The following is a 72089-nucleotide window of genomic DNA, read 5'->3' on the forward strand; positions in this document are numbered from 1 at the left end:
TGACCAATATGATTGGGCTTGAATAAGGACTGATATTGGGCCTGATGATTCCAGCTTGCAACATCTCTTGCACCAGTCTTTCGATCTCATTCTTTTGGTGGTGCGAGTACTTGTAGGGCCTGAGGTTCGGAATAGAACAACCTTCTTGAATATGGATGGCATGATCATAGGTGCGGCTAGGAGGTAGGCCAACTGGATCATGGAAAACTTCTTCATTCCCTTTCAATATTTCCACTATTTCTGTAGGAACCTTGATGCCTGATGCCTCTTGATCCTGGTCCCATGTAATGAAATAACATGCTTCTTCATTTTTCAAATCATGCAACATGGATTTGAAGGAAGATTTTGATTTAGACAGTGTGGGATCACCCACCAGAAGTTTCTCCTTCTCACCCTTACCAATTGTCAACCTCAAATTCCTGAAATCAACTCGCACCTCGCCAAGAGATGCTAACCATTCCAGTCCTAAAACCAGATCAGCACCACCTACTGTGAAAACAAAAAAATCTTGTTGAATTTTCAGGCCCTGTAAATCCAAAATGAACCCTGTACACTTCCCTTGGCACTGTACCTTGTGCCCATCTCCCACCTAGACCACGTAAGGCCGAGTCTGCTCCTGTTGTAATCCACATTTAGATATCAATTCATGTGAAATGAAATTATGGGAAGTACCACAGTCTAATAAAACCACCACGTCCTCTTTCCCAATTGATCCCCCCAGTTTCCAAGACTTCTTAGTAGTAAGGCCAGCCATGGTACACATTGATAATTGCAAGGTCTGGCTTCCGTCCTCCAATTCTTGCGCCTGATTGGAATTCTTGTCTGGCAAGGCATCCAATCCTGATAATTCCTCTTCCGACATAAGCAACATGTGTAATTGTTTATTTCTACACATGTGGTTGGGGCCGAATTTTTCATCGCAACTAAAACATAACCCTTTTTTGATCTTATCTTGCAACTCTTCTTGGGTTAATTTTCGAAAAGGAGCCCCTCTTGGCCGCTGCATTCCCGAGGTACTGCAACCTGTACTTGCAACTTCACTGCCCTCCCCTCTTCCTTTATTAGAGCCATCCAGAACTACTGAATTTCCTCCTTCCTTGGAATAACTTCTGGTTACCGAGAAAGGTTTGTAAGTGTTGTTGGTTTTGTTAACTACTGGTGGTATTGTTTTTGCTGTCACCCTTATCTTTTCTTCCACCATTTGGGCCTTCATCATTAACTCGGCCAGATTTGCAGGTTCATACAGTTTTACCTCTGCCTTGACCTCTTCCTTTAATCCATTCAAGAAAATACCAACCAAGTAATCTTGGTTAATTCCCTTCAAGAAACCGGCATATTGTTCAAATTTCTCAATGTAATCCTCCACACCACTTGTTTGTCTCAACCCAATCAGAATTTCAAAAGGGTTTTTTAACATATTCGGTTGGAATCTACACACCACAGCTACCTTGAATGCATCCCACTTTGGATTGGGGTTGCATGTTTCCCACCATTGGAACAAATTCAATGTTTTTCCTTCTAAAGCAATTATAACAGCCCTCATTTTTTCCTCATCACTGACTTCTTTTAATTTGAAATACCTTTCCAACCTATTAATCCACCCATAAGCCTCTTCTCCAGCAAATACTGGAATATCCAGTTTTCTCCATGTGGAGGAGAACCCAGAGTGCCCTATCACGTCCTCATCATCCCCTGTTTTTCCTTCATTGACCACAGAATTGTCATCACAAGTTTTGTCCTTGACTGAAAGCTTTTCCACCACTACCGTAAGCCCCTTGATCATGTCTTCCAGTCTTTGAAACCGCTCATGTTGTTCATTTTCATTCTTGCCCTGATCTTGAACCAAATCTTGAATCATCCGTTCCAGCCCATCAATTCTTAACTCCATACGGGTATTCACCATACCCTGTCCGTCCTGCTCCACAGAACCAAGATCGCCGCTCTTGATACCAATTGATAGGTCCAGACTAAGACAGATATGCATAGACATGTCAAAGTGAGCCAACCCGGCTCACACGGGTTGACTCACCACGAGCCGGGTTCAAAATGAGTGAACCCAACCCGGCTCACTTTCTGGTGAGCCAGAAATTTTGTAACCCGGCTCAACCCACCACGGGTTGGTGGGTTAAGTGGGTTGGCTCACCAACCCACCTAAAAAAATTATTTATTTATTTTTTTTATTATTCAAATATTTAAATAAATTTTTAAGTAACCCATGAGATGACAATCATAGTAAAATTAAGAACCAATATTTTGATCACGCTCACCACCAATATATGAAGAATTATTTCCAAGAAAGTATCCATTAGTCTAAGAAAGCATGACTAATATTACAAATTTTCTGTCATGCTATTCAACAAAATATAAATAAAAAAAACTATACATTTTTTTCATGCTAATTTAGAAAAAATTGTTTATAAGACGGTTACTTGAGTAATTTACTATAAAGATTATAGTTAAAGATTAAAGTATCAACATATATAACTTGACAATCAAATTAATTAAACATTCAAATAATTCAAATATAATTAAGCAACATTCTAGCATTTAAAAATATGAAATTGTGAACAAATATAATTGGAGTAGTAAATAATTAAAAAAAATTAAAAGAAAATTTAAAAAAAATAAAAAAAAAATTGTAAAAAAATGTTGGTGGGTTAAGTGGGCCAACCCACCTTCAACCCGGCTCGAACCCGTTTAACCCGTGGGTTAAGTGAGCCGGGTTGAGTTCAACCCACTTTTGAAAAAGTTGAATTTTTCTCAACCCAACCCGGTTCGAACCCGTGGTGAGCCGGGTTGGCTCACGGGTTGAAACCCATTTTGACATCTCTAGATATGCACAATCCCTGTATGATCTTATTATGGCTATTATTCCTTCACTTGAATAAGAACAGTAACAACAAACGTTTACAACTTTAAAGGTCTTTCGAGAGGACCCTCTTCTCTCCTAATCTGCCACACTCCAAGACAATTCCAAAAACTGCCCACCAATCCTAAAACACAGACTATTTATTTTAGTCTGTCTGCAGGAGGTTATAACTGCAGGAGGTTATAACTGCCTCTCTGCTTTATTTCTCCTAGTGTACACCTTGCCACTAAACCTATCATATTATTGGATGTTTATTTTCTAATGGAACTTGTCATGATCCTTCCTTAAACTTGAAATATGCTCTCCTTGTTCTACCATGTCCCTTCAATCTAATTTCCTGAAGTCAAGCTAAGTCATTAAATTGTTAAGTAACCTTTTATGCCAATTCTTTAATTACACAAGAATGTGGTACAGTTCAAGTGATCAACGAAAGACATAAATCCAAAGGTTTATACTAATATAGAACTAGTTTATTTGGGTCTTGTTGACATGAATCCTTCCTTTGCTCTTTTAAGCTTACATCGCATTTTACATCAATTTAGTTGTCTTCACACACCTCAACAAAATGGTATAGTAGACACATGGTTGAGAATGTTCATACCTTATTGTTTGATGTCAATATACTTGCCATCATTGGGGCGATGCCATCCTCACTACTAGCTTTCTTATCTATATAATTCTTCTTCTCTTGACAATAAAGTTCCTAGTTCCATTTTATTTCCAAATGAACCCTCTTTCATATTTTTCCACATGCTTTTAGTTGTATATGTTTTGTTCATAATATGTCTCTAGGTTTGGATAAGCTCCCAGCCAAAGCCATCAAGTGTCTTCTAGGGATATTCTCCCCATTCAAAAAGGGTATCAATGTTACTCTCCTACAAAACCAAGAGATACTATTGTATGTTTGTCCTAAACTCCTTTCTTCCCTCCCATATAGGTCCTACCTAAAGGTCCTCCTGCCCACCTAAATCCCATCCAAAATCCAACCAAACCATCATCACCACTTCTTAGTACCCACCACGCGAGTCTAATGCTCTAAGGTAAGTCATCTTCATCAAGTCCTTCTCAACCATCACTCAATACCACAACCCATAATAATGATGGATCGAGTTGGCTCATTACTTTCCAAAAAGGCAATCTATCTACTTCTAACCTACAACTTATTTAAAAATTTCCCAGCTATCACAAGTTGTCTCCTCTATATTTGTCTTTTATCTCTTATGTCTTCTATTTAAAAAGCCATGACTTTTAAAGTACTCTTGAACATAATAACACCATTCAACTTTGTCGTGTCCTATAACTATGTCCCACCATTGTCAAGTCTTTGTGTTGTTGTTCGTTCCACTACAAGTCATCTTTTTTTCCTGTCAATTTTGTTTTATCTAGGGCCACACACCCTCCCTTGAAAGAATTTATTCTTTCTCACTCAATAATTTTCACTTGAAATTTGTGGTGTTTTAGTTTGACTTCATTGTTATTTGAATTTCTAGACATGATACTACTATTAAGTAGTGTTGTCATTCCTTATTTTTGCATTACAATTATATTTGTATCTTTGTCAATTATCAATATGTATATATTGTATTGTATTATTTTGTTCACGACAGTTCTGCCATAAACTGTTATGGCTTCCTATATATTTTCATAAAAGATTTTTGGGGTCGCTAATATATTCTGTTATCAAATATTGATAATACTACTATCTATGGTTTCAAGCAATCTCCACGTCTTTGGTGGGAAAATTTAGTCACATTGTCAAATCTTTGAACTAAAATCAATGAAACCCCTTGTGTGTTTACTTAGTAGTGTATGTTGATGATATATTCATTACAATATATCCATTACAAAGAATGATGTTGCTTGAATCTCTCAACTAAAGAAATACTAGTACTATCTTTTTAGACCAAGGATCTTGGATGTCACATTTTTTGGACATTGAAATAGCCTAATCAAAAGGAGTATTGTAATTTCTCCAAGGAAATATGCTTTAGATATCCTAAAAGAACAAGTATGATTGATTATAGATAAGTGGATAGTCTTATGGATCTAAATCAAAATTAATGGCTAAACAAGTAAATCTTTCTCTAACCTAGATAGAAATAGAAAGCTTGTTGGAAAACTTATTTATCTTACACATATTATACTTGATCTATCTTTTGTGGTTGGTGTTGTTATTCAATTCATGCAAACTCCTTGTATAGATTATTGGAATGTTGTCATTTGTATTATAAGATACCTCAAACAAACTCCACGAAAAGGTGTGTTATATGAAAATAAAGGAAATATCCACGTCTCTAGGTATTGTGATGTTGATTGGGTAGTATCTCCTATGGACGGATGCTCTACTACACGATATTGTGTTTTTCATTGGAGGAAATATTATTTCCGAGAAAACAAGAAAAAAAAAGGTAGTTGCAACTAAAGTTGAATATAGGTGCAATGGTGTCTCTCAATTGCTAACTTGTGATGGTAGAACAATTCCACCAAGTAGTAAAATTGTGACATAGAACAAAAGAAAACATATTGTGATAATCAAGCAGCTCTCCACATTACTTCCAATCTTCAATTCCATAAGAGAACCAAACACAAACACAGAGAGATTGACCATCATTTTTTTCGAGAAAAGTTGTCCTAGAAAATTTGTACTGAGCTATACAAATCAAATTATCAACTTGCAGATGAATTAACAAAATCCTTATGATAGCTTCAAATTTATTTATTTGTTTCAAGTTTGGTACATACAATTTGTATGGGACAACTTGAAGGAGAGTGTTAGAATAGGCTTAGAATAGGGGCTTAAAATAGGCTTATTAAAAGTTGTTTGAGTTGTACCTACTTGTACCTAGGGTCCTTGAAGTGTCTTTACTTGTTTTCTACTCTTTTCTCTCTTCCCTATTATCTCATATTACTCTACCGTTCCTATATAAATATGAGAACCTAAGAGAGACTTAGAAAAGCTCTCTAAAATATGCTTTCTCTCTTTATTTTTCTCAAGTGGTTTAAAACCCTTTCGGGAAATTCAAAGCAAGATTTAGGGTGAAAACTTAATTAAATAATAAAATCCATATCATCTACTAGATCTATCTTATTCCTGTAATAACAATATTCACAGAAAAAGGAATCGAAAACACAAATTATTCAAGATCATCGTAGGGAAATTTAGTCTTACTTACCATTGAAGCTGCCTGGGCTTAGGGATTTGTTCATTCGATAAGTTGTATCCTTCACAATCTCCACATGAGGATAACTAGACACAGGGGGCTCATTTCCACCAATATCCACTTCTTCATCAGCTGGTTCATTACCTATACCAGTAGAACGAAATTAAGTTTAAATGCAAAAGCAAATACAGCATATGTTCAGACTCTTGTGCACGCCACACAGACTCCACCTTTAAATGGTTGTAGTGAGGAATTGCTTGGACCAGAATCATTCAGCACCTGCAACAGAAAACAGATGTCCAGAAGTCAAATCAGGTGTAAGACTGGAATCTCATCATGGAGATGTGCATAACTCACACACATGATACTAGCTAAAATTTATTAAAGGATCAGGTAGAAAGCATGTACCTCTATTTCACAAGCTTCAACTTTTGCTTTGTTCTTTTCATTCTCTTGTAAAAAGTCATCCAAAAGCTTCCTTAATGTGAACAGGGTATCATCACTGAGATCATCAATATCAATCTCAATCTCATCCTCTCCACATTCTCTACCATTTGAACTATGCTCTTTTAAGAAATCAATTATATGCATAGGCATTTCTCCCAGTAGAGACTCCAATTCTCGACCTAGATCATGCTTCTCTTGATCTGACATGACCTTCTTTGCAGGTGGCATAATTTCAGGTTGAGGGGGCAAAGAGGCAATTTTCCTCTTCTTTGAAGGAGGCGCTGGTTTTTTAGTTTTCACACCTTCACTATTGTCTGGCTTTGCAGGTAATGGCAGAACATCATTTCTTGGCAGTTTCTTCTCAATTGTTTTCCATCTCAACTCAAAAAATTTACTGAGAGTATCAGCCATGAGATGAACATCATTCCCGGGTGGATTGTACGTCATTGCATTTGAAAATGTAAGCCTCACATCATCAGCAAATTCCAGTGGACCAGCATATGCTCCTGCCCCTATCTTACTTTTTACTGTTCCCAAATCCATTGGACGCTTAATAATACTGAAATAATCCGGAAGGTTCAACTTTACAACATCCACAGGGGTGTTGAAAACCCAACCATACTGGTGAGTCATCAACCTTTTCAACAGCACCTCACAATCTTTCATCAGCATAGCATACGCAGTGGTTGGTGAAGCAGTTCGCACCGCAGACTCAAACTTCCCAGAAGAACCACGGTTCCATCCACGGGGCTTCTGGTTCTTATTAGCTGACGGTTTCATCTTATTCCCCGCTACAGAACTAGACATTGATGGCTTTTTATCCCTTTCCACTCCATGCCCATTATTTCCATTACTACAGCTAAGAATATCACTAGAGGAGGACATGGCAACACCATTCGCCCTCTTCACTTCAATTTTCTTCTGAAGCATCCGAATCTGCTCAAGCTCAGACCTCAACCTTTGCACTAGATCTTTCCTCTGAGAATGCGACATATTGGACAAGGGAACAATTTGCATGGGGCCACCAAACGCATCACGGCGACTCGAATTCAAACTGATGCATTTCCTCGCAGGGATACTCGAATTCTCAGAAACTGTAATTTCAGTGTCTATCCGTCCAGAACTACCAGACCCCTCAGATTCACCGGCAGTATCTAGTCCATTTCCAAAATAACCCCCAGCTAGCCTACCCTTCGCCATCATCATGTTCAATTATTCAACTAACCAAAATCCTCAGTTCCTCAACCAAACCTAACAGTCCAGTGCAGTTCACGAGTACTGTTGAAAATCACACAGTAGTAATTATCAAAACAAACTAAAATCCAACACGGTAATCTTCACTACTTGAAACCCTAATAGTACAAAAGGATAAGGGAACCGAAAACTAGCGAAACAAACTCAATCAGTAAGAGAAATTAAAAGCACCATCTTATTAACTCTAACCATTAAAACCATAACAATAACAACAGTAGCATGTAACAAGAAGGTAGTTACAAAGCTTCCACCACAGAGGCTAATTTCAAATGGGCTCAAACCCCAAATCAAATTACCAGCCACTAACTGAAAGCAGCAGCTTGCTGAACGAAACTCGAAGTAGTTCCTAATATTCAGAGGAACCCTAGCTTCGAAAGAGTGGCAATTCAAACTGGAGGAGGCGCACTAAACGAGCTAGGGTGAGAGATCGACGTGGAGTGAACCCTAGCTGAGTAAAACGACAACAGTTGAACGCGTTTCACCTGAAGCAAGAAGCACGGTGGATGAGCAGAGAAGAAGAGGACGACGTCGTTGCAGGAGGAAGGAGGAAGAGATGATGAGAGAAAGACTATTGGCTAAGGGAGACGAGAGTGAGGCGAACAGCAGTTTCTTGATTGTTCTGAGTTCAGCTCTCGTCTCCTTTAAATAGTAAAATAACAATGCCGCCCCTCTCTTTCGTCAATCCCTTGCACTGCAATTTGCATATCTTGATGAAGCGTCTTAGCCGTAGGATTCATGTACAGTTAACGGATACGATGTGTCCCAGGTTAAGACTTGTGATTGAGATTTGATATGAGACTATTTTATAATAATTAATGCGTCCAATTAATGAATAAAATTCTTTTTATACACTATCTATTATAAATTTTGCCTTTTATACTTTTTTTATTTTCTTTTATATGCATATATATATATATATATATATATATATATATATATATATATATATATATTATATTCTAAACTTAATTAACTTTATTTTATTATTTTAGTTTATGAATATGTGATAAAATTATAAAAATAATAAAACTAATTTATTTTTATAATTATTTTTTAGAACTACATTTTATAATTTTAATAATAATTCTTATTTTAATATTTTGTTATTATAGTAAGAAAAAAAATTATACACGTAGCTGCGTGTATTTTTACTAATCGATTATAATTGTAATAATACATCTACATTTATAAATTATTTATTTTGAAGTTACATTAATTAATTAATAAATAGGTTTGAGAGTTGTTTGTAAGATTTTGGCTGTATATGAACTACACAAATTATCATTGATTTGGTGATCTTGTCAAAATTTTGTAGAAGTTAATTAGATGGTTATTGAAATAGTATTAAAAAATTAAAGATTTCATAAAATTTAAAACATCACGCAATTACATTTTTTAGAAGTTTAATTTAAAGTTAAATAGCACAGAGACATAATAATTAATTTAATATTTTTTATAAAAAAAATTAACCGTTACATAAAATAAATATTTATTTATGTATAGAAATTATATATGTAAGACCCACTTTAAAGGGGTTGTCCCAATCTGTTGGGTCTATGGGTGGCTCATAAGGTGCCTCAAAGTCCTTAAACCAACTAACACTCACATTTTTTTGCCACTTTTTAGAAAACCCTTCTCCTCCCTCTCTTAGAGCTGCAGCAACTCTCTCTGCTAGGGTTTAGCCCTTGGATCTCGTCAAGTTAGCTCAACTTTTTTTCTACCCACCTCATTAATTTGTTCCTAGAGCTACTATACTTAGTTGTTTGGGTGTGCAAGTCTTTGACTAGCCTTTTTTCAAGTAAGGGAAGCTAGGGTTTCGAGTTTTAATGTACATTGCTGGTTTTTCAACTCTATTTCGTGCATGTGGTGATTAAATGATGTTTAACATGATATGAATATGTATTGTGCATTGTTCTCGATGGATATGTATGTTGGCCTGCGTGAACAGTGGATGAAATCTGATAATCTTGCCCAAGCGAGTGGAGCTCGCCTAAGCGAGAGTATCAGAAAACCCTCCCAGGTGTTGCGTGAGCTGTCGCTCAGACGACGAGCTCCAGTCTTGAGCGAGAAGCCATCTCGCTCAGGCGAGGAGGTCTCGCCTAAGCGAGAGAACGCGACAACACCACTATTCCACTTTTCGAGCTCTCGCCTAGGCGAAAGGAGCTCTCTTGAGTGAGAGAACCATCTCGCCTGAGCGAGGCCTTTCAGCCTAAGCGAGAACTGGGCGAGAATATGCTCTTGTTCTGTTTTCTTCTTTGTTCTTGGATGTTTACCACACGTTTGGTTGAATAAGTATGTTAAAGCATGAAATGGGTGATCTTGCATGTATTGAATGGTTTATGGGCTGGAATTGATAAGTTTGGCATGACTTTGGTATAGGACATGAATGGATGGTTGGTTATAAATGTTGGCATGAGATTGATATGCATGATAACATTGCGTTGGTTGGTGAGACACGATTTTGGTATGGTCAGGTGTAATTCCATGAAGGTTTCGTGGTGGTGCCTCATGGTCAGGGCGTAATTCCATGAATCTCTAGGTGAGATCTCATGGTGGTGCCTCATTGGTCAGGACGTAATTCCACGATGGTTTCGTAGTGGTGCCTCATGGTCAGAACGTAATTCTATGACCCCTGTTAGTGGGAGTTCATGGTGAAGCCTCATGCTTAGGACGTAATTCCACAAAGTTCGTGGTGGTGCCTCATTATATAATTTAGTAAGGATTCAAGTAAGGACTGCATCATGACTCTCTAAAGAGTCAGTTAGTCTCACGTAGAGCGTATTGACTCAAGTGGTGAGAGTAGCAGGAGGCCCTAGTCTTTGACAAGATAATGGCCTTAGATGTTTGAAGGCTAACCTTGTGAGTGGTAGGGTGAAATCCATTGGCAATTGGCTCTACAAAGCAGTAGAGGCCACCACAAGTGCAAGCATCCGGTGAATCCGACTAATTATATGTATCCGGATAATCGTGTCGTGAGTCGTAGTGTTTTGTTTGTGAGTCTACACATGCTTGGTTGTTGTATGTATCTTTGTCTATAAAATTGTATGAAATAGCATGATAAATCGTTTTTCTACTCTAGCTTACCCTTTCTGCTTGTTTGTATGTCTATGTGTGGTTTTTTCTCCTTTTGCGATGATCATCAATTTATTGATGTGAGCAAATGCGAGAAGTTCCCGTGGTCATCAGGGTGACGGAGGTTTCGCTACTTAGTTCGTCATGGGTCAGATCCCATTTTTTCAAAGTTTTCTTTTAGGGCTGTAGCCCATGTGTTTTCCTGCTCTTGGAACATTTATTTTGAACACTGTTAAACTTCGGACTCGTATGGTTATTGGGATCGTGGTGTGCCTTAGTTTCTTTTCGTAGTTTGTTCTAGATGACTGTAAGGAGTAGTGCTTATATTCCAGGACTTTGCCCTTATATTATTCATCGTAATGTTTCATTTAATTATGTTATTATTTAAATGGGGCGTTCCGCTGCTTAGTTCGTCATGGGTCAGATCCCGCTTTTTCAGAGTTTTCTTTTAGGGTTATAGCCCATGTATTTTCATGCTCTTGGAGCATTTATTTTGAACACTGTTAAACTTCGGACTCGTATGGTTACTGGTATCGTGGCGTGTCTTAGTTTCTTTTCCTAGTTTGTTCTGGATAACTGTAAGGAGTAGTGTTTATATTCCATGACTTTGCTCTTATATTATTCATCGTAATGTTTTTAATTATGTTATTATTTAAATGGGACGTTACAATATCTATGTTTGTTTGTGTGTTATTTTTTTATGATAATAAAAATATAAAATTTTTATTGTTATTATTATAATTATAAAATTAAATATAAATAATTTTTTATTTATTTTGCATTAATTTTTTTAAGGTTAAAATCTTAGGGTGGTTCTTGTTTTTGTTCAGAAATCTTAATTGTGTTCGGGTCTTCATTTTTGAAAATGTGTTATAATTTGGTCATTTCTGTTTGTATGTATTAACGAGATTAATTTATGTGTTATGTGTTGGTTCGTGGTTTTCTTCTTCTTTTTTTAACTTTTCTTAATTTAAAAAATATGTCACGTGTCAAACTAGGGTTTTGTCACATGGCAAAGGCAATGTGACGTGACAGTGATAGTGTGACGTGTCATTGTTGATGTGAAAATTTTCAATTAAGTCTATCTGCTTATTTTTTTGTCTCAATATTTTTTAACTGGAGTAATTTCATCCCTAACCAAATTGAAACCAAAATTAACTTTTAGATAAACATTACAATGATAGTTCATTGTAACATTCATATAAAAGTTAAATTTTTAAATTTGGTCTCAACGTGTAAGGAATGAGATTGCTCGCATTAAAAAAAATTAAGACGAAATTGAGATAAAATAAAAAAATACAAAGACTAAATTAAGATTTTTCACATCAATAATAACATGTGGCACTGTCACTCACATCACACTACCTCTGTCACGTAGCAGAACCCTAATTTGACACATTACATTTAAAAAAAAAAACATGAGTCGACACGTGGCACATCAATTAATTTACACTAATGGAAAGAACCAAATTGCAACACATTTTTAAGAGAGGATCCAATTGAGACAATTTAAAATTTTATGACCCAATTTACGAATAAAAACGAAGACCATCGGAGTGTTTTAACCTTCTTTTAATTAAAGGAATGGTTAAATTTAAAAAAAAATGTCAAATTGAAAAAAAGTATTGAATTTACAATACTTAAAATAATGTTGATAAAATACTTATTTTAATTTAAAAGAAAACTATTTAGAAAATTAGAAAGTAAATGTAGACACCGAAAAGATGACTCTACCTTTATATACCAGTATAAATATATATTTGGTGTATATGTTTGGTTTCAATTTTTACTCTTTAATTAACTCTTTTTATAAATTTAAATAATTACTTTGTCACTTTTAGATTTTAAGTGATTTTATTTTAAATTTATATTTTTTTATTTGACTATTTTTTTTTAATTTTTAATTTTATTAAATTAAAATAATTACATAAAAAAATTATAAAAGTTATTTATGTTTACTTTTATAATTATAAAAATAATAATTTTATTATTTTTTGTTATCATAAAAAAATTAATATACATGCATGTAGCACAAACTTGTTTTGTTTATTTTAATTTATTTCTGACCAGTAGAGTTGTCAAAACGGGTAACCCGACCCGACCCGGCTCAATCCACCACGGGTTGATGATTTAGTGAACCAACCAAACCCGACTCACTTTTTAGCGAGCCAAACAAATTCAAACCCGACCCGACCCACTATAGATCGGCGGGTTAAATGGTTTGGCTCATGGGTTTACTTAATTAAAAAAATACAATTTTTTTTTATTTTTCAGTCAAAACTAAATTATAATTCTAATTAAAAACTAAATTATAATTCTAATTAAAATCTAAATAAACTTTAATACAATCGAAATACAAACCAAAATAAAAAAATACAAATTATTTATGTGTTGGCTAAAAAAAATAACCTAACCCAAATGTAAAGCCCAACTTAATAAATAACACTTGTGTGACCCTTTTATCTACGGGTTGGTGAGCCAACCCGGCTCACCACGGGTTCAACCCGGATGAGCCAGGTCAAAAATCAACCCGTATTGAAATTTGTAAAAAAATTTCAACCCAACCCGACCTGAACCCGTGGTGAGCCGGGTTGGCTCGCGGATTCTAACCCATTTTGACAGCTCTACTGACCAAATTTCTAAATGTATAGTTGTCCTCCTACATGTATTAGTGGTGGTAGAGGTTGACTCTTAATTAAATATTTTATTTTAAAACATTGAGAGGGGTTGATAATGGTCTGTTTATGTTGAGAGAAGATTGATTCCTAATGGTCATTTTCAGAGAGTTTGTTTTGTTTAGTTTGATTATTTCGTGAATCCAGGTAAGTTATGTTATTGTTTTCGAAAAAAATAGATAGTTGAACTTATATATACAAGGATAAACTAATAATTTTATTTTCTTATCAATTAAATTATTTTCTTAAATTTATCACATCACTCACTAATTTTCATAAAATTTTTCTCTCATTTATCTTCAAATCTTACCATTTTTTCTTTAATTCAAACAACTCAACTTTACTTATTTTCTCTTAAATTTACTACCTCAAATCCACTTAGTGAAACAAACACATACTTAGTTTTACTTCACACTATATGGATACATTCATTTTGATTCAAAAGTAACCAGAAGGGCTCCATCTCAAATCGGTCAAAGTTTCATATTTGAAGTGCATTTTAATATATCAAGATCTCAAGATACTGATTTATTTGTAAATTGAACATCCTTCACTCTAATCATAGAATGTTTTAGTAGTCAAGGTTGTTAACTTTAGTAAAATTAAGATTGTGACAGAAAATACTATCTTAACTATAAGTTTTTCTATCACTTAATACCTTACACTTAACTTACCATGACTACCGTATTTCTAAAAAAAATTCTATCTTTCACATAATAATTTTAAGAATTTTTTTCTCTCTAACCTTCTTAAAAGTATTTCTTTTATGAGTGCCTATCTTTCATATCTTTCTCTTATTTATAATATTATAAAACTTACTTATTAAAAACAAAGTATCAATCTAAAAGATAAATAAAAAATTTAAGATATCAACTTAAAATTGTAATATTTTAAATGTATGTTCATTTTTTTTAAATGGATGGTTACTTAAATTTTAAATTATAAAAAAAATTTATAATTACTTAAATTGTAATATTACTTAAAAATTGTAATATTTTCAATTATAAACTTTTTATAATAATATCAAATTTTGAACATTATAAAATGAATAAAAATGTAGACATTGTTTAATCCATAATAATTGAAGAAAGAGAGTAATTAATTTTATTTTACTTTTTTTGTGTAACCACATCATTGTTGGTCTCTGCAAACTCTACTGTCACAATATGAAGCAAAATTTGGGAGAAAGAAGTTCACGGTGACTATGGCCATTGGTGAGGTTAACGGTTTACATAGGGAGAAGATGTTGGGAGAATTACAGAAGGTTGATGATGCGCGTGAATGATAGTACATAAATGCAAAGAGAGATGCAAGTGTGATGCTAGCTAGTATATAGGTATCACAGACCAAAAAAAAGTGTTGAAAACTGTGAAAATGAAATATGTATAATGAAACTTAGATGAATCTAAGCATAAAAGTCTAAGAAAGTGAAGACAAATTTAGATGTTGTTAAATAATTTAAAGAAACATCGATGGCAGATAGATGGATTTATGGAAGTGGGAATAATGGTTGTGAAAGAGAAAACCAGACAAGAAATATTATAATAAAGTTCAAGTTCAATAGGCTTTTGATAAGCAATTATTTATAAAAAATGTTGGAAGTTATAAAAAATATATGGAGGTTTTTATTACAAAGAAACAACTGTGAAAGAAGTGTAAAAAATGTGAATGAACATTTTAGAGTGGAAACATAGATATATAATATTAGTAACTATGTAAAGCTAAATAAAATAAAAAAACTAATAAAAAATTATTTTCATGTCAATTAATGTGAAGAAGACTAAATTCTTTCAATTATTCTTCTTCACTTATATTTTCCTTTTTATGTTGTTGATTTAGTTATAGCTTTAATATTTGAAGTTCCAAGTTTAACGTGTTCCAAAACTATTTTTTTTTGAAAAATTAAACTTTAGTGGTTGCTTCATCCTCTTAAAAATGTAATTATTTATAAAACTAATTTTTTAATTAAAATTTCAAATCTACAAATAATATAAATGTATAAATTTTTACTTTCAAATGTTTAGTTTTAAAATCATGTACTTTGTAAAATGAACAAATAAATGTTCTCTTTGATGTAAATTGTCAAACTGAAATTTGATGTGTTTGCAAATATTATTTAGGCAGTGTTACACTTTCATTTGTTCAAATTGAAAATTTATTTAAGATATTTATATTTGCTTGAAACCTTATGGTAGTTATAATTCAACTTACAGATGTAACTTTCGTGGTGAGTGTATAGAAGACATCTTTTATTTGTGTGTGTAAGACTATACATTTAAAAGTAATATAGATCATTGTATTTTTGTAATTTACATTTTTCTTATTTGTGTGCATGATTTTCTTCCTAACAAATTGATATTAAAATCAAGATTTGTTAGACGGAAAGAACTTGAATATTAAAATAAAGAGAAATAACGAGTTTTAAAAATATTATTTGTAGTACTTTTCCAATGTTTGATGCAGAAGATAAACTATAAAAAAAAATTATAATGAGACATCATTCTTGATTAATTATTGTAATGATATAATATTTTTTTAGGTTTATTATGATAAAAATTATGGTGGTGTTGAAAAGACAGAGTTAAGTTATTAGATACTTTAACAAAGTACTAGGACATCTTTTTATTGAATGATTAATGACATGGTAGAAATTATTTCAACAAAATTTAACAAATGAACGAAGTCCCCGAAGATCAATTAAAAGTGTTAGTAAATATAGATAACAAAAATGTTTGTGTCTTATTTAGTAATATAACAAGACAACTATTTTTTTTAATAAGTGTACAAGGATGTACATTTGAAATAATGCAAAACATTACTTTATGAGATTTTTTTTTTCTTGGTGTGATTTCTTCCCTACAATATTATAATCCATAATTTAGAGAGTAAAATTTTTGTCTTTTTTTTCAAATTTATATTTTTAATATTTTTCTCTAATTTTATATCATAATTTTAAAAAAATCATGGTAAAAATGAAATAATTATTTTAATATTTGAAGATATTTATCCATCATAAATACTAATTATCACGTAATTTACATAAACATGTAAAATTCAAGAAGACAATACTTATTTAACAGAAAAAAATATATTAAATTTTCTGTAACAACCTAAATCAATATAATAAAACAGTAAGATTTTCCCATTAACTTACTGGAAGAGAAAATATGTTCTCAATACAATAAGTCTAATTATTTTTATATTATATAACAAAACTAATTACTTTTGCTACAATAAAACTATTGTTTTGTGAAGGTGCTCAATAATTGTTTTCAATTTTGAGCGTGACAGCTAAATTAGGATTATATCTAGGGATGGCAACGGGGCGGGGCGGGGACGGGTTTCGCTATCCCATATCCATCCCCGCATAAAAAATTCATCCCCATCCCCATACCCAAACCCAACGGGTATCAAACTTTTTTCCCATCCCCATCCCCACCGGGTAACGGGTATAATCTCGTACCCATACCCGTACCCGTGTTCTAACTACTTCAATATTAATTTTTATAAAAGAAAAAAAATTACCGTAAAGAAAACATAATATTATGAAATATTCAATATTAGGAGGATTTTCTTCGATGCCAAATACCTTAAAATAAATTATAATTGTTTATATTTTATATTAGAATACCAAATAAAATTTCATGTGAACCAAAACATTTATTAAATTTGCAAACTACAACATTGATGAACTTAGTTGATAAAATTAAAAAATATTTCAAAAAAATATAAAAGGAAAATAAATATTCAAATTAAAATATATTTTAAATGTTTGTTTACTTCAATTTTTTAAATTCTAATGAATCTCTTTTTTATACACTAATAAAAGTTATAATATATCACTTGATCAAAATGACACAAAGAACAAATAATAAACATAATAATAAAAGGAAAATAAATATTCAAATTAAAATATATTTTAAATGTTTGTTTACTTCAATTTTTTAAATTATAATGAATCTCTTTTTTATACACTAATAAAAGTTATAATACATCACTTGATCAAAATGACACAAAGAACAAATAATAAACATAATAATAAAAATTTGACATAGATTTTGTATTTTTTGAACTTCAATATATGTTGGATAGTGACAAAAAAAATATTCATAGCAATTACATTAAATTTTTATATTGTAGTAAATAAAAGTTATTTATACAATTAAAGTGAAAAAAATTACAGTATGATTAATAGTGAGTTATAAAATAACAAATAATTAGATAGAATATATCGAAATATTATTCTACATGATGAAAATAAACAATAAATAAAAATATTAAAAAACTAACAAATGTGTGTTTTAGAAATAATTTGAGAGACTATCGAAAGAAATCGCACAAAGGAAATCAAATGTATGATTAAGGTATGATAAAATGAAAAATACCTAAGAGAACTAATTATTAAATTATGTTTGAAGTGGTTAAAATTAAATAGAAATATCATTAGTGACCAAAAAATTTGTCATTAATTTACAAATAAATTAGTAATTAAATTGGTCACTAAATCAAGTACCAATTCGATCATTGAATCGATCACTAATTTAGTCATTGATTCAGACAATAAATCAACTACTACCACTAATGACGAAAAATAGTGACTGATATGGGTTACTGACTAAATCAGTCACCATTTCATGTTTTTCTTGTAGTGAATTATCATATACTATTCCTAAATATCATTATATATATATATATATATATATATATATAATTTTAACCACTTCAAACAGAATTTAAAGTGAAAAAATTACATTATGATTAATAATGAGTTATAAAATAAAAAATAATTAGATAGAATATATCGAAATATTATTCTACATGATGAAAATAAAAACAATAAATAAAAATATTAAAAAACTAACAAATGTGTGTTTTAGAAATAATTTGAGAGACTATCGAAAAAAATCACACAAAGGAAATCAAATGTATAACTAAGGTATGATAAGACGAAAAATATCTTAGAGAATTAAGAAAACTTTTTAAATATCAACATATATACTTATTGGTTGAAAAATAACGAAAATTATTTTAATGAAACAAAAGAGTTCTTCAAATTAAATAAAAAATAATAATAATAATAATAAGTAAACAATTTTTTTTATATTACCTTAAATTGAGAGTATAAACATTTTCATGTGAAAGGAAAATTTATAATAAATAAAAATATTAAAAAATAATATAAATATTCAAATGTGAGGCATAATTTTTTTTTAATTAACATACATCATTTTAACATAATTACATAAAGGTTATGATAAGATAAAAAATATATTGGAGATGAGAATGAGTTTCATGACAAATGAAATAATTAAAAGAAATAAAAAATAGAATATATATATATATATATATATATATATATATATATATAGGGATTACTTGATTAATTGTTAATATTTTAATAATTTAAACGAGAATGAAGATATGGCGGGGACGGGTATTATGGCGGGTATATGTACATCCCCATACCCATCCCCATACCCAACTGAAAAAGTCGGGGATTCCCCATACCCATACCCAATCAATGCGGGGATTCCCCGTCAAAACGGAGACGGGTTCGGGCAATACCCACGGGGACGTAATTATATCTGATTGGTAAAATTGGTTATTGGAACACGTGAGATTCGAATCTCTTACAGAGTTTGAACTCTGGTTTTGTGGGTTAGGTTACTTGTATCAGTCAACATCACAAATACGCGGAACCAAGTCAACCATTTACACCGCCCCAGAGACTCCCAGGACAAAACTTTCAAATCTTCTAGACTTCTTTATTTTATTATTTTTTCTCACATCTAACCATCTAATTTTATCAACAGTAAGAATGATATCTAATCACCAAAATTTATCTATCTATTTTTTTCATAACTAAATCTTTCATAAATTCTTCTAAATTAAGAAAAATATTTTTAAAATTCTTTACAAAATTTATATATTTTAAAATTAAAATTTTAAAACTTGTTTTTCAAAATCAAAATAATTATCTTTTCAAAATTTAATACTTTTGGTTCTGTATACAAGAATAATAGAAGTATTGTTGTGCCAAATCTATCTATATATATATATAACACAAATTAATGGGAAGTAAAAAACAGTTTTTGACATATGTTATTTTCAAAAGTTTTTGAAAAAAAAAAAAACTTAACTCGGGCAATACAAATTAACCGCCCTTGGATAAAATAAAACAATACACAAAGACCAATTAAGTTTTTGGACTCCTTCCAAACCACAACAAAACATATATTCACAATTAAACATATTATATATATATATATATATATATATATATATATATATATATATATATATATATATATATATATATATATATATATATATATAAATTCACAAAGATCAACATGTAGTTCTATTAATCCTTTTCCCTTTTTATGCTCTTCAAAATTGTTTGGTTTTTGAGAATTGTTCAGATGATATGTCTTTCAGATTTTCACAATCAATATCAAAATCCAATAGTAATCCTTTTGCAGGGATAACACAGGCATCAACTTCAGGATCCCACTCAAATTCATTTGCAATATTTTAAATCCACAAATATGAGATTAATTTTCGGATATAAAAAACATTTCATTCTCCCAAAGGTGTATATTAGATACACATAAGATACGACTATACAATTGTCAGATTGAGCAATGGACTCACATGTAATTTATCACTCGAAGCTTTTTAATACGTGGATTTAGACAAAGTATTGAAAATTGAATAAATAATCTACTAACATAAATGATTTTGTCTCTCATTATGATAGATCTAGCCATAATTATGATATATCTAGCCATATTCACAGTGTAAGAATTTGAAATGATATCACTTTTTTTTTTTTTCTTTCTCAAATTGGCTTTTAATAAGAGTAATAGTTTTAGGATTTTGAAAACTTCGAGGCAAATCTGTTTTGACTCGACTCTAACCTTAAATACAAACAAGAATACATCCTAATATATATATATATATATATATATATATATATATATATATATATATATATATATATATATATATATATATATATAATATAGATTACTTAAAAATATTTTGAATCATTTTCACCGTCTTAAAAAAAAAAAAGAAAAAAATCACTAAAACATTATATTCGAATGAATTAAATAATGATATAAATTTAGTAATATTACTTTTACCATTTTCTTTTTTAGTCACCAACTCATATATCAATTAGATTGGTGCATATACCAATTAGATTGGTGCAGTCTTCATCTTGGATAAAAAAATGAAAATGAAGTTAATTTAATAAGAAAAGATAGGTATTGTATGTTATCATCAATAATAATAATAAAATAAACATGCAAATTTAATTATAGGATTTTCATTATATAAACCACAATTAATACATTTAAATGTGTTAGTTTCGTGTGTTTTCTTCCTACAACTATTGCAAGCCAGAGATAACTCCATCATTCATTGCCTAAATTAAACTTAACATTACTGGCAACCGTAACACAACAATAATTTCCTATATCATTAATTGAAAACATAACATTAAATCAAATTTATAATTTAGAAACTCATGATTACTACAATATTACCTCCTTCATGTTTGTGATCTCAAATACACTTCTGACAAGATGTTTAAACATAAATTTTTCATGTTCACTATACCACGAGAATAAACTAAATTGTTTTACGTCTTGACTCTCACTAATTTCATTCTAAAAACATCTACAATTTAAATATGTAAGTTAATTTGACCTAATATTATGTATTATAACTAAGTAGTTATTTATAAGTAGTACACAATGTAATCAGACACCTACTCTAGCCATTGTTTTTTAATTATGCTAGTTTGAGTGATTCATCATCTATTAATAATTTGGAACCATTCCATGAGTTAGATATTGACACTGGTCATGGTCCTAAAAGTAATAAATTAAATAAGTTACAATAATAACATAAGTGGATACTGAAATAAAATTTAAAAACCTATTGAAGCTTTGATCTTAGCCTAAGTCAAAATGATGACAGCAATATCTGAATTTTGATCTCCTCTCCAATTATAGATAAATTTTAGGCAATAGGAATCCCACAAAGTACATCCAATCACAACACAACTGAACATTTGTATAATTAATAGTTAATCAATATCAAATAATGAAAGGAATCACAACAATAATGAAATCATTATAGACAATACTTACTAACCTCGAATCCCTAATATCAAATACAACATTCTTTGAGTGAGACTTACTCCCATTGTTGTCCACCACACTAATACTATTTTAAAGCAAGAACATACCCACTAAATCATTACATATTTAAAAAAAATAGTATATATCTATAAGGATATCTCACATAAAATAATAACATTATTTGTACCCAATAAGGAGAGTAATTGTAATCAACTATCTTGTGGATACTTTTAAACTTGTAAAGGTATTTATGTGATGTCATTAAACAACTTTAGCCTTCGACAAACATCTTTTAAAAATTCCCACTACAAATCAGTTGGTAAAGAAATGTATTGAGCTTCACGTTGCTTTAACCTAAAAAACACATCCTTATAACATATGGCAATATCAAGCATCTTGTAAGTGGAATTCCATCTAGTTGGCCAATCCAAACTTAACTTTTTAGTGAAAGAAATTCGCAATTGTCTAGTTGTTTTCTCAAATTTTTCCATCCTTTTTAGGAGTTGTTATCCAATATGCTACACTTTCTTGAATTTTTTCCACTCCTTCTTTTATAATGGTTAACCATTCTTTCACAATTAAACTAAGGATATGTTCTGAACAACACATATGAAGCAAAAATCATTTCTTAATGAGTGCATCCAACTTCAACTTATCCTTAATTTTTTCAATCTTGCTATCATTTGTGCTACAATTGTCCAAAGTGATAGTGGACAATTTTGTATCAATATTCCAATCAAACAAACAATCAACTAATACATTGCAAAGTCTATCAGTTGTGTGAGGTGCAGGAACATAAATGAATGAACCTATAAATTAAGCAATATTTTATAAGACATATACTCTTTCTAAAGGTGCATAAAAAAACTTATAAATTAAAAAATTTGTACCTCAAAATTATATTTTGCAAGGTCCAATTGTCATCCATATAGTGAGATGTGATAGACATATGCCCTTTCTTTTGATTGCTTACAATCCACATATCCGATGTAATTGTTATTCTTCTTTTATATTTATCTATTAACTTCATAATAACTTGTTTTTCATGTTTATAGATACCAGGTATCTCTTTTTTTATCGTATTTCATGAAGGAAGTTGAAATAGTGGTTGAATTGTTTTCACAAATCTAATAAAACTAATATGGTCCACTTTTGACAATGGATATTCATGCAATATAATCATTGTAGCAAGTTCTCTCTTGGCATTTTCTTCATTATAAGCTCCACATGCCAACTCCTTTTTGCCACTTGTAATCTTAGAAAAAAACATTTTTTTGTCCCCATTTTCCCCTTGTTAAAGCAATCTTTTGAACACATATGTCTACATGGTTGTGCAAGTGCTTTGTTCCATTCTTTGTTTCTCCTCCAAGCAGTTTCCTCAAAGTGTTGCCACACAACACTTTTCAACTTCCCTTTCTCAACCTCTGCTTGTGTTGTTGAATGTATTTCATCATGTACTTCTGAAAGTGTTTATGTAGATGGATTCAAATGTTTTTTATACTATTAAAAACTTATAATATACCACTTGAATGAAATAGCACAAATAACAAAATTATATTAATAATTCAAATTTAAACATAAATTCTTCATCTTTTGATCTTGAATTCAATTAAGAGTCAAACATTATAATGAAAAAAAACAATAAATAAAAATATCATAAAGGAGTAAAGGTAATTAAATGTATGACCCAAATTTGATTCGATGAAATTAAGAATATCCATTTGAACATAACACAAAGAAAATAAATGTATAATTAAGATTGTGATAAAAGGAGAAATACCTTGAAGATCTTATTAAACCTTAAAGAACAAGCCAAACAATTGAGAAAGAGCAAGAAAAAGTGTGTAACCAAAGTAACATAAAGAAGAGCTACAAATTAAGAGTCAAACATTCTCATGAAAAGAAAAAAATATTATAAGGAGTAAAGATAATAAAATGTGTGACTTAAAAATTCTTTGATAAAATGAAATTGAGGAACATTTAAATATAACCACATATCATTTGTGAAGGACAAGATAATTATTTTCTATTGAATCACGACATACCTTTGTCAAACAACATGTTCTAAGTATCAAAGTTTTCATGGTTTAGTCAAATTACTGAGAGCCATTATATGATTTTGTAGTTGGTCTTTCAGTAAAAGAATTCTTACATTCTCAAATCACAAGACCTTCCTTCAAATCTAAATACAAGTTAAGCAGTATAAGCTTTTGGGTTATCCTAATAGGTTCAAAATCAAAAGAGAAAAGATCTTTTCCCTACGTGCAGAACTTAAATTACATCCTACTGTAACTTGATGAGGCTGAATTCAATTTTTTTTAATACAAGCTCATTTTGTGATTGTTGCATATCATCCTCTAAAGCTAATAATACTAACCCTGGCTAAAACATTCCAATCTTCCTAAATCCGTTCAAGTTGCATTTTTTTCTTGAGGAATCAACCAATAAGCGAAACCAGAGTTTCAAGAATGGTAAAGTGACACAAGTATGGGACGATTATGATTCATCAAAGTAAATTTCACCCGCACTAAAGCCAATATCCCAAAAACTTTGCAAAAAAATATAAATAAAACTAGAAATTTAAAAAATGGCATGAAACCTAAATAAAAAATTTCAAAAGTGGCATGAAACCCAAAACCAAAAATAATAAAAATTTCATATTCGCCAGCTACGAAGCACTGTCTACGACCAATAGAAACCAACTTTCGGATAAATGGGGTGGGAAGAACCAACAACAACAACCATATAAGACATGCGAACGAATACAAAGGAAAGTGCATAAAAAATGTCATTTATCCGAAGAAACTACTATTGACGGTGTCGGTACACGGCGGAGGATCAAACAAATGGCGTCGAGGCAGCAGCGAATCCGTGGCAAAGGGGCTAGGGTTAATTCCTTGCTAGGCCTATGCGTTTCTTTGTGTATGGAGTTGAAGTCCTTTCTCTACCTTTGCATTTGTGTGTTCACAGGATTTTTTTTCCAAAAGAGCACTGTTTGCTCCTTTATTTACCAGCATAGCACACTGTGCCTTATATTTACATACATAGCATTATTTTGATTGTAGTTGGGAATTCGGTCCTCCAGGAGCCGAATTCCAATCTTAAGCTTTTTTTTTTTCAATTCCAAGTGAGAATTCGGTCCCCAGGGATCCGAATTCTGAACTTGTTTTTTTTTTTTTTAAATAAATTAGAATTAATATTTTTAAAATTTTTTAATAGAATATATATAAGAGTTATTTTTTGTTTTTTTTTTTTTGTAAAAAATGTTACATTAAAGGTTAAATATATATTTTTTAAAATAGATGTAGTATTGTGTTTTTAATTATTTTAGGTATTATTTGAAAGAAGAAAAAAATATTTTTTTCTTTTTGTATTTGTTGATTTAAAAATACATTTTGTATTGTGTAGTAAGTTTTTTATGTGTAATTTGAAAATATAAACATCAATTTAATTTAATTTATTTTTTATAATTTGTGTAGTATTAATTTTTTTAATAGATGTTTATAAATATTGAAATTACAGTTATCTTTTAATTTTTGATTATTTTAAAAAATTGTATATTATAAACTTTGAAAATTTGTAAAAAATATTTTAAAAATGATGGAAATAAGTAAAATAATTTGAAAGCATTTCATTATTGTATTTTAAATAATTTTGTTATTTGTTTTTAATTTATGTAAAATAAGTAACAAATTTGTTGAACACAATTAAAAGTACAACATAAACTAAGTGGTTTGATGTGGATCATCTAAGTGCAGGGTTATTAGGACAATGATTTCTTGTGTGTCCTTCAATTTTACAATAGGAACACTTTTTTGATTGTCTTCCTTCCTTAATGTCCATCTCAGTTCTAATTCTACTTGATTTAGGACGACCCCTCTCACTCTTTTTTGTGGCAGGATGAGGCCAAACCTGTGGCCCATGGTATGGTGGCCAATATTCTTCATGTCTTAACTCACCAAATAAATTGTCATATACTTTCATGATGACATCCAGCCTATAATGGGGACTTATGTACATGCTGAAGTCGTGATGTGCATGCTTGCAAGCTGCAATAACATGTGAACATGGTAGATGTATTTTTTGAAACTTTCCACAATCGCACCACCTTTCATCTAATCTGACTACAAATTTTCCTGCAGGACGTACTTCTCTAGGATTGACCATCTCCTCCACTCTGAATCTTGTGGTATTTCTATCAAATTCAAGGACATGGTGCGTGTTTGACTTGGAGTCCGCATCTTGTAGAAAGTTGGTCGCATATTCAGAGTACACATGACCAACATTGACCATTGCAGTTATTTGCCTACTTCTTTTTGTGAAGTATGTTTTGCACCTAGTGTACGTGGCCAATACTATGGATGAAATTGGCAAATTTCTTGTCTTTTTCAGCACAAAATTTATTGCTTCAGCCAGATTCGTTGTTACGTGACCCCACCTTCTTCCCTGATCATATGCAAGACACCACTGCTCCCTTGGAATTTGGTCTACCCAAGCTGTTGCTTCTGGGTTGTCTTCTCTAATGATGTTGTAGTAGTAGTTACAACGTGGCTCCATTAATGCGTACGCTACAAATATAATTATAAGAAGAATTTATTTTCTAATAATGAGTGTGAAAAATTAACATCCAAAAAAATGAAAAAGACAATTTTACATGTAATAACTTACCCATGTTGACGAGGTCCTTTTTCAAAGTTGTATTCTTGAATCTTTTTGTAAAATTTTGTTCAATGTGTCGAATACAAAACACCTGCACACAATTCCCTTCAGTCCAGCCACTACTGGGTCTGTTGAATGCTGCACTGATTGAATTGTGGCGGTCTGACATTAAGCATAAATTTTGTTGAGGCGTAACATGTGTCCTTAGGTTTTTAAGGAAAAAAAACCAAGCTTCGGCGGTTTCACCCTCTACTATAGCAAATGCAATGGGGAAAATGTTATTTCTCCCATCTTGTGCAACAGCTACTAGAAGGGTGCCCTATACCTTTCGTAAAGGAAGGTTCCATCCACTTGCACTATTGGTTTGCAAAATGGGAAGCCATCAATGCATGGTTTGAATGTCCAGAACACTCTTCGAAAGTGTTATTGGTTTTCTAGGACCTCCTCCCCATTTGTAATTGGACTGGTTTTAAACTTGTATACAAACCCAAGCAAATAAGTTTGCATTGCTTGTAGTAGGCACGACAATCAGTTGTAAGACTGTTCCTAGTTTCCGTACACATCTTCAATTGCTTGCTGTTTCGCCAACCATGCCTTTTTGTAGGTTGTGTTATATCCCATAAAGGTCTGGATGGAAGAAATTATTGCTACAATTGGTGTGGATGGGTCTGACTCCACCATTTGTCTTACATGTTGAGATATTATTCTTGAGCCCAGGTGCTTGTGGTCTTGCGTTATGAGTTGTGTGGCACATGTGTGCACACCTTCAACCTTTCTAATTTCCCAAACTTGGTCCCTTGTACGTAATATTGCTTGACATTTCCAAGGACACACGTGTTGCACACATTGCACCCTCAACCTTGTTGTGTTTGAGTGTGTGGTTTTGTAGGTGTTGGTTTGTTATATGGTACCTATTTAAAGCATCTAGAAGTTGTTCCTTTGTTTGGAACCTCATTCCTTGGGTCAGTGTACCAACATCGTGCTCAAAGTTGTCATGCAACATTGTGTGGTGGTCATAAGCGTTTGGGAATTCCTGGTGTGGGGTCTGGTTGTATTCTTCATATAATTGGAAGTGTTGTGGTGGGTTATAGGGGACATGTGTCTGAGGGTGAGGGTGTTATTGTTGTATGGGGTGGACATCTAGGGTTTGGTCATGGTCATCATGTTGATCAAAAAGTATATTGTCTTCATCTTCGCTAAACGCGTCTAAGGATGTTGTAGGTAGACCTAGGTTTTCAACTTCTATGATAGCTGGAGGAGAGGACCTTTGGGTGTTGTGATGTGCGGGAGTTTGAAAAATATTTGAGGTAGACGGACCAGTTAGTAGTTCGGTATATGACTGTATATCATTTCCCCAATCCCCTAGGTAGGTAGTGTTAAGGTCAAATAGTTCTTGGTGCGGTTCGGTGTTTGGATGTGGATGATGTGCATCAAAATGTGTTAAAGAAATATTTTCAGAAGGTCTCGTACCTGAGTTGTAGGTGGTGCAGAGTTCAATAAATGTAACAGTTGGGGTGGCCTGTATCATGTCGAAAGCGCCGTCTAAGTCGTCGTCATCTTGGATCTGAGTGGTTGTGTATGTCACATGTTGGCCACAAACTTTAGTCGGAAATTTGAAGTGAATAAGTGGAACTCCATCCGTTGGATCTCTATTTGCCTTGTCCATTATTATGCGAATAAGTTTGGACAAGCCGAAACCTCTATGGATGCAGATCATGATTGTCTTTGCAGATGCAAAGTAGACACCAGTTTCTGCGTCACTGGCAATTTCTCCATCGTCGTATACACAGACAAACATTGACCCTTCCATTTGAGGTTGTGGTTGAATCTGACTTTCGATGATTTTTCAGAGCGAAGAGAAATTGCAAGATTAAGATTGTGAGTTTAGAAAGTGAGGGTAGTCTTTTATACCAAAATTAAAGTTATCATGTCACTTTCTATTATGTGAACATGTGACTTGCACGATAGTTAATGTTATCATGTAAGTGGCACGAGCTTTTATGTACTCATGTGATTGACACGACTTCTTATGTACCCATGTGAGAGGCACGAATTATTATGAACCCATGTGACTGGCACGACCTCTAATGTTAGCATGTGACTTGACTACATTTTATAAGAGATTAGCATTTCATTACCTCCATTTTGTAAGTTCAAATTCATTGAAATTAAAAGATGCATAAACATTTGATGAAGAAGAACATCATAAATAAAAATGCATACTTCAAATAAGAAAATATAAACCTCAATCTATATTGAGGGACATGTTGAAGTTATTAGAAAAATCAAAATAAACTTCATCAGGGATTGCGTTGTTTTGCCTTGCTGTAATAAATGCCATTATCTCAACTGGAAGATGACATGCTTTTGTCATTCCCATGTAAAAAATGGACTCAACATCGTCATCTCCACACATCGTACAAGATCGGTAGTGTGTAATGTCGCCCGATATGAAGATCGGTAACCTATAACGTAAGTCTACTTCATAGTCGTCCAATGTTGCACAATTGAATTCCTTGAGGATTGCCTGCTTAAGTTGGGACAACGTCATGGTATTTGTTATGGTCACCCATGCCGTGTTGGAGCTAATGAATTTATCGGAATAGTTATCTTCAACATAGATGCTGCCATTGAAGTACACCAACACAGTGAATGTTGTAGATGTCATTGGGGGGTAGGAGTTTGCACTGACTTGATTAGATTAATGAATGAATTGATGAAGGGCATTATTTATAGCCTGAATGGCTCAGTGTGGGTTACAGCAATGACAATTTTTGTTTGTTTATGCTAATGGTTTAGATTCAAAGTAGACTAATCGAATGCACTACATTTAGATCCACTTTGTAGAACAACCTTTGATTTTTTTTCATAGTGGTTTGTGATGTAGTGATTTTCCCTATGCGTTGCAGCTTTAATTATTTGGCATGTGATATGTCAGGTTAAAATTAAAAGCACTGGACTTGATGAGTGGTAGGCTTTAGTCAATGTCATCACGTGATACCAACATCACATGCATAGTTAATATACACACTGCACGATGAATGTCAATAAGGCTTTATCCCACTTTACTTTGTCATGTGAACCCACTTTAATGCAAGGGTCAAGATTTTTTTTTTTGACTATCAAGTAACCAATCCGCTTATAAATTATTAGGTCGTTTAGCTCATAACCATAGCTGCTTATTACCAAAACAAGGATGGTGATCCATCACGAGAATAACATTCACAATAGTTTTCTTATTGTTGTTAACTATGAAGGTCGCATTAATTGTGCTTTTTATGTGTCTACTACTTTGAATTTACAGATATTGAAAGAAGAAATTGCAAGCTATCATTGTTATAGTCAGGGAAGAAGAGTCAAAGATGTATGGTTTCACAAGCCCGTGTTAGGAGAAGGGGACCAGTATGAAACAATTAAGCTCCTCACGGATGATGATGTTTGCGACATGGTTGCCTTCTTCCTTCCATTCCCACATGATCTCCTAATGAAGCTTTCAGTGACCTTACATCCTCTTGAAAGTGACAACATGGATGCAATAAACTCAGTTGCAGGCAATAATATCGATGACTAAAGCTTAGTTCTTTATGTGTTTAGGGAAGTCTGGATAGTGTGTTTAGTAATATTTATGATTAGTACTTAATTTCCATTAACGACTTTAGTGTGTGTAATGTAACAAAGTATTTGTGTTTACTTGAACTTATTTTAAGTACTAAGTACCTATTTTTCGATGACATTATGTATGGATTAATATTTGTTGTCGTATCTGAAACTTATGTCATTGGTTTAATAACATCTTCTTTGCATGGTGTACATGAAAAAAAGCCTCCTAAGTTAATTATGACTTATATGGGGAGTTGTGATGGTCGAAATGGGGAGTTATGTTGGATATTTTGGTCATCAATTGCAGTAGTTTAAAAAAAGAAAAAATTAAATGTCACCACCAAAAGTTCATCCTATTTTATTTTTTTAAGATATGCACGTTTGATGGTGGATATTCAGTGTTTAGGTTAGAAAAATTGTATGAAGGAAAATGTGTGTCAGTGACTACATTGTGTGATCACAAAACGATATTTTAATTTTTTTAACAACCTGCAAGTGCAATTCATAATTTGGAACACTGCTCCCCACATATTAATTTTTGACTCCCCACTTACGGATGACTTGAGGATTTAGACAATTGTTAAGTAAGACAAACACCCACGATAGATAACGAAAATTATATGATGGAAAATTTGTTTAAGAGACTGAATTGTGTGATCACAATACCATATTAAATTTTTTTTAATATGCACGTGCAGTCCAGAATTTACAATGGTACTTCCCACATATTAATTCTTTACTCCCCACTTACGGATAAGTTGAAGATTTTGACAATTTTGAAGCACCAGAAACACGTTTGATGGTGGATATTCAGTTTTTAGGTTATGGAAATTGTATGAAGGAAAATGTGTGTCAATCCCTACATTGTGTGATGACAATACGATATTTCAAATTTTTAAAAAGATGCAGTCTAGAATCTACAACACTATTCCCCACATTAATGCTTGACTCCCCATGTATGGATGAGTTGAGGATTTTGACAATTTTTAAGTAAGACAAGAACCCCTGTTAGTGAATGGAAATTGTAGGATGGAAAATTTATGTAACTGACTTAATTGTGTGATTGTAATACCATTTTTATTTATTTTTAAAAATCTGCAACCTTAGAACATAATTTTGAACTTCACTCCCCACATATTAATGGTTGACTCCCCACTTACGGATGACTTGCAAATTTTGATAATTTTAAATAGTCACAAAGACCCACGATGGTCAATATTCAGTGTTTAGGTCATGGAATTTGGAAGACAAAATTTGAGTAATTGACTGTGTTGCGTGATCGCAATTCGATTATTGAAATTTTAAAAAGCTGCAACCTTGGAACATAATTTTCAACTTCACTCCCCACATATTAATGGTTGACTCCCCACTTACAGATGACCCCCCAACATAATTTTCAACATTTATGTTCAATGTCATCCAAATAAAACTTTTGCATGTTCAAATTTTGGGTCCTCTATTCCAAAAAAATTAAACAGACAAAAATATTTATCCCATCATTAAGACCACAAATAAAATTGTCAAAGATATTCACTTTACTTCATTCTCCACCCTTTTTTACAATTGAGAAACTATTGGTTGGTTAATTTATCTTCTCATGAATAAAATTTATTGGTATTCACGAATTTTTTGATCTTTGAACCCGAATTCTGAAAAGGTGTGTGCACCGTGTAGTCACCTTCATACAAGCTTTAGTCACCATCATGCTGTGCAAATAACATGTAAGATTAAGTCTGAAAAGGTCTTTGCACATGACAGATTGTCAGATTCACATTAATGACCATTAACATGACAATGCATCAACCTCAATCTAAGGGATGTCATTCCTTTGAGTAATCCAACGACTATGTTTTCTCCCATGAAGTCTTGCATTGTCTATAAATGTTTAATGTTATTGTTTTCAATTCTTGCTATCGACAGAAACCTACAAAGAGTGAAAAAAAATGTTGCTATGGAGACAACAAGAGCATAGGGCTGCATACATTTCTTCTCGGGTATGTCAACTTCATTTCTTATTAACACACATAAGTTTTTATGTAATCACATATTTTACTTCTTTGTTTAGGACACGGAAGGGAGCATTGTGTCGTCTTACTGTCATTCCATGCTTGAACCTCATCCAAGTATTGTGCCTATAATAGAAGAAGCAGGGTTTGGCGGTGTGGCTAAATTGCGACATCTAAAGGTTGACCACGGTTTAGTGACTGCCATGGTAGAAAGGTGGAGGCCTGAAACACACACATTTCATTTTCCAACTGGAGAATGTACCATAACCTTGCAAGATGTCTCACTTCAATTGGGGCTTCCTGTCGATGGACCCCCTATCATTGGTCCAACTATGTTGGATTGGGACGAGATGTGTGAAACCTTATTAGGTATAATACCAGTTAAGGGAGAATCGATTATCGGTTCTATGATCAAACTAAAATGGTTAAGGGATAATTTGTTTCCTATAGATGAAAATTCCAGTATTGAGGTTGTCGCAACTGGAATCGCGACGGGACGACGAACCGAAAAAAATAAAACGAGTTTGAAAAGAGATTTGGAGTCGCCACCATAGTTATTTTGGAAAACTATGGAAAACCATAAAAATAAAACAAGTTTGCGAAAAAACCAGATTTTGGATCCAGGATTCGGTTACGCGTAGGGAAGGTATACCGCGCTCGCCCGAGGGCGGTACCTTTAATTAAAAATGCAAAGTTGATGTGGTTTTCAAAATATTAATTTTTCCCAAAAATAACAAGACAAAAATGTTAAAAGAAACAAAAATATTTTTTATTTTTAGTTTTTGGGCCCGACAAGGATTGACCTTGGTCCTACGTATTCTCATTCAAAATGAGAAATCAGGGTTACTTAGTTCTTTAAAAAAAAAGTAGTTGTTTGAAAAAGTTGATATTTTTATATTTTTTGAAATTTCATATTTTTTGGTATTTTGAATTACTTGAAAATATGTGTCACACGACGCGAGCGGTCGGACAAACACTAAAAGAGGAAGAAAACTATTTTCTGTGTTTTTTAGAAAATAAGTGTCATACGGTGCGGGCGACCAGACAGACACGATTAAGTAAAAGAGAACATTTTTATTTTTTGATTTTTTTCTATTTTTTTGCAATTTTTTATAATTTTCAAATATTTTGTTTTGTTTTTTTTCAAAAAAAATCAAATAAATAAAAGGATGAAATTATTTAAGAAGGATAAAAGTGGAAAATAAAAAAAATGGGGGTACATGAGTAGTTAGTGGGGTACACAAAATAGATACAACAACATGCCCAAAAATAATAGACAAAGATATGGGGGTGTAGGAATATGATATCTGGGAGGTGCACGAAGTAAAACAAAAATCCGCCCCAACAAGCAAAGAAGACAAATGGATTTGGAGTGTGAATAATAGAACCAGGGGTGCAAAGAGCATGGTTGGCCACATTTAAAAAAACAAAAGGGGAAGGTGTAATTAGTGGCATGGGGGGTGCACGGAGTAAAGGGGATATGGCATATGAGACACCTAAACCCTAATTGCTCAAAGAAAGCCTCCTTTCCATCTCTCTCGACACCAAGACGCTGCCACTGGCCACCGACCACCAGCACTCCACTTCCATCTCTGCCTCGCCGCACCAAGGACGTCGGTGACGACGCCGGTGACGACGTCGTTGACAACGCTGTCCACCACCCAAAAAACACCGGTGACCATGCATCTCCTTCTTCTTTCTTCTCCAACGCGCGCGAGACAGGGGCTGCACTCATCCCTTTCATGGCCTCGAGGACTCGCCTGTCGGAGACCGCCGTCAGCGGTTCCAGCCGCCGCTGACGTACACGCCAGCGCCCCCTTCGCCCCCATCCTTTTCCGCACGAAAGAGAGGCACGCGAGGACTCTGCAGCTCGTCACCGCCATGCCAGCCACAACGATTGGGTCTGCAACCATCACGCGGCCACACTCCTCCGCTCAGAGCTCCGAATCGCCGGCGGTGTGCTATGATTAGACATGGCTGATCGGGGAATATGAGAGTGTTTGGCGCTGGAATTGTGGGGGTTTCGGTTCCCTGTTTGTTTGTTTCTGATTTGTGCTTGGTGGGATGAATGGATTTGGGTATTTCATTGTATCGGTGGGTCGAGGATGATGAATAGAGGTTCCTTGATTTTGGTTATTTTTGTGAAGGTTAGAGATTGATGGAAGAACGAGAAATGTAGAACGGGTTGTGGTTGAATGGAGAAATCGAAGTTGCAGGGGTATATCGGTTCGGTGGTGGTGAGAGAGATTGAGGATGAGGTGAGCGAGTAAGCGGGTGAAGACGTGTATCTACAAAATATAACTGTTTGTGAAGTGTGTTTGGGTTCTAGTTTTGGATTTCTGTTGTTTTTGTGCAGGTGAAGGATGAAAGGAGTTCAGATTCAATACAGGAAGATGAGAAATAGGAATTGCGTAGCAGTGATGATGGTTTATTGGTGATCGTGTGGGATGGGCTGGTTTGTGATATTTGGAGGAATTGGTCTGCGGCAGCTGAATGGAGAATGAGCGTTTTGGTGTGTTGATGATGGTTGAGGGAAACTGTGGTTGTGGGGATTCGGTTGGGGCTTGAACGGTGACAAGAATGTAATGCTCATACAGTAACGGAGTAAATGTGGACTATGTTTTCTATCACTCAACCCACACTACAACTCGCGCAGTAACATCATCATCATCATGAGCAACAAACAAAACACATACATCATTCATTCAAGGACTATCAGATAGTCTTGCATTGATCCAAACATCCAAGAATATTGATGCTTACCTCTCGCAGCCTCATTCTCTTTGTATTGCTCGTTGTTCTCTCTTGTTGCTTGTTGATTTCGTTCTCCCTTTTTTTTCCTGCTTTGTTGCTCTTGCCCCCTGTGATCCTGTGAAACTGTATCTTAAAATTCGTCTTCCCCCTTCTTTTGTATGGAAATTTGCACTTTAGCCATAGCTGCACTGCTATGCTCAGACTGCCTCCCCTGATTGCTGTCGCTGTGATACACCAATACCCAACATTTCTTCTTTTTGTGTCCAAACCCCCTCAATAACAAAATAACGTATGAATCTGGCCATATTTTGCATGACAGTCAAGTCAAATGACTTCCATAATTTTTTTCATTTTATACATTACATATATTTTTAAGAGACTAAAATCAAAATGGTGTGAAAGTAATATAAAATGGAAATTGAAATTAAAATAAGATAAGATAAAAATAAAAAATAAAATAAAATAAAGTAAAGTAAAAATAAAAATAACATAAAAATAAAATAAAATAAAACAAGATAAAATAAATAAAGTAGATAAATAAAGAGCAAGACAAAATTAAAATTAAAATTAAAATTAAATAAATAAAATAATAGGAGTATATATGTACATCCAAATTAATGTTGATTTTTTTTTGTAATGTTTTTGTTTCTTATAATTATTATTAAAGTCAAAATTTTATTTCTTATCCGGACGAAATTGGGTGTTGACAGAAGTCATTCATGCACATGCTAGAGCTTATATATTAGGACTTATTGGAGGGATTTTAATGCCCGATAAGACTGGGAATAAAGTACATTTAATGTACACTAACTATTTGACTAATCTTCGAAGAAGCAAAAGATATAGTTGGGGTTCAGCGTGTTTGGCTGTGTTGTATAGGGAGATGTGCAAAGCAATAGATGAACGTGCGAGGACTATGGGTGGATGTGCTTCGTTGTTACAATCATGGGCATGGTTTCGGATGCCCTTTATTGCACCCATTTCAAGAGTTTCACCAACTTTCCTGCTAGTTTGCCAATGGAGCGGCGGTCGAGTACTGAACTACAGAAATGTCCCCCACAATGATTTAGTCGGATACCGGGCAAGGATAGATCACATGCAACAAAATCAGGTAACATTTACCATTTCTATATTGATAAATGGTTGTAAATGAATGACTAACATTTTCAATTTTTGTTGTAGTTTATTTGGGTTCCTTATGAGGGTTTGGGCTCTATTATTGATGTTGAAGCATATCGGGACCAAGCAATATGGACGTCATGCACAACTTTAATTTGTTTTGTCATTGTGGAGTGGCACCAATCAGACATGGTGAAGTTACAATTTCGGCTATCACAAGAGATCCCTGAAGAACCCAACAACCTTGATCATCTACATAAATTAGACATGAGGGGGAGACAAGATGAGAACTGGGTTACTAGACATGCGCAATGGATAGAGGTTTGGAATAACCAGCATGACCTAACATTGAATGGATTACCGATGCTTAGGCCACTTCAACACACAATTGAGTACATGTCATGGTACATTTCAAACTCATTTTTGTATTTGTCTATTCCACAAATGTTAAATGATCCTAGAATGCATCGTGCATCGACATCAGCAAATGTCCCTCCACCACAACAAACTAGGCATGACTTCAACACTCCACCTCCCCCATCAGGTATGGAGGGAAGAAGGAATTCAATTTCTTCAAACACAGAACTAGGCATACGAAGTATGTTTGCAACTTATGATGAAACACCACCTTCTGCACAACCGTGGTTGCGTACGTATCCTCAAAGTCCAAATTTCTTAGAAGGATTGGATCAGCCTCAAGAAGACTCAGTTTACTACGTCCACAATCCATATGCAGAAGCATCATCATCTGTTGCGCATGATGATCATCAACCTCAGGAGGAACATGAACCACAACCTTCACACGTAGAAGAACCTAGACCTGAAGTGCATAGGAGGAACCCCACTAGAAACAGGCGTCGACCACGGTGTGGAACTGGACACCACTACGGTGATTAAAAGGACAAAGATGTAGTTTAATATTTTATTACATATGAAATAAGTCGTGTTTATGTGTTTGTAAGAGTTTACCGTGTTTAACACAATTTCGAAGATCAGCAATGGAAAAACTTTATAATTGCAAATGCTTCATTGCTAAATAGCGAACAACAATTTCTTTAGATAAACTCAACAAGTTCAATGATCTTAAAGATCATTGTTACAACATACAAAAAAAAAACTAAATAGGTATAAATTTGTCACACTTCTCAACTTTCATGAAGTTGACATAAAAAGATATTGTCACCGTAGGGACCATCATTGAGTGCCACTGAATGACATGTTGAAGATCTTCGTCATTCCTTACAAAAAGGAACTCATCAATGCCTTCCGCAACAAATTCAGGAGGGACATGGTACCACAAATGGCTTAGTGGGGGCTTAGATGGTCCCATCAAATGACTTCTTATGATGATGTGCATATGGTTAAGAGTAACCCCATTTGGAAGTCTACACAGGGAGAACCTTCCATCTTCAAAATCAATAGCAGCATTAAAGGAATTATATGCATTCAACTCCTCAAATAAAACCATTTTTACTTATTATACTAGAGCACTCCACAACTTTCAAACTAAGGAACCACAACCTTAAATATAATTGACTATCTTCACCTAGATAGCGTGCAAAGAAACATATTTACTCTCACCACTGTAAAAGCTAGCGCATCTTTGAAATAAAGGGCCTTAGTTGTACCTTCTAATTATGACAAGACCTATCAACTTTATTGGGAGGTGCCAAAGTTGATTTATTATATTACTCTTCTAAAAGGTAATAGATACTTCAATTGGGATAACGTGCCAACTCAAAAATTTACTTTGACCACTGTAAAAACTGATGCATATTTCAAATAATTGGCCTTACTTGCACCTTCTAATTATGACAAGACTTATCATCTATATTGGGAGGTGCCAAAGTTGATATTTAATTCAGAAATTTACTCTCACCTTGCAATTTGGACAAGACTTGTCAACGCTATTGGGATAGTGTGCGAATAAAGATACATAATTTTACCACTTCATAAAGATACATAATTCAGAAATTTACTCTCACCCTGCAATTTAGCCGTACACATTAGACCAAAATATTCATCACCACTCCCCATTATTCTACTTTATACTCACCACTTATGGAATGATTCATGCATGGTACATTATGTACTTAAAAAATTTAGCCAGTATGACAACATTCACTACTGGGTTATGTGGACGGTGGACCTTTTTGAAATTGTGCTAATATTGATATTGTTTGTAAGTGGGGAGTACAGAGGTAGTAAGTGGGGAGTTGTGATGACTATTTTGGTCTTCATTATCCAGTTTTTATATAAAAATCAAATTTCATTGTGAACATAATATCCTCACACTAACCTTAACATAGTACAAATTCATTTCCATCATTAGTCCCTACCTACCTCATTCATCATTAGTTATGAGACCTTTTTCCATTATCCCCATCCAATTAACATTTAGTAGTCTTACAAATATTATTGTGCTATCATATGATTACAATGAACATTTTTCTCTTGACTCTCAAGTTTTATATTTTCCATTTTTATACTTTCCATTGAATTACTGCAACTAATGTTCAAAATAATAACAATAACTCACAACTTAATCCAACAAGACTCCTCACATACCTCATACATACTTTAAGGGACATCTTTTTATTACACCATCCAAAAAAGCTGCTTTTCAATTTCGTGGTAATGAAAATAGTTTTTTTCTATGATACAATGACAACGAACATTTTGTCTTAACACTCAAGTTTCATACTTTACATTAACAAAACTGTTAGCGATGTTCATAATATTAAGAAAAACTCCTCACTTATTCCAGCATTACTCCCCACATACAGAACCAATAATGAAATGAAAGTTCGCGAAGGAAAGATTCCAAACACAACACCCAATTACTCCTATTAAAAAAAATTAATACTACATAAATTATAAAAAAATTAAATTAATTTGATGTTTATATTTTCAAATTACACATAAAAAACTTACTACACAATACAAAATGTATTTTTAAATCAACAAATACAAAAAGAAAAAAATATTTTTTTTCTTTCAAATAATACCTAAAATAATTAAAAACACAATACTACATCTATTTTAAAAAATATATATTTAACCTTTAATGTAATATTTTTTACAAAAAAAACAAAAAATAACTCATATATATTCTATTAAAAAATTTTAAAAATATTAATTCTAATTTATTTAAAAAAAAAAACCAAGTTTAAAATTCGGATCCCTGAAAACCGAATTCTGACTTGGAATTGAAAAAAAAAAAGCTTAACGATTGGAATTCGGCTCCCGGAAGACCGAATTCCCTACTACAATCAAAACAATGCTATATATATAAATATAAGACATAGTGTGCTATGCTAGTAAATGAAGGAGCAAACATAGCTCTTTTGGAAAAAAAATCGTGTTCACAGAGGTAGAAGATGATGATGAGAAGAAGGAAGAAGCGGTTTCCTTTCAGCGAGCAAGTACGAGAGAGTGGAAGTGAAACCTAATTTTCTGTACTCGTCACCATGTTTCCTTTCGGCGAGCGTGTGGAAGCGAAACCTAGTTTTTTCTACTCATCACCACACACACCTCACTATTTCTGGACCCCACCACTGATTTCAATTGCCACATCACAGAGGTTAAAAATAATTGAAAATTAAAAAATCGTAATGCCACACTAGGTGGGTAAAAAAAGGATCATTTTTAGAGAGTCAGTGACGATATTTGTTGCTCTTTTGGTGGTATTTTGCATGTGTAAATCAACTCTGTAGGAAACCAAAAGAGTGAGAGACAAAAGAATAACGGCAAATTCAAAAATCCTTTAGATTTGTACTCTGTACAAAGTAGACAAATTTTACATATGTATTTCCCTAATGGGGCATTGAATTAATTGAAAAGGAAAAGATAAATAATTTGAATAGGCTGCAACAATGTGAACCTAAAATTGGAAAGAAAAAAGAAAACAAAAGCAAAAAGAAAGGCAGAAGCAAAGGTTTTCACAAAATGCTGCTTTCTTATCTCAAACTAAGACAAATGCAATTTGGTTCTCCACATTTCTCCAACGACCTTTTTTGGCTGTGGGTTATCTGGTCCTCTGTCCCTCTGTCCTGATGTGAAGTACAGCCACCCATCCCAAAAACCAGCTAATGTTGTTTTTATTCTGTAAGGAAGCTTTCCAATCACTGACCATGTCTGCAAACAGTATTAAGAAACAATAATGAATCATGTTACAAAGTGACACTTGATCACTTCAATGAACTCATTAATGTAGGGGACACATTTTTATTCACTGGCTTCATCAAGTTTATTGTTGCTTGATTACATTCATTTGATCAGAATTCATAAAATTACAATGGCCAATAAGTAATGTTAGAGAGGAGGTATTAAATTAATGGATATTTCTCATGAGTAAAAAAGACTGAAAAGTGTACCATGGTGTTTAAATCAAACCGGAAAACCTCCCCAACCAGCATCATCCTTTTTGTTACTGGGTGCTTTTCTGTGGTACCTCCAGTGATGACAATTGAATTGTTCACAAGAACCCATGCACATTCTATGTGTGAATTTGCTTTTGGCATAGCTGGCAAAATTTTCCATTTCATGTCTGCTTCCAGCATGTAAACATCTCCGTAGACCACCTGAAATGTAACAAATTTATGTCACACAACTTCACTTGAAATGATCATATATCCAACAAATGTGGATTGTGATTGTGAAAAAGACAATTTAAGCATACCATGTCATTCATCTTCAGAAAAACAACTACTAAATCATAATATTTTCTCTTTAAATCATGTTTGATGTTGATAAACAGAGAAAATGATACCTCGACCCTGCGTGAACATTTGAATATGGGTGAACCAGGTTTGGCCATAAAATCACCCTCTTGTCCACCAATAACAAAAAGTCGATCACCGACTGCAACGCAAGCCCTGCACCAAATAACTATAGTTTGACGACAACGAATATGACACTGTAGAAACACAGTAGTCCTACACTCCAAAAGGTCAAATGAGAACATCATATATAGTTAACTATTGAACAATCCGAGTAATTTTGTAACCTATGCGGTCCACCGCGTGGAACGGGAACTTCTTCTCGCCATTGTTGTTCCAATGCTTCTCCATCCTTCACAGCCAAACTCCAATGTTCAAGTCCAGGTGTATGGCGATTCTCTTTGCTACCACCCATGACATGGAGTCTTCCTTTCCACAATTGAGTAGCAGGAGCGTACCTGGTACAAGAAAGTCTCATGACCGCAATTTAAAATATAAGATGCAATTGACAGTTTGAAACAGCGTTGTACCTAGGTTCCGGTAATGGTGGCAAAGGTTTCCATTTCTTTGTGACAGTGTCTAGCGTAAAAGAAGCTGTGGTAGGTCCTCGGCATTGGGTGCCATATTGTCCTGTGACAATGTATACATACCTCCCATCTGTGGCCACACCCAAATGGGAATTAGCCATTTCGTCTGGCATTTTAATCTGATCTACCCACTTGTTGACGGTGAAATCGAAGACATCAACATGGGAGTGCACCTAAGGAAAGAAAAATCACTCTCATTAATAATTACTAGTGATATAAAGTGAAATGAATAAACAAGAAGAAACACTGACAAGGTCAAGGTGTTCATATCCTCCAAACACATAAAACATATTATTAATCTGTACAGAGTAGCCATCTAGCCGAGGCACCGGAGCAGAAGGCATCTGCTCCCAATACAATTCGGGAGCAGGCAAGTCTGCAAATGTAGATGAAAGGAATCTATCAGGACCCCTCCTTTTTCCACTCTTGCCACCTTTTCCCTGCAACAAGAAAAATAAGAGATGTTGAAAGAAGGTTGACTTGAGGAGTGTGGAAAGAATAAGGTAATTTGAAGAAAGAAAGGGTTAGAAAAGGCAGACGTTGTCTTGGTTTTTGTCTTTGTCTTTGTCTTTGATGTCGGGTGTGGCGGTGGCATTGGGGATGAGAAGGATGGGGGCGTTGGTGTCGACCCAGTTGGTGGCGATGGAGAGATAGTGGGCGGAAAGGGAGGCGCGGAAGACGTTGGCGAAGAGGGCGAGGCCGAGAAAGGCAGAGAGGCAGAAGAAGATGATGATTTTGGAGGAGGAGTGAGGGTATGGGTGGTTGTTGGGGTGGTGGAACCTCGTTGGCGTGGCCATTCTGTGTTTTTTGCGACACAATCATCAAAAGAGACCCATTTATTTATTTGCGTGTTCGAGAGACAGAGAGTAGAAAACAACAGAAATTTGGATGGCAGAGGAAACAAACAGCGGTTGGTTGGCGCCAATGGTTTTGGCTCTTCGTTTCACTCATTAAAAAGCAACGTTTTTTTGGTTCTCTGTTCACGGCTACACCACGCGCCCCACCACCGCAAATCTTCCTCTTCTTTTTTACACTTTTCTATTCTTTTCTTTCTTTTTATACTAATATAGACACACTTCATACACCGTTTATTATCAATCAATTCATACTTCTTTATCATCTAATTAAAGATTTTTTTTATATATACAACATGAATTTCATTAAAAATAAAATGACCTAATTTTACTTTCTTTCAAAAACATTTTTAAATTTCTTTTACCTCTTTTAAATTTTATATTATTGATTTGTTTCCTTTCAAACAAATTATTTTAATTTTTTAAAATGCATGCTACTTTTTAATTTCAAATATTTATTTTAAAACATAAAATATCATTTATTTTAAGATTTAAAATAATCTATGACATTATACAACATATATATATATATATATATATATATATATATATATATATATATATATATATTGCTTTAATTATTAGCACAAAAACACGTTGTATTTCTGAAAATTTCATGTCTTTTATCATTTTTTATTTAAACATTATTATTTTTCTTTTAAATGATTTTATTTATCATATAAAATAAAAGAAATAAATATATTATATATTGTATATAAAGTTATGCTATGATAACAATAATTGATTATATAGAAACAGTCTGCACACTTCGAGTTTAATTGTACACAGTGGATAGAAAATTTTCTTTGTATCGTGCTTTAATTATTTTTATACTTTTATATTGATTTCCGAATCTTGTATAATAACATTAAAATATTACTGAAAATGAAATAGAAAAAACAATTTGTATAGAATTGAGCAATCCTATTACTTGAAATTGTTATGTAACCTTTTGTTAAACAAAAGTAACAATTTTGTTGACTTCTATCAATATACTACGCTAGAGGATGCATTTCTGGGTAAATAGGATATTTACTTCAGCGTGTTTGAAGACGAATCCTCAGTCCAAAAGTGACTTAAAGGAAGGAGGAGGTTTTAAGCACACTGAATTTCAACGCAAGTTTTTTAATCATTTTTGGTACTTAACCCAAAACTAACTTCTTTTTATTCATGAACTAACTAATTTCTATAAAGAAGTCAATTGCAAACAAAACGCAAATAATAAATAAGGAATGTTGAAAAAAACGTGCGGCTTAGTTTCAGACAAGGATAAATGAAAAAATATAAATATATAAATATAATAACCACGTTATTCATTCGGTTAATAAAAAACTTAAAAGGTAAAAATTTAATAAAAAAATTATAAAATGTGAATATTTAATACATAAAAATATTTTAATGACTCAATTAAATTTAAGAAAGAATTTAAAACTTAATTAAATCATAATTAATTAGTTTTGAAAAATGTCACTAATTGATATTAGTACGTATAAACTGAAGTAATAAAATACCATTTGAAATTTATATTATCATTCAATGTATAGTTTTTGTTTGTTGCATTTTTAATGTGTGGCAAAATGGGGCAAAAGCACCAAAATGGTGCAATTTTATTTTCAAAATTATAAAAATGGGAGATTTGTGCTAGTTTGGTAGACTTTGTGGTGAAGAAGTTATGCCTTGACATACTAAAGTGAAGTCGTGCCAAGCTCACATAACTTCAATTAAAAAAAAAAAGAAATTATAAGAATTATTATCAAGTTGGCACAACTTTAGTTTATATCCAACATACTGAAATTTTTATTAAGATGACACGACTTCATTAAAATTAGAAAAATTATAATGCACTAAAATTGTATTAAGTTGATGTAACATCCCATTTATTTAATAAAGCTTAATAAAGGATATGTCACACAGTATAACATAAAAAGCGAGAATAATATAGTATAATGTCGCTTGTAAGGCCCCTTTTATTTTGCCATCTTAATCTTTAGGGCTGCCTTGCAGCAGTGGGCCTAAAAGGCTGGCCCATGATATAAGTACCCTTCGTGTTGCCCTAATTCCACATTTCATTCACTTTCAGAAAAGATCCAGCTGTCAACCCTTTTCTCCCTCTCACAAAGAGCTCTGCTAGGGTTAGGTTTCTGCCATCTTCAAGCTAGCTCGGAGTCGTCCTCTACTCCATGTAAGTACTATGCTAGCCATTCTCGTCTCCATTGTTCTTTTTTTCGTTTCTCTCATAGCTAGGGTTCCAAGTAACCCATATCGTGCTCCTGTTTCTCTATCCTTTCAGTTCTTCCATTCGCTTCTTGAGCTGTTGTGCTCGTGCGTTCGGTGTCGAGGGAGTGTTGGGTCGTTTGCTAGCTTATTCCAGGTACGGGAAGCTAGGATCCTCTGTTTGTTTGGTGCGAGTATGCTGTTTTGTGTGCTTGGTGATTCTCTTTTGTATTTACCTGTTGATTTGGATGTATGATACGGTGGGATTGTTGCTTGCGGTATGTCTTTGCATCTGTTGCAGGTGAAAATAGTGGCGGGCACTGATAAACTCGCCCAAGCGAGCTAGTCTCGCCTAGGCGAGATTAACAGAGGTTCGCCTAAGCCTTTTCCTCCACGAATGGTCGCCCAGGCGACCCGCTGTGACTTCTGGGCGAGCAGGCAACTCGCTCAAGCGAGAGGGATCTCGCTTAAGCGAGATCCCGCGTTGCTTATGCTCTTGTTCTTGTGCCCTCACCTAGGCGGAGGGGGTGGCTCGCTTAAGCGAGACCCCTCAGCCTGAGCGAGGTGCTGGGCGAGACTGTGCTGTGTTTGAATGTCTATTGGTCCCTGAATGATCTGTTTTGGTTAAGTATGATTGTATGAGGAGTGATCTGTATATAATGGAGCATGAAGTATATTTTTGGCATGATTCATGAATTGTGGATGATGGGTTGGTATGAGACTTAGCATGCGAAATGAATGTGTGGTTTGAAATTTAAGGAACATGGTATTGACATGAGATGAGACCCTAGACTCATGGGATGGTGATGATCAGTGGTATGGATTCAAAATGTGATGCGTATGAGGAATAAATCTCATGGATGGGTATGGGATTGTAAACATGCTTTTGATGTTCTCCTAATGTTGTTTTATGAATGTTGATCCGTGTCAGCGTGTAATTCCTTGGGGTCTCTAGGTGAGATCTCCGGGGTTACGCTTCAGTGGTCGGGACGTAATCCCATGACCCCTGTTAGTGGGTGTCCATGGTGGTGCCCCATCTGTATAACTAGGTAAGGATTCAAGGTAAGGTTGCATCCTGACACTCTGAGGAGCCAGTTAGTCTCACCTAAAGCGGACTGATTCCTGTGGTGAGAGTAGCAGGAGGCCTGAAATCCAGTAAGGGCTAACCTTGTGGTGAGGGAGATTTGATTCATCGTAACACTTGTAACACATAGCTTAGGATCGAGCAGCTCAGGGTCGAGCAGAGGTATCCACCACAAGTGCAAGCATCCGCTGAATCCGACCAAGTTATACGTATCCGGATGAGTCGAGTCGAGTCGTAGTGTATTGAATGAAGAGTCATAACATGTTTGGTTGTTATATGGATGTGAGATGATGAAAATATATTTGACTGTATGATGAGTATATGTTGGCTCTAGCTTACCCGTTTTGTTGCATGGTTGTGTTGTATGTGGCTGTTCTTCCTTGCGATGATCATCAACTTCGTTGATGGGAGCAGATGGGCAAGGTTCTCGTGGTCAGCAAGGGAGTGGTGATTTAGTAGCTTAGCCATCTTGGCTGGAGTCATTTTATCCATGATTTCCTTAGGGCTACGGCCCCTGTATCGTCTTATGATTTCTTACTCTACACACCTTATTAGAATTGTATCTGTTTTATGTTGGCATCGTGGTGTGCCAGGTTGTAGGGGTTGCGTTAAGGACCCCAAGACTACGCTGTTATACTTTATCGCGTGACGTTTCCTTTAATTTCGTTTAATAATTAAACGGGACGTTACATCGCTCCTACAGATATCTCAATTACTTAAAGGACGAATAAAAGAGGGACACCACGATGCCAGGTACAAAGTAGAGTAAGAGAGTGATAATGACGTAAGCAAATTCCCAGAGAAAGCAATACATGGGCCTTAGCCCTAAATGAAAAGCCCAAAGGCAGAAGTTAATCCAAAAGCTAAGCAGCGGAACCATCACCTCCCTGTTGACCACGGGTGTTCCTCGCATCTGCTCACATCAACAAGTTGATGATCATCGCAAAAGAGAGTACCACACAGCAAAACACACAACAATAATAGAAGGGTAAGCTATAGCCAAAAGTGGTTTTATCATGCAAACAAATATACTTCCACAGTCAATTATACATACGTCATCCAATCATGTTACGACTCCTCAAATCAATACACTAAGACTCGACTCGACTCGACTCATCCAGATACATATAATCTGGTCGGATTCAGCGGATGCTTGCACTTGTGGTGGATACCTGCTCACCCTCGAGCTATGTGTTACAAGTGTTACAATGAATCAATTCCCTCACACACAAGGTTAGCCCTTAATGAGTTTCAGGCCTCCTGCTACTCTCACCACAGGAGTCAGTCCGCTCTAAGTGAAACTAACTGACTCCCTAGAGTGTCAGGATGCAACCTTACCTTGAATCCTTACCAAATTATATAGATGGGGCACCACCATGGACACCCACTAACAGGGGCCATGGAATTACGTCCCGACCACTAAAGCACGACCCTGAAACCCCACCTGGGAATGTTCAAGGAATTACGTACCGACCTCATACCAAACATATTCAAACAACCAAACAATATTATTCATGCGTTAACATGTTTTTTTTTAATTTTAAAATTAGAATAAAAAATAATTTAAAAAATTAATTATTTTAACATTATATTATTTCAAAAATAGAAATATCTAATAATATTATAATTTGAATCATTAACATGTAAATGTAATTATTATTTTAATTTATCTGGTATTAATTTATAATTAAAAATTGAAAATATTTATGTAATTAAATATGATATATATATATATATATATATATATATATATATATATATATATATATATATATATATATATATATAATATTAAAAATTTAACAAATCGGATGAAGATATTATTCATTGTAACACCCGCCTTTGATCGAGATAAAACAAAACAAATCTAAAACTCTAATTTAACCCACCAAATGGATTGACATATTGACATGTCAACTATCATCCAATTTGTCCTTCCTAATTTTTATTTCTAATTTGATGAGAAAAGGAAAAACTATTTATCTCACAAATTTAATTTTTGTTTATTTAACTTTTTTTTTCTTTTTTACTTTAGTTGTTCTATGTTATTATGGCATGCTAAAATGATACAAACATAATATAATTACCTATCCCTCCTTTTACCTTGATGATAAATAATGGAATTCCCTTTTTAGCGGAGTGATAATTCCCAGAAAATTGAGTTATTTTGTTCCATTTTTTCCAATTCTATTCCATTTTATTTGAAGGGAAATTGTATAGCAGTGACCTACATTTTAACCAAATACAAAATTTTAAGTATATTTATTTTAATTTTCAGAGAAAAAAGGTTTATTGTTTGCAGAAATTTCTATATTTTTTGTTTCTAATGAAAAATGGTCATAAAGAAACATTTTAACCAAATAAAACATTTTATTTAAAACTTGAATTGAACACGTGGAGATATAAAAATGAAAGAATAAACAGAGAACATATTTTTTGTATTCGTGAATCTCGTCATAACATGGGGTACTCATTGTCACGATAACGAAGTATTGCCAAAGTCAAAGAAAAAAAAAGAAGCCAAATGAAGTTATTCGATGTGGGGATTGTGCATCAACAAATTTTGAACTTTGTACACTCTTTTCCGCATCACCACACTAACATGCTCATTTCAACGCCCCACGAGCCAAGATAATCAGAAATTATACATGCACATGGTAGAAATTTGGTATAAAGTTGGATTGTGATTTGAAAGAATGTAAACACAAAACAAGAGTTGAATCTAGTTTTCCCCTCTCATATGAGATTTTGATTTATAAAAAATTAATTTTATATTATCTTTTACTTTTTAAAAATTAAACAATTTTGATTCACTACTAATATTTCTTTTAATTACAAATATAAATATTAAAGTGTTTATCATGTCTCACATCTTATTATTCATTAGTCTGGTTTTTATCATGATGAGATTATCATAATCATAATAGTAAATAAAATAGTATTGTTGATGAGTCCATGACTCACTATAAATTAATGGAGGACTTTCTAAGAAGAGTCACTAAAAGCCTGACTAGATGGAAGACTTCTAACCCTTCTTTGAATTTATTTCTATTTTTTTATGTTGACTTTCTGAAAGTTGACTTTTGTTGATTTGTTGACCATTGTGGACTTGACTTAAGTTGACATGTTCACTCTTTTGCCTGTTTGTTTTGTAGGTTAAGCTTATGCTAAATAAGAGGAGGATTGCCCTCCTTGGAGTTATGAAAAGTCTTGGCCTTTGGATCCAAACATGACATATGTTCTTTGTGAGAGTTGGAGAGCAATGTTGACCTTCTAGAAGAGAAGGTTAATGCCACACCTTTCAAAAGGCTTGGTGGCTAAGCTAGGTCAATTTCCACAACAAGATGACACCTTTAGACCTAGTTTCTAGAACTTACTTTGTCTTTTTGTAGGAACACTTATATGCTTTGTATTTTTGCTAAGAGACCCTTCTCCATCACCTATATATAAAGGGCTCTTCAAGACTTGTAAAAAGGTTGAATATTTTGAAGTATACACTTACTTTGTTCGACCTTGTGTGATTTCTCTCTTAGGAGTGTCATCTTCTAATGGCACACCCTTAGCCAAGGGTCCTACCACAAGGAGAATGGCCAAACAAATTCAAGAAGAGTTAGCATCCTCTCAACAAGGTGAAGCTAAGCTCCACTTCACTTGGGCAATCATGAAGTATATTTAGACCTTGTATTAAGGGTATTGTAGTGTAGGATTTTATTTGAAGACCTTGTAATAAGAGCCAAGTAGTGTAGAGTTTTAAAAACAATCTTGCTTAAGCAGGGAGCATTATATGCGCCTACTTAAGCAACTCTTTGATATTTAATTATGTTAATCAAGCTAGCTTAGTGAGGGGCGTCCCACACATGCCATATGGCAAACCTTTAATGGGGAGTTCTCTTATAAAGGTAGTGACCATGTGTCATTGTCCTATTGGAGATGCTATTCATAAAGTAGTTTTCCACATGACACTCCATGATTGGTTCGATTTTGTGAGAGTGAGGAGTGCCACATGTGATGAAGGATTGACCTCAACCAAGGATGGAGGCACATGCTTAAGAAGACTAAACATGTTTAGAAAGGAAGTTCACTAATCCTTCATCAATTTCATTTGTATTTGTTATTTTTGATTCCCAAAGTTGACTTAGTTGAATCAACTTTAGTTGACTTGTTGACCTTTGACTAGGTTTGACTTGTTGACTATAGTTGACTTGACTTAAGCCAACATGCTAATCTATGTTTATTTGCTTTGTAGGTTAATTAGGAGTAAGAAAACAATGCTAGGTGGTGCATGGTGATTGGGGAGCATAAATGATGTGGAGGAGAGAGTAAAGCAAAGACATAAAGCATAAAGTAAAAGGCATGAAGCAAGTGTACCTATGTACCTTTGGTCTCCTTTGTTTTTAGCACACTTTGGCCACTTTTTGGAGACATGTGAGACACATTCTTTGTCTCTTTTTGTGCTAGAACGAAATTAGCTTTGCACACACCATAGTTAGGTCTTTTGTCTATCATTTTTGTAACCTTATTTGACCTAGTTTCTAGAAGCTAGGGTTAGGTTTTTGTAGAGACATCCTTAGGTATCTTTTATTTGCTTAGAGGCCCCTAAACTATTCTATATAAGGGGTGCTCCTAGACATGTAAAAGGGTTGAACATTTTGAAGTAAAAACACTCTTGTGTCTCAACCATTTGTGAGAGTTTCCTCCTTAGGGAGTGAATACTTTTAAGCCTTATCTTGCATAGCAAGTGGCGGCACACATCCACTCATCTTCAAGGTTGCCATGGCTTCTAGCCTAGCCTTGTAGTGGCGTGCTTCTCACATTTTTACCATTTCTTTCCTTTCCATTTTATGTTTTCTTCTTCCTTTAATTGTTCTTAGTTTTCTATGGTTTATGTGCTTTTCATTTCCTTTTTGTTTTGAATCAATCCATCATCTTCTTCTCTTGAGCTTTGTGAAAGGAACCTTCACATCTAGATAGCATGCTATCTTAATGTCCAATGGGGATTTTACTTAGCTTTCTTAATCAACTCACACCATATTCAATAATGTTAAAAAGAAACAAGATAATCCTTCATCATTTGGTATCTAGAGCTTTGGTTGTCTTTGAATATGGTGTTTTCATGTTCTAACCTTGTCTTGTGTAGCTATCTTTGAATGGTCCACATAAAAACAATGCTGGCAGAAACTATTCACGATTTTAAAAGATTAAACTGCACCTGCTCAGTGGTCCAAAAATTACGTTCTTGATGTCCAAAGAAAGCTTTGTTAGTCTGGTTTTTAACAAAAAAAGAACCAATGCGTTTGGAGTTCTGTGGAGAGAGTTATGATTGAAATAGTGAGCAAAGGTCAGAGCTGCCGAGATCACCGTGAATCAACGATTTCAGGTTATGTTGGGCAGTTTTGGCTATTGTTTTTGTTACTCTTCTTACTCCTAAATGTTGTTGGATAACATGTCTTTGTGTGCTTAATCATTGACCTTCATTTCCAAAAGTTTAAATGCATGATAGCTACATGTTTGAGTGTTTAAATGTGCCTAACTTTTGCTTGAGTCATATGTCATATGTTAGCTTGAAGTTTTCTTATTCTTGTTTTTCCAAGTATTTGAATCTTGCATTCACTTTATGTCTTGCTTGATGTATGCCCCATGAAATTGATTTTGGCCCAAAACTTGAGGAACTAAGTGTCCAAGCCACCTAAAACTCTTTCTCACCATTTTATGAAACTAGTTGTCAAAGAGGAAAAATTTGCACCAATTTTTGCCTAAAAACCGAGAGCAACCTTGCTCCTTGGTGAACTAAAAGTGTGTTTTTCACTAGGGGTTATGCTACTAGTTTTCATACTTGAGAATTGATTGATATTGGCTAATTAGTTCCATGCTTTAACTTGGTTATGATCTTTCTTGGTGCATGCATGATTTAAGACTTGAAGATGCTTGTCAAGTACTTTCCGTAGAGTCTTAAAAATTTGCTTTTCGTGTGTTAGTGTTGTTCAAAGTTTTGTCACCAATATTTTTCTTTCCTTAGAGTTTAGCTTTCCTTGTTTTTGTGCTTTTCTTGCTTGTCACTAGGTGTTTTTTGTTTTGTCTTAGTAATTTTCTTTTCTTGAAACTCTTGGGGTGTTGTGGCCAAATCACTTGTCTTGCATTTGAAGGTTTTGAACAAGTTTTTAAAAGTGTTTGCCTCACTCCTTTGGTGGATTTTGAGTGCTAGCCTTGCCTTGTTACTTTGGGAGTGTAATCTAAACACTTGGGTTGCATTTTGGGTTGGATTTGGTCTCGATTTTCATGTTTTCTAACCCCTAATCCATTTATTTTGTCTCGGATTTAAGTGTTTTTGTTGTAGGAATCATGGCAAGTTCATCAAATGCACCTACACCAAACAAAAATAATACATTGATGAGATTGCTTCGGGATTTGGAGTTGTCTAGGAAGGATGCCTTTGAACAATTGAGAAAGGACAAGGAGCAAAATGACCTAAGAATCCAAGACCACATTCAAAGGCTTGAAGCTAAGGAGCAAGAAAGAGAGGCTAGGAAAAGAGGGCATTCTAGGCGCAAACCATCACAAGAGAAGCAAACTCCAAAGATGCCTAAGTTCAAAGGAGAAAATGACTCAAACATCTACATTGAGTGGGAACAAAAAGTGGACCAAATTTTTACCATTCATGTAGTTAGTCATCAAAAGCAAGTAGATTTGGTAGTCTTAGAGTTTGAGGATTATGCCATGACTTGGTGGCATCAATTATGTATGGACAATATTAACCAAGAGTCACTCGCGACTTCTTGGAGCGACCTTAAAAATTTGATGCGTGCTAGATTTGTTCCTTCCTACTATAAGAGGGAGACTCTTTTGAAGCTCCAAAGGCTTCAACAAGGGTCCATGTGTGTGGATGAATATTACAAGTTAATGGAGTCCATGCTTCTAAAAGTAAGACTCCAATTTGAAAGTGAAGAGGAAAAGGTAGCTAGATTTGTGAGTGGGTTAAGGAGGGACATACAAGATTTAGTAGAGTTAAATGAGTACTCCTCTCATGACAAAGTTTTACATTTGGCCATCAAAGTTGAAACTCAATTGCAAAAGAAAAAAGAGGCCAAGAGGAGTGGTTCATACAATGACTACTATTCTAGTACTTGGAAAGATAAAGAAAGAAAACATGATAAATTACCACTCAAGAGTTCCCAAGACCCACCTCTTAGGACTAATTCATCTAGGCCTTCTAATAAAACTCCTCATTCTTCTCAAGGTATAAGGATAAGTTCTATAAAATGTTTTAAGTGTTTGGGATATGGGCACATAGCTTCAAATTGTCCTACCAAAAGAACCATGGCCTTAAACCTTAAAAGAGAAGTAAAGAGTGAACATCCTTCTCCCCCTTCCCCCAAAAGTACTTCTTCCCACACTTCTTCTTCAAGTGAAAGGATTAAACCCCTTGAAGGTGGATTGTTAATGATAAGGCACCAACTGATGAAGGATTGAACCCAACCAAGGATGGAGGCACATGCTTAAGAAGCCTAAGCAAGTTTAGAAAGGAAGTTCACTAATCCTTCATCCCTTTCATTTGTGTTTGTTATTTTTGATTCCCTAAGTTGACTTAGTTGAATCAACTTTAGTTGACTTGTTGACCTTTGACTAGGTTTGACTTGTTGACTATAATTGACTTTACTTAAGCCAACATGCTAATCTATGTTTACTTACTTTGTAGGTTAATTAGGAGTAAGAAAGCAATGCTAGGTGGCGCATGGTGATTGGGGAGCATAAATGATGTGGAGGAGAAGGTAAAGCAAAGGCATAAAGCATAAAGTAAAAGGCATGAAGCAAGTGTACCTATGTACCTTTGGTCTCCTTTGTTTTTAGCACACTTTGGCCACTTTTTGGAGACATATGAGACACATTCTTTGTCTCCTTTTGTGCTAGAACGAAATTAGCCTTGCACACACCATAGTTAGGTCTTTTGTCTCTCATTTTTGTAACCTTATTTGACCTAGTTTCTAGAAGCTAGGATTAGGTTTTTGTAGAGACATCCTTAGGTATCTTTTATTTGCTTAGAGGCCCCTAAACTCTTCTATATAAGGGGTGCTCCTAGACATGTAAAAAGGTTGAACATTTTGAAGTAAAAACACTCTTGTGTCTCAACCATTTGTGAGAGTTTCCTCCCTTGGGAGTGAATACTTTTAAGCCTTATCTTGCATAGCAAGTGGCGGCACACATCCACTCATCTTCAAGGTTGCCATGGCTTCTAGCCTAACCTTGTAGTGGCGTGCTTCTCACATTTTTACCATTTCTTTCCTTTCCATTTTATGTTTTCTTCTTCCTTTAATTGTTCTTGGTTTTCTATGGTTTATGTGCTTTCCATTTCCTTTTTGTTTTGAATCAATCCATCATCTTCTTTTCTTGAGCTTTGTGAAAGGAACCTTCACATCTAGATAGCTTGCTATCTTAATGTCCAGTGGGGATTTCGCTTAGCTTTCTTAATCAACTCACACCATAATCAATAATCTTAAAAAGGAACAAGATAATCCTTCATCATTTGGTATCAGAGCTTTGGTTTTCCTTGAATATGGTGTTTTCATGTTCTAACCTTGTATTGTGTAGCTATGTTTGAATGGTCCACATAAAAACAGTGCTGGCAGCAACGTGTAAGTTTTTGAAAAAAATACTACAGCTATCTCAGTGGTCCAAAAGTAACATTCATTATATCAAAAGAAAGCTCTGTGAGCAAAGGTTAGAGCTGCTGAGAATACGAAAAACAACGTTTTCAGGTTATGTTGTGGTAATTTAGGCTTCGGTTTTGTGACTCTTTTGCTCCTAAATGTGGTTGGATAACATGTCTTTTGATGCTTACTCTTTGAGCCTCAAATCCATGAGTTTAAATGCATGATAGCTACATGTTTGTGTCTTTGTGTATGTCATGTCGAGTCTTTAAATGTGTCTAACTTTTTCTTGAGTCTCTTGTCATATGCTTCTTTGAGTTTTCTTGTTCCTGTTTCTAAGTTTTTAAACTATTGCATGAGATCTATGCCTTGTGTTGTTGTATGCTCCTTGAAATTGATTTTGACCTAATTTTAAGGAACTAAGTGTTCAAGACACCCTAAAACATCCTTCTCATCATTTTAAGTACCTAGTTTTGAAAAGAAAAAGTGTTTTCAAGACCAAAAATAGTTTGGCCGAGAGCTTTTACAATGCTTGGTGAATCCATTTGGCCATTTTTACTAGGTGTTATGCTACCAAAATTTATACTTGGATTTTGGGTGATATTGGCAAATTAGTTCCATGCTTTGACTTGGTTATGATCTTTCATGGTGTATGCATAATTTGAGGTATAATCTTGGCTTGTTCAAATGCTTTCCATAGAGTCCTTAAAAATGCTTTTCATTATTTTAGTCTTGTTCAAGTTTTGTCTTTAAAAACAAGTTTCCTTAGAAGTTAAACTTTCTTGTTTTTATGCTTTTCTTGCTTGTCACTAGGTGTTCTTTGTTGTGTCTTAGTAGTTTTCTTTTCTTGAAACTCTTGGGATGTTGTGGCCGAATCACTTGTCTTGCATTTGAAAGGTTTTGAACAAGTTTTTAAAAGTGTTTTCTTCACTCCTTTGGTGGATTTTGAGTGCTAGCCTTGCCTTGTTACTTTGGGAGAGTGATCTAAACACTTGGGTTACAATTTGGGTTGGATTTGGTCTCGGTTTTCATGTTGTATAACCTCTAATCCATTTATTTTGTCTCGGATTTGAGTATTTTTGTTGTAGGAATCATGGCAAGTTCATCAAGTACACCTACACCAAACAAAAACAATACATTGATGAGATTGCTTCGGGATTTGGAGTTGTCTAGGAAGGAGGCCTTTGAACAATTGAGAAAAGACAAGGAGCAAAGTGACCTAAGAATCCAAGAGCACATTGAAAGGCTTGAAGCTAGGGAGAAAGAAAGAGATCCTAGAAAAAGAGGGCATTCTAGGCGCAACCCATCACAAGAGAAGGAAACTCCAAAGATTCCTAAGTTCTATGGTGGAAGTGATCCCAAAGTCTTCCTTGATTGGGAAGCTAAAGTTGATAAAATTTTCAATGAAAATCATGTAAAGGATCAAGCACAAGTTGATCTAGTAGTTTTAGGATTTTTGGAGTATGCCAATACTTGGTGGCATAAAGTTTGTAAGAATTATGACCAAGGGCCACCCGCGGCTTCTTGGATGGACATTAAAACTCTTATGTGCGCTAGATTTGTTCCTCCCTCCTATAGGAAGGAACTTCTTTTGAAGCTCCAAAGGCTTCACCAAGGTCCTATGAGTGTGAATGAGTACTTTAAAGAATTAGAGTCTCAAATGCGTAGGGTTGAAATAAAAAAAACTAACAAAGAGAAAATAAAAAGATTTGGGAGTGGTCTTAGGAGAGACATACAAGACCAAGTAGAGTTGTATGAGTACTCTACTCTTGAAAATATTTTCACACTTGCCCTTGGGATTGAAATTCAATTGAAAAGAAAAAGAAGGGCAAGGAAGAGTTACTCACCCAACCACTACTTTAGTCACTCATGGAAGGGAAAGGATAAAAAGAAACATGATAAGTTCCCTTCTAACTCTCATCAAGAACCACCAAGTAAAAGTAAGTCACCAAGTGATCACATTCACCATTCCACTTCTTAAAGATCAAGTTCCATTAAATGTTTTAAATCTTTGGGTTATAATCACATTGCTTTAAATTGCTCAACCAAAAGGACCATGATCTTAAAGAAGAGTAATGATGTTGAAAGTGAACACTCATCTCCCTATTCTCTTTCAAAAGAATCTTCTTCCTCTACTAAAACTAAAATTTTTGAGAAAGACCCTATGTTATTAAGGCGCATGATAGGTCAAGATCAAAGTGAGCTTGAGCCAACTCAAAGAGAAAACATTTTTCAATCTAGATACAAAATTAACAAATGGGTTTGCTCTCTAATTATTGATGGAGGAAGTAGTACCAATGTAGCTAGCACAAGGTTGGTGGAAAAGCTTAGCTTAGAGACCATTCCTCATGCTAAGCCCTACAAGCTTGCTTGAATAAGTAAAGAGGGAGAAATAGATGTCAATAAACAAGTCCTAATTAACTTCTCTATAGGAAGCTACAAAGATGAGGTGTTATGTGATGTTGTTCCCATGGACGTCACACATATCTTACTAGGTAGGCCATGGCAATTTGATAAACAAACTTTACATGATGGTCATACCAACCAATACATTTTCTTCATAAATGGGAAAAAGATCACTTTACAACCTCTATCACCTCAAGAAGTTAATAAGGATAGAAATATAATAAGAAAAGATAAAGAAGAAAAAGAAAAGGGGCAAGCTTTCACTAAGGTGTTACTTGCCTACAAAAAAATTCTTCCAAAGCAAGATATGCATCACCCTTCCTTCTCTTCTCAAGCCAAAAAGGAAGGCCCAAAGCACAAACAAGAGAGGAAGAATAGTCTAGAAAATAAAGATGGCCTAACCAAGGCTAGGGGTAATACCCTTAGAAAGGATGGAACAAGAGCTCATATAAGGGAGGCGCAAATCCTCCCCCAAATCAAGTCAAGCTCCATCTACAAAGGCTTAAAGAATTTGTGGTCAAATTCTCTCCAAGGAGGGGAGGATGATGAAGGATTGATCCCAACCAAAGATGGAGCCACATGCTTAAAAAGACTAGGCATGTTTAGAAAGGAAATTCACTAATCCTTCATCCCTTTCATTTTTGTTTGTTATTTTTGATTCCCTAAGTTGACTTAGTTGAATCAACTTTAGTTGACTTGTTGACCTTTGACTAGGTTTGACTTGTTGACTATAGTTGACTTGACTTAAGCCAACATGCTAATCTATGTTTATTTGCTTTGTAGGTTAATTAGGAGTAAGAAAGTAATGCTAGGTGGCGCAAGGTGATTGGGGAGCATATATGATGTGAAGGAGAGAGTAAAGCAAAGACATAAAGCATAAAGTAAAAGGCATAAAACAAGTGTACCTATGTACCTTTGGTCTCCTTTGATTTTAGCACACTTTGGCCACTTTTTGGAGACATACGAGACACATTCTTTGTCTCCTTTTGTGCTAGAACGAAATTAGCCTTGCACACACCATAGTTAGCTCTTTTGTCTCTCATTTTTGTAACCTTATTTGACCTAGTTTCTAGAAGCTAGGGTTAGGTTTTTATAGAGACATCCTTAGGTATCTTTTATTTGCATGATAGCTACATGTTTGAGTCTTTAAATGTGCCTAACTTTTGCTTGAGTCATATGTTATATGTTAGCTTGAAGTTTACTTATTCTTTTTTTTTCCAAGTATTTAAATCTTGCTTTCACTTTATGTCTTGCTTGATGTATGTCCCATGAAATTGATTTTGGCCTAAAACTTGAGGAACTAAGTGTCCAAGCCACCTAAAACTCTTTCTCACCATTTTATGAAACTAGTTGTGAAAGAAGAAAAATTTGCACCAATTTTTGCCTAAAAACCGAGAGCAACCTTGCTCCATGGTGAACTAAAAGTGTGTTTTTCACTAGGTGTTATGCTACTAGTTTTCATACTTGAGAATTGGGTGATATTGGCTAATTAGTTCCATGATTTAACTTGGTTATGATCTTTCTTGGTGCATGCATGATTTAAGACTTGAAGATGCTTGTCAAGTGCTTTCCATAGAGTCTTAAAAATTTGCTTTTCTTGTGTTAGTGTTGTTCAAAGTTTTGTCACCAATATTTTTCTTTCCTTAGAGTTTAGCTTTCCTTGTTTTTGTGCTTTTCTTGCTTGTCACTAGGTGTTTTTTTTGTTTTGTCTTAGTAGTTTTCTTATCTTGAAACTCTTGGGATGTGGTGGCCAAATCACTTGTCTTGCATTTGAAGGTTTTGAACAAGTTTTTAAAAGTGTTTGCTTCACTCCTTTGGTGGATTTTAAGTGCTAGCCTTGCATTATTACTTTGGGAGTGTGATCTAAACACTTGGGTTGCTTTTTGGGTTGGATTTGATTTCGATTTTCAAATGCACCTACACCAAACAAAAATAATACATTGATGAGAATGCTTCGGGATTTGGAGTTGTCTAGGAAGGAGGCCGTTGAACAATTGAGAAAGGACAAGGAGCAAAGTGACCTGAGAATCCAAGAGCACATTCAAAGGCTTGAAGCTAAGGAGCAAGAAAGAGAGGCTAGGAAAAGAGGGCATTCTAGGCGCAAACCATCACAAGAGAAGCAAACTCCAAAGATTCCTAAGTTCAAAGGAGAAAATAACCCAAACATCTACATTGAGTTGGAACAAAAAGTGGACCAAATTTTTACCATTCATGTAGTTAGTCATCAAAAGCAAGTAGATTTGGTAGTCTTAGAGTTTGAGGATTATGCCATGACTTGGTGGCATCAATTATGTATGGACAATATTAACCAAGAGTCACTCGCGACTTCTTGGAGGGTCCTTAAAAATTTGATGTGCGCTAGATTTGTTCCTTCCTACTATAGGAGGGAGACTCTTTTGAAGCTCTAAAGGCTTCAACAAGGGTCCATGTGTGTGGATGAATATTACAAGTTAATGGAGTCCATGCTTCTAAAAGTAAGACTCCAATTTGAAAGTGAAGAGGAAAAGGTAGCTAGATTTGTGAGTGGGTTAAGGAGGGACATACAAGATTTAGTAGAGTTATATGAGTACTCCTCTATTGACAAAGTTTTACATTTGGCCATCAAAGTTGAAACTCAATTGCAAAAGAAAAAAGAGGCCAAGAGGAGTGGTTCATACAATGACTACTATTCTAGTACTTGGAAAGATAAAGAAAGAAAACATGATAAATTACCACTCAAGAGTTCCCAAGACCCACCTCTTAGGACTAATTCATCTAGGCCTTCTAATGAAACTCCTCATTCTTCTCAAGGTATAAGGATAAGTTCTATAAAATGTTTTAAGTGTTTGGGATATGGGCACATAGAATCAAATTGTCCTACCAAAAGAACCATGGCCTTAAACCTTAAAAGTGAAGTAAAGAGTGAACATTCTTCTCCCCTTCCCCTAAAAGTACTTATTCCCACACTTCTTCTTCAAGTGAAAGGATTAAACCCCTTGAAGGTGGAATGTTAATGATAAGGCACCAACTAAGACAAGTTTCCAAGGAACTTGACCCTTCTCAAAGACAAAACATTTTTCATTCAAGGTGCCATATCAATGACAAACTATGTCCCCTCCTCATAGATAATGGAAGTGGTATAAATGTGGCTAGCACAAGGGTTGTGGACAAGCTTGGCTTGAAAACTATCCCTCATGCCAAGTCCTACAAGCTATCATGGCTTAAGGAAGAAGACATTAAAGTAACTCAACAAGTCCTCATTAACTTTTCAATTGGAAATTTTAAAGATGAGGTGTTATGTGATGTTGTGCCTATGGAAGCAACTCATATTTTTCTAGGTAGGCCATGGCAATTTGACAGAAAAGTCTTTTATGATGGCCATGCTAACACTTATGCTTTCTCCTTCCAAGGCAAGAAGTTCACACTTCTCCCTCTCTCACCCAATCAAGCAAATGAGGACCAAAATAAAGTGAAAGATAAGAGAAAAGATGAAAAAGAAAAAGAGCAAGTTACCTCCAAAGTGTTACTTGCCTCCAAAAAAAGATTTCCAAAGCAAGATGGACATCACCATTCTTCCTTCTCTTCCAAGGCTCAAAAGGAAGACCCAATGCGCAAGCATGAGAGGATGAATGCTCTAGAAAAGAGGGATGACCTAATCAAAGCTAGGGGTAATACCCTTAGAAAGGATGGAACAAGAGCGCATAAAAGGGAGGTGCAAATCCTCCCCCAAATCAAGTCAAGCTCCATCTACAAAGGCTTAAAGAATTTGTGGTCAAATTCTCTCCAAGGAGGAGAGGATGATGAAGGATTGACCCCAACCAAGGATGGAGGCACATGCTTAAGAAGACTAAGCATGTTTAGAAAGGAAGTTCACTAATCCTTCATCCCTTTCATTTGTATTTGTTATTTTTGATTCCCAAAGTTGACTTAGTTGAATCAACTTCCATTATCTATCATGCATTTAATCTAGATAACATGCTATCTTAATGTCCAGTGGGGATTTCACTTAGCTTTCTTAATCAACTGACACCAAATTCAATAATTTTAAAAGAGAACAAGATAATCCTTCATCAACATGTCAAGCTCTCCTTCACCAAAATAACATTTTTAAGATTTTGGTGCATGTTAGCACTATAGGGTTTTGGACCATTTTGGAGACACCTTACTCTATAAATAGAGGTGTCTCCCCTATGTATTTCTCACTTTGATATTGATAATGTTATGCTGATAAAATTAGATTTGAGTCATATCTTGTCTTTAGTCACTTACTAGACTATCCCATGAGGTCCATCTAACACTCTTTTCTCTAAAGTTAGCCTAACATCTCTTAGAGCACTACAAACAACCTTAATCCCTCTATCAAACACAAAATCGAGAGCTACTCGCACCACCTACCAACTTTCACAAACTCCATTCATCACCATATCATCATTTTCAAGTTTTGGCCTAACCTAGCTTGAGGAGGAGGCTATCACCTTCACTAGCCTTATCTTGGTGAGCCTTTGTGCCCCCTAAGTGGTTTGCCCTCCTTGAGATTCCCCTCATTTTTCATATCTTTCATCATTTACTTCATTTTGCTTCCTTGTTGTTCATATTCTATGCGCGCAAGATACTACTTATTGGTCTTGTTTTTTATTTCTCTTTAATTAGACTTCTTCCCTTCTTTTGAGCTCATTGAAGTGAACCTTTACATCTAGATAACCTCGATATGTACAGTGGGGATCTTCATTGAGTTTTCTTAATCACTTAAACACCAAAAATGAAAAAAATGAGTCTTTATAAACACGAGATATGTTTTATCTACTACATGGAATTATTTTTGAATCTCGGTAGTTACAGGTTCTCTTCAGGGAGTATTTTGACCTAAAGGGTGTCAAAATACATTGTTGTTCCCAATTTGCTTAATATAAGATCTTTTATAAATTTTTTTAATGAAATTCCAAATCTCAGATGACATTAAATATTTATGTGTGTTAAGTTTTAGACATGGATATATTATTCTATTGTAGATAGAGGCTCAATGGGTAATCATTTACAACATCCTAAATGTTCAACAACTAGTTCCAATAGATCATATCGAGGTATTCTATATTCAATAGATATCATATTTTATTACTACATGAAAATACCCACTGCATATTAAGCATACATAGATTTCGAAATACCCAAGGAGATTAATTGATGAAAAGCAAAGCAAAACAAAATACAATAGAAGATTATTGAACAAAAACCTCAAAGCTCATGCATTTTCTTCAAGGAATCAACTACAAGGTCAGCCTTCCATGGAAATGGAATTACAACAGTATATAACCAAAACGAAATACATCATTCAATGAACAAAAGAGAAGAAAACGTGAACTAGAAGAGTTGAAAACGAAAATCCCTAGTTGGGTGCTCTTCAAATACAACAAAAACGTGAATGATGAATGAGGGTAAAGTGGACATTTCATTAAATTTATAGGGTGAAGAAAGAACTTAGGGTGTGCTAAGAGAAATTCTCAGAAATGATGAATGTGGGCTAAAAAATAAAAGCCCAAAATGTAGAGCAACTGTGTTGAGGAGAATGGAAAGTGTGGTGGAAACACGATTGTTGCCACTACTTCTTGGTGTTTTTGTCCATTTTGTTGTGTTGGCTTCAACTGAATCTGCGACAGAACAGAACAAAGCACCCTCACCTCACTCCCTTTAACCATTCAACTTTCTCCTTTACTTCGATTTCCTAAGTTCAGTCTTTTCCATTTTCCCGCATCTATTGTTACAAACTCTTCTTCGATTCCAGGTTTCTTTTTCCATTTCCGTTTAATCCCTCGCAATTGCGTTTTGTCTTCTCGGCTTTCCGTCTTATCTTTGTTTGTGAATATGTAAGATATTCAAAGTTTGGTTGTGTTATTATAAAATACAATTTAAAGGAAATGATAACTTTTCATTTGGGTTATCAGGAAATTGTGAGAGGTACTTATTGGTGATTACATGATCTTGATTCGAGAAATATGCTGGTTTGAATTATATAGTAGAGGTTAGTGATAATGCTGTCGTTGACGCGTTCAAATTAATACTACTTATCTATAACAACTTCACTATTGTTAAGAAAGTAGTCAACAAAATAGTAAGGGTAAAGTAACCCAAAGTCGTCTCCCAACGAACACGGAATTGATTTTTAACAAATTAGTTCTTATAAAACTATACAAAGCGGTTAGTCAAACAAAATAAAAAATATAGGGGATTCAGATAAACAAAGATATAAATAAAATTTAAAAGATAAAAAGAAATAAAAACAATAGAAAAGAAAATAGATTGATTCCATTGCCTTTTCAAAATAGATTCATCATCGGTTATCTAAAGATTATTGCTCAATTAATTATTGTTGTAGATTTGCAAATTAATCAATGTAAAGTCTCAATTAATTTGTTGGCGTTCTCACTTTTAACCAAAGTACAGTCTCAATTAAAAGTGAGAACTTTTAGATTATCCATAGTAAATTCAATCAAAGTACAGTCTCAATCAAATTTTACTATGCCTAATCATGTCTATTCTTTTATCTCCTCACCAAATAAAAAGCTTAATTAATCAAAGTAAAGTCTCGATTAATTTTCATTAGAGTAAATACCTTTAACCAAAGTAAAGTCTCAATTATTGGTAAAAACTCATTTAATCACATGAAAGTTTCTAAATAAAATCAAAGTAAAGTCTCAATTAAATTTAAAAACCCTTGAACTCATATGATCAACATGCATATAGATTTAAAATCATTACTTTTTACGAGATTCAAAGATAAAAGACATAGATGAATTAAAACCTCAACAATAATAAAAAGAACAAAGAAATTATTTCATTCTAACCTCAGAATCCATAATGAAATTACAATGGAATCAACCCAAGAAGTTTAGCAATCCATGGAATACAAAATAAGCATAAAAGAAGAATAGAGAGAAGAAAAGAGAGAGAAAGAAATTAGGTCCCCCTAAGGGTTCCTAAATTCCGAAGTGCCGAGCTTGTTCTTTCTGCTTCTACCTTGGTCTCTTTATATAGGAATTGGACTAGGCTTTTATGTTGCTAAAATCTCTCAAATATCTTTTAAAATAAAGATAAAGATAAATATTTAAAAATATTTGGAGAGATATAGACTATTTGACAAATATAATTGGTTGATAATATCAATATCTAATATAGTTAAATTAATTAATTAATTAAAGATATATGATAAATTATCACCAATTAGTATTTGTATTAATTTTCCAAATCAACCTTTTGCAATCTCCGTAAATTATCTTCTAAATAATCCAATATCTTCAAGATATTTTTGTTTGTTGTGGAACTAAAAAGATTCAAGAAGATCTTGTCATATTTAAAAAGATTTGGTAGTTATTATCTTTTAATATTTTATGATATAATTAAATAAGATAATTATTTAAAAATATCAAATAAAATATCTAAGATATATTTTTCCCAAATTATCTTCTATCATAAAGATAAAGAAAATCGCAAGGTCCAATTTTTTGTTGCTCTCTTCTTGGCTTAGCCAAACTTCTTCACTTTTTCAAGCTTTTCTTGTCGTCTTCATGGAATGCTTGGCTTGGATTTTTGTGATTTTGATAATTTCCTATTCTTGGATTTATCTTTAAGGTATCATGAAGCTTTAATCAATTTATTTCCACACCTCCATGAGCTTAACTTAGCTGCAACTGCACTAACACACTTCAAAATATCCAAAGAAAATTTATGCAACTAAAAAGCTATTTTTAACATGCTTTTGTACCTCATGCTCAATAAACCCAATTATAGGAAATTCCAATTAAATCAATCTTTAAACACACAAATTCAACTAAATACCCAGAATTAAACACTGACTGAGGACAAAAATACGCACTCATCAGTTAGCCAGTGTTGTGCCATCGATTGGATTGTTGTTTGTACTTTAGCTGTGGTGTGTGTAGTTGATGTGCTTGTGGAGCTACATGATTCCCATTGTGTTGCGTGATGGATATTGTTGTTGTTGTATTATCATTATTTTTGTTTTTGATATTGTTCTGATAAAGGATTAGTTTTGAATCTATGATTGTTTGCATTCATAGTGATTAAGAAGGTACAATTAAAGCCATGGCTTTCGGCATTTAACATCTCATCCCATTTTCCTTTGTCAGGGGTTCTCTTTGTTGGTATATATTTTATAATGAACATATAGTTGTGATAGAATTTGAATTTTTTTCAGCTAGTGATTTGCATTTTTTGAAAGCTTTACACTTTTTTATGAACTGTTTGCTTTTTGGATTGGTAGGTCATTATATCTTAATCTTGCAAATATTTATAATTTTGTTAGCGTTTCCTCTGGTACTGCGCATTACTGTTCTGTTGCAGATTAAATTTGTTGAACTCCGTAAACTTCACTCACTTGTATGCTTATTTATGTAACTTTATGTCCATTACTTAGTTTGATGGTGTTACTTATTATCTATTTGCATATTTGGGGGAATCATCAACAACGTGATCGAGATGACAGGAGGCGTTTTTCAGCTACTAAGGAGGAAACTCCACCCTTAATTTACTGTAAGCCAACGACCCAACGACCCTGACTTCATGTTGATTGGATGCTTGTGCAATTAATTTTTGGGTCCTTATATATAGTGGGGATCTTTAGAATATAATTAGCATAAGGAGGGGAAGGAGTTGGCCAAATATGAAATGCCAATCTCAGACATTTGCTTCACAGTTTTCTTGAAATATTTATATGGATTAGTCCATGGCTAGGTGTTTTCTTTACCTTGTCAAGTATGTCTTTGGATTAGCTTATTTTGAAATTGATTTCTTTGCCAGCTTTTTGAAAAAGCTTTCTAGAGAAAGTGACTATTATCCTAAACAATCAGTAGCAAAAATGCAAGAGGGTGCATAAGTTGGATCCAAATAATGAGATCTATCTTCCAATATATGCTCAATCCTTTCATAGACTTATATGTTGGTGCGTGATGTAATGTTTTTCCTTTGCATGAAACAAGTTTTGCTACTATTGCTAATAATTGTTGTATACTTACTGCAGAACTCTTCCTTGCTGCCACCCATCGTAGCAAAGAAAGACGGTGCTGGCTCTACAGGCAATAAAAAGTACTTGCATTAATTGGAGCTGGTGTGTCAAGCTTTTTCAGTTTTTCTACAGTGGCGGTAGCTGATGAAGTTGAGCATGGCTTGGCATGTCCTCACTATCCATGGCCTCACAAGGGAATTCTTAGTTCATATGACCATGCTTCATAAGTTTGGCTTCAATTTTCCTATATTTTGTTATCTTTTGTGTAGCAATAACATTTACCAAATTACAAACTTAGATTCTCAATGTTATCCATCATGAGTAACATGTAATGAAGTTTGATTTTTTCCCTTCTCTAACTGATAACCGTATTTCATTTTTATCCAATCCATAGATCAATAGTTCATCCTTTTTTCTCTTGTTATTTCATTTTGTTTGATGTGACATAATAGGGTTTGAATCTTTTATGTGGCTATGCTTGTCATTGGTCCTCCCTTTTATCTTTATCCCATCCTTAGATAAGCAGTTCATCTTTCTTTTCCCTTGTTATTTCATTTCTTTCTTATGTGTTATAACATGGTTTGATTCTTGTACGACTCTACATTACATTGGTCCTGCATTCATATTCAACATCAATTAAGTCTTTCAATGAACATAAATGACATCACATTCATTCAAATGCCCATGTTCTTTGAGGAATCTATTACTGTCAGCTATATGATGTGTGTTATCTCCTACTTTTTGCATTATGTAGTAAAGACCAATGTGATGACACTTGTATATGTGAAGTACCAACATGGTGGTTTGTTCTATTTATTATCCATTGATTTAATTTCGCCAAAGATTTAATTTCCTGATTTAGGTATATTAGTTGTGACAAGGTTCATACTGGTGCATACATGTTCAGCTGGTGTCACATATCTAATCCAGATTCATCTTAAGACTATATTAGCATCTATAATTTAATATAGTTAATGGCTTAAATTCTTAATGTTTTCAATTAATTTGACATGGGCAGGATCCGTCGTGGTCATCAAGTTTATACAGAAGTCTGTGCTTCTTGCCATTCTATGTCTTTGATATCATACCGTGATTTGGTTGGTGTTGCTTATACAGAAGGAGATGTAAAGGCTATGGCAACTGAGATTGAGGTGATTGATGGCAAAATGATGAGGGTGAGATGTTTACACGCCCTGGTAAACTTAGTGATCGTTTTCCTCAGCCATACGCAAATGAAATGGAGGAGCTTATCCTCTTGATCTAAGTCTTATTACCAAAGTAATGCTATTGATTTAACAATAATGTCTTTGGAATCTTCATATGTAAGTCTACAAGAAATATATATTCTATTTGATTTTTTAGGCCCGCCACAATGGTTATAACTATGTTTTTGCGCTTCTAACTGGTTATTGTGACCCTCCTGCTGTAACGTCCTAGCCAGAAATTACTTATTTAAAACAAAAAATTAGATAATATGTGAATAACCTCATTTATTAATAATTTCTTTTCCCAAAAACGCGGGAAAATTTAATTTCCAAAGTCAATGCGCTAATAATAACTAAAAACTGCGGTGTTCAATTAATACAAAACATAACTGTTCTCTAAACCATTACAAAATAGTTCATGATTAAAAACTAGAAAGAAAACTCCCAATGTTGATCCTCACTCCGACACTATGTGTCCACATGCTCACCTGCATCACCATCTGCTCCCATGTAACAAGTTACATGATCATCGCCACACACATAGATAGGGTGAGCTCAAAATAAAATAAAATAAACATATACAATATGATATAATTTAAAACATCCCAACAAATAATTCATGTTAGTATTTCCCATTCCTCAGTTCCTCGACTTTCCATCTTTACATTAGACGCCTCTTTACTCCACACCCTTTGGGTGAGTCCACTATTTGATCTTTGCTGCACGAGTGTCTACTCGCCCCTCCGAGTACAGGCCACCACCTGATAGTCCACACGCGATAATAATTTTGCCACGACCTCACACCGCGACACCAAGTGGAGTTCCCCAAAACGAACAAAAGTTCGTAGTTGTCCCTAGACTACCAAAACTCTATCAAATGCACTAAAGAGGGAAATCATCCGAAACCTCGCCGTACGAGTCACAATTTCGCACACTCCACTGGACTTCCTAGACCACCAGGCTACAACCTAGAGTGGCCACTTGTTATCCCAATACAAGTTACACTCGTAATTGGGCCCCCAACCAAAGCATCGCATCATGAACTTCACCTAAGTTGTGTAGAAATCCTCCTCACGCACCAACTCTGCACCAAAACCGCTTGGCGTGCCTCTCACATCGCTTGGCGAAACTTGGTTTCAGACCGCTTGGTGGGCATCTCACACCACCGGGCGCCACGTGCCATCCAGTAGTCTTGTTGCACCGTCATCGCCTGGTAGAACCAACCCTGCCACCAGGCGCCTCTCGCAGACAGTGGACACTACCACTGTCTTGGAATTCTATCGCCTGGCGGCTCGCTCCGCGCTGCCAGGCGCCATATCAATAGCGCGTTGCTACTAGTTTTTGGCCATTTTCGCAGGTCTGAATAGACCCCTAAATCATTCAATATGTCAATTATAGTACAATTACAAGTATCCAGTCATAACACCAAAACTAAATTGAAAAGCACGCATTTAATCACATCCCAAATCAAGTATTAGTATGTTCTCTTTCTTTAATAATTGCAACCTGACACAACACTATCAATATGGCACATACATTTTAAGAACAAAACCAACATTTCACCTGCCAATGATCAATATGCATGCACTCAGACCGCCTTACAACAAATCAAACTCATTCATCCATGCATAATCATACAACTAAACTGCATTGTCACACACTTCATTTAGCATACTTCCTCAATTCAAGGCATATCCTTACTCAAACAGTTGGAAATTACAACATATTAATTGAAATATAAAGTAGTCCTATTGCAACTCAGGTAGGCCCAATTAGGTATTGAAAACATTCGAATTATTATTGCCCAACCACTTTTATGCTCATGGCAAGGGTATGCATAGCTTCTACCACATACACACGTGTTTAGCTTTCCATTCTTCTGCATACAAATTCAATTTCACTTAAAATATTTAAACAACGTCTAATAATCGAATCCTTCCACCCAATCATCAAATCTGTCCCTATTCTGCGGTGTCGCCTGACGACAGTTTAGGTACCGCTAGGCAGTACATGACATTCTAGGTTCTGCCAAATTTTCCCTGCACTCGTTGTGATCCCAATCAAACCCAATCACAGTACCCACCATCATACTGACATAATTTCCAGTGCACACATCATTCAGAGGTCATATTGTATTCATGTGAACCTTATTTCTATAACACATCACATCCATAAATTACCAATTTAATGCTTATTCATCACCAACCTCAACATGAACCCTACATCCCCAAGTTCATTCACAAATTCATAAACACATCACACATACATCTAATCTCCGTCCCATAAACACATACGCATATAATCGATCTTGTGATTTTAAGCCAGTACCCAATTCAAGCAGCAAAATTCTTAAAACGCAATCAAAACGGGGAAAACTGTCCAAGCCAGTTTGCGTCACTTGGCGGGTCAGGAACTATCGCTAGGCAGTTCATAGGGAAACACCCATAAATGAGTTCTGTGACATGCGTCGCCTGGCGGTTCATTCGATGCCGCCAGGCGATTTCCGGGTATTTCTAGAAATAGGAAGAAAACTCATGCGAAAATAACAGGCATTGCATCATGATCATCAAGCATATCACACAATCATCTAATTCATATTAAAAACACATAGTGGAACTCCCCTAACCTGGATATTACTTGCTCAAGACAAAAGCTAAACTCCCTTCTTGATGTTGGCACCGTGAACCCCTTACACTAGCTACAAGCCACTACAATGAGCCTCCCAAGATAGCCACACGTCCAAAATAATAAGGTGAATTTAATTATTCAAGGAGTTGTTTTTCCATTCCAGCCCTTCCTAGCTGCCTCCTAGGGTTTCTGTGTCTCTTCACATCCATGCCAAAGTAGGTTTTAACAAAAAGAAAGTTATTTTGTTCAAGCCAGGGTTTGAACCCAATACCACACACTTGCAATTCAAGTACACAACCAACTTAACCAAGTCATCTTTCATGATAATATTTATAAATCTAAAAATTTATACTCTCTTATCACATAAGAAGAAAATAATAAATTTAAATAACATAACATGACATACATAAGACTTGAACCCAAGTTCTTTCACACAATTAAGTGAGGTCTATTGTGATGCCTCTCACTTAGGGTCGCTTGTGTGTTGATGCAAGAAAAGAAGGCGGTGGCCTATTCTTCAAGGCAACTTAAGGTGCATGAGAGAAACTACACCACTCATTGTAAGATCCGTGGAATTTAATTAATTAATTAAATAATTAATTAATAAATGCAGGTGGGAAGATCATTTATGGCATTAATATCTGATTGGTATGACGTGGAAAAGTACTAGCTCAAATGGTTGAGAGTACTTTGATTGTGTAGGAGGACTTGGGTTTAAGTCCTGTGTATGCCAATTATGTGTGATGAGTTCAAATTTTTGCCCTCATTTAATATTTAAATTTGGGGATTTAATTGAATTTTCTGTGCTTAAAGATTGATTTAATTAGGATTTGTGATTATTGGATTTATTGAGTAAGTTTGGTAAAAGTGGCGTAAAAATTGATTTTAGTTGCATAAAATATTATTGGATATTCTAACGTTTGTTAAGGCAGCTGGAATTTATTTTTGGTCAATTAATAGTGTGATTTTGAAATATTCAAAGTTACAAAAGAAGTCCAAAATCAAGAAATTCTGGAAAAGAATAAATCAGGAGCTAAATGCACCCCCAGATTTTATTTGCACACTCCTGCAAAGTAGACCACCAAAAACCCTGTTCTGCACCCCCAGTTTTCACTAAGTTGCACCCCTCCTACCACTTAAACTCCACTCAACCAGATCATGCCATGTGGCAATCCTCACCTTTTAAAATTAGCCAACCATAAGCTGCCACGTGTCATAATCCTCCACTCACCCAATTGACCACTCAGATCTTGCCACGTCATCATCTCCTCCATCTCACACATGAAACCCTAACCCTAGTTTCCCTACCACCCTCCACACAGCCGCCGCCGCCAATCTCGCCGCACACCACTGCACCACGCCGGCAGCCACCATTTTCGAACCATCAGCGCGACAGCTTCACCTGCATCTGCACAAACCAGTTTCGTTCCCACACCTGTCCTCGCCGAAAAACACTACTGAACCACCATGGAAGCACCTTCACGTAATCTTCTCCGCGAGTTCCCGCACCACCATCTTCGTCCGCGACCACCACGATCCTGCAGCACACACATCTTCTCGCCTCCGCACCTGCAGCGACGCGCAACCATCACCACCGCAACAGCACCGTGCCGCCTCCGTCTTCTCCGCACCATCCTCGCTGGCCACCACCAACCTCAGCCGCATCCAGCAAACACCAGTTCCGCCACCATCAGCTGTAGCAGCGAACACCACCACGCCAGAAATGAAACGCAACCTCTGCAGCATCGTTCTCGCCTCCATTACAGCAACAACACCACAACCTCCGCGAACCAGAACGCCACCGCGAGCACCTGCAACCACCGCGCCCACCGGAGCAGCCGCCATTGCCGTCAGCCGCGCCGTCACGAGGGAGGGAGGAGAGTGTGAGAGTGAAACCCTAATTCTGGAGAGAGAATCTACACTGCCACGTGTCAGCATCTGATAGGACAGTCAAACTGGTCAACTGGTCAACTCTGGTCAACTGGTCAAAGTCAGCAGTCAACTCTGGTCAAAACTGCAAATATGGTTAAATGAGAGGGGCAGAATTGGAAATTGGACAGGAATTAAGTTGCTAATTAATTAAATAAAAATAAAATATTTTAGCAACTGACAGATAAAGCCCAAAGTCCAGTGGAAGCCTATATAAAGAGACTTAAGGGAGCAGAAGAGGGGGACTTACAATTTACAGCTTACAGCTTAGACACTTAGAACTCTCTGGTTTTGGCAGATACCATCTCCACCACATCTCTCATTCTTTCTTTTATTTTCTTTCCTTCATATCATCATGTATTTCATCAAAGCCATGGAGGGCTAAGCTTTTAGGGTTGATTCCACTGTAATTTCTTAAATGGATTCTGAGGTTAGATGAATTTATATGTTTTGTTATTTTGATTATTGTTGTGGTTTTTGTTTATCTATGTCCTTTGCTTCTTAATCGAATAGAAAATAATGATTTTAAATCTACATACATGCTAATCATATGAGTTAAAAGGTTTTTAAATTAAATTGAGACTTTACTTTGATTTTGTTTAGAAACTTTCATTTGATTAAATAAGTTTTTGCCAATAATTGAGACTTTAATTTGATTAGAGGTAATTACTTTAACTAAAATTAGTCAAGACTTTACTTTGATTAATTAAGTTTTCTATTTGGTAAAGAAACAAAGGAATAGACATGATTAGGCATAGTAAAATTAATTGAGACTGTACTTTGATTAAAAGTGAGGATGCCAACAAATGAATTGAGTCTTTACATTGATTTATTTGTAAATCAACAACAATAATTAATTATTATTGTTTTTAATAATACGATTGATCATGTTCATATGATATAACATTTGAATTATATTGGTTAGCATGAAACATGAATTGGCATGATGGTTTGACATTGATTTGGCATTTGCTTAGCTGTGGGTTCAAGTCTTGGAAAAACCCAAATTAAACTTATTTTTCTTGTTAATATTAGTTTTGGATGGAATTGGAAGG

At 34.5% G+C, this 72089-nt stretch overlaps 3 protein-coding genes and 2 pseudogenes across 3 annotated transcripts in view; 2 read left to right on the plus strand and 3 right to left on the minus strand.

Annotated features, from left to right (window-relative positions):
* LOC114185647 (transcription factor GTE8) overlaps window positions 1-8313 on the minus strand; it is a 14225-nt gene extending 5912 nt beyond the window's left edge. The window contains exons 1-4 of the mRNA XM_028073505.2: window positions 8028-8313; window positions 6439-7755; window positions 6261-6309; window positions 6043-6174 (exon numbers count right to left, since the gene is read on the minus strand). Coding sequence (XP_027929306.1) covers window positions 6043-6174; window positions 6261-6309; window positions 6439-7683 — 1426 coding nt within the window. The 5' untranslated portion in view covers window positions 7684-7755; window positions 8028-8313. The remainder of the gene's footprint in view (window positions 1-6042; window positions 6175-6260; window positions 6310-6438; window positions 7756-8027) is intronic.
* Window positions 8314-25357: 17044 nt separating this feature from the next.
* On the minus strand, window positions 25358-28747 carry LOC114184570 (uncharacterized; annotated as a pseudogene).
* A 3241-nt stretch (window positions 28748-31988) lies between these two features.
* On the plus strand, window positions 31989-36704 carry LOC146886345 (serine/threonine-protein phosphatase 7 long form homolog). Its single transcript, XM_085673404.1, has 3 exons — window positions 31989-32444; window positions 35333-35761; window positions 35833-36704. Exons 1-3 carry the CDS (start codon window positions 31995-31997, stop codon window positions 36664-36666), a joined length of 1713 nt encoding a protein of 570 aa, XP_085529530.1. The 5' UTR covers window positions 31989-31994; the 3' UTR covers window positions 36667-36704.
* A 2809-nt stretch (window positions 36705-39513) lies between these two features.
* LOC114185597 (kelch repeat-containing protein At3g27220-like) lies at window positions 39514-42006 on the minus strand. The gene is made up of 7 exons (XM_028073428.2): window positions 41617-42006; window positions 41329-41517; window positions 41021-41250; window positions 40778-40948; window positions 40541-40646; window positions 40146-40352; window positions 39514-39906 (listed from the first exon to the last, which is right to left on the minus strand). Exons 1-7 carry the CDS (start codon window positions 41872-41874, stop codon window positions 39739-39741), a joined length of 1329 nt encoding a protein of 442 aa, XP_027929229.1. The 5' UTR covers window positions 41875-42006; the 3' UTR covers window positions 39514-39738.
* A 22740-nt stretch (window positions 42007-64746) lies between these two features.
* LOC114184571 (cytochrome c1 1, heme protein, mitochondrial-like) lies at window positions 64747-67815 on the plus strand (annotated as a pseudogene).
* Window positions 67816-72089: the final 4274 nt, after the last annotated feature.

The sequence above is a fragment of the Vigna unguiculata genome, chromosome 5 (assembly GCF_037176805.1).
Source record: "Vigna unguiculata cultivar grain cowpea cultivar isolate G323 ecotype 2 chromosome 5, ASM3717680v1, whole genome shotgun sequence".
Lineage (NCBI taxonomy): Eukaryota > Viridiplantae > Streptophyta > Magnoliopsida > Fabales > Fabaceae > Vigna > Vigna unguiculata.

What these genes read in the sequence shown, in the direction of transcription:
- LOC146886345 (XM_085673404.1), top strand. Translation starts at nt 31,995, where the DNA reads ATGCTTGAACCTCATCCAAGTATTGTGCCTATAATAGAAGAAGCAGGG. An exon ending in AAAGAGATTTGGAGTCGCCA is followed by an intron (nt 32,445 to 35,332) that starts CCATAGTTATTT and finishes AAATTTTATTTC; the next exon opens with TTATCCGGACGAAATTGGGT. An exon ending in ATCACATGCAACAAAATCAG is followed by an intron (nt 35,762 to 35,832) that starts GTAACATTTACC and finishes TTTTTGTTGTAG; the next exon opens with TTTATTTGGGTTCCTTATGA.
- LOC114185597 (XM_028073428.2), bottom strand. Translation starts at nt 41,874, where the DNA reads ATGGCCACGCCAACGAGGTTCCACCACCCCAACAACCACCCATACCCT. An exon ending in AAGACAAAAACCAAGACAAC is followed by an intron (nt 41,518 to 41,616) that starts GTCTGCCTTTTC and finishes TTCTTGTTGCAG; the next exon opens with GGAAAAGGTGGCAAGAGTGG. An exon ending in GATATGAACACCTTGACCTT is followed by an intron (nt 41,251 to 41,328) that starts GTCAGTGTTTCT and finishes TTCTTTCCTTAG; the next exon opens with GTGCACTCCCATGTTGATGT.